Here is a 72089-nt window from a genome sequence, read left to right as displayed (position 1 = left end):
GTGTGCCAGGTGGATCCCGGTCGGGCGCATGCGGGAGTCTGACTGTCTCTCCCCGTTTCCAGCTTCAGAAAAAAAAAAAAATCAACCAATGAATGTATAAAAAGTGGAACAATAAGTCGATGTATTTCTTTCTCTCTCTTCCCCTTTTTCTCTCTTTCTCTGAAATAAATAAATGAAATCTTAAAAGATATAGATGCTCTCTCATATATTCTCTGACATATAATTTTAAGATTTTCCCTTTAATCAATGGAGTTCATTCATAAAACTCCTAATATCCTTGGACTTTAATTTTATAATATTAGCATTCTCTGAAGAAACAAAACTAATAGGATATGCTGAATATGAGATCCATATATTTATATGATTTATTATGAGAAATTGGCTCACATAATTATGAAGGCTGAGAATCCTCATAGTCTGCCATCTGCAGGTTGGTGATACAGGAGATATGATGGTGTATGTCTCAGTTCAATGGGATGAGAAAACCAAAATCCCAGCTGAGTCAAGGAGAAAGAGTGAATCTAACTTTTCTCTGTATTTTTTTTGTTTTGTTTTATTCAGGTCTTGAGAAATTGCATGTTTCATACTCACTTTGGGGGGATGTGATCTGCTTTACTTAGTCCCTCAATTTAAATGTTTATGTCATCTGGAAACACTTTCACAAACATATCAAGAAACTGGGTTCAACCTGGGATCTTGCTAAAATGACACATAAAATTAGCCACCAGATTCTGGAGAAAGTCTCTGTCGAGGCAAACAAGTCAGGAATTACTGTAACATGGTCAAGGAATTCCTTTTTCCATAATCAATTTACTGTAAAGAACTCTTTTCTCACCATAATTTATGTTTTTCTAGTATGCATATTCTATGGAAAGCAAAAATATCTTCAGAAGTAAATATTCTTGAAGAAACTTAATCTCCAGTTTCATAGCAACAAAGATTATTATTTAATATACAAATACTGGACTTTTATGGTAATCAACAAAATATATTTTCAATAACCTCTAAACAAAAGGAAATACTGACAAAATTATTTTTCTCCTATAATTTTCTATAATATGATTACCATATATAATTCTTCCTTTATTCAAGTTAAACTTCAGCAGATATTAATATAGATAAAATAAATAAAAGATATATATCTATAGATACATTTCTATATATACAGAGATAATTTAGATAATGAAAATAAAAATCATTTTGAATTGAAGTATCTGATAAAAATGGTATTTCATTTGAGTAATTAAGTGTTAGCTTTTGATGTTATAGTTTTGGTTTATATACACACACACACATATATATGTATATATTTATATATATCTTCATATGACTCAGAGAAAGAGAATAATAATACATGTGTTTTTGATTTGGTAAAATTAAAAAATTAGATTAAAATCAGTTCTTTTTTCTTATTGTGGTTAGTTTATATTTTACTTTATATTTCAAAATAACAGAAATTTCTCCATGGGCTTTCAAAATTAACCATTGACAATTTTGCTCAAGAAAGTTATATTTATTCCTCTTTTTAATTAGTCTAGTCTTTCATACAAGTTTACTAGTTCTGCAAAGTTATTCTTTCAAGTAACTACCCTTTATAGATGCCAAGAAACATATTTCTGCTTTCCTATGAGATTATTTCTTAAGATAGGATTTACATTTTATATGAATGTTGGGCAAATGAGTTTGTAAAATATGATTTTTGAGTTTGCTCTCTTTTAGTGTTAAAATATGGTGCCGGGCAGTGCCAGGTATGTGATCTGTGAAATTGCAAATTATTTTTCTGCTTGGAAGGGCCATTGTCTTGCTAATGTTAGCTGGAGGAGAGGTTTTCGCGCCAGAAAGTTTTAAAAAGAAGAGAAGAAGGAGAGAAGCATGGTGCTGAGGAAGAAGCCAGTTCATGCAGAGAGAATAAGGGTGCTGATGGGGAATCAGTGCTGAGGGGCTTTTACGAGCTCCGCTGAGACTGGTGGGGCCTTTGATTCTAGGAGAAACCGGAGAAGATTCTCCTGGTTGTAGAACCAGAGAATGCATCAGTGGCTTTGGGAGCCCTGAGTGAGAGGGAAGTATGTTTTCCCTGCCTGTTTGTCTGCCGGCTGGTGCTAGTCTTGAATAAAGGAATGTCCCACCATTTTTTGGCTCCACTGTTTCTTTATTGTCTTCCCAAATCTAATGGGAACCTGCATGTGCATGGCCACAACGGCCGTGACTACAGGCCCTACAATGAACAAAAAGCCACCAGTGTTTGTAGGTTGAAATAAATCTATTGTAGGACACTGCTGTTCCATTTTCCATTTCTTTTTGAAAGATCTAAAATGATAAATTGTGTAGCCATGACCAAGTACCTCAGTTAATTAGAGTATCATCCCAATACACTAAGGTTGCTGGTCTGTTCCACAGTCAGGGAACAGAAAACATACAAGAATCAACCAATGAATGCATAAATAAGTAGAAGAACAAATTGATGTTTCTTTCTCCCTCTAAAATCAATACAATAAAGAAATTAAAGCAATGAATTCTTCAAACAAAATCAAAAGGAAATCTGTTGTTAATCCAATGCCTTGTTTATTTTTTTTAGATAAAAAAATATAAAACATTTCTAAGAAATCATTTCACTGAAGAAAAGCCAAGAAAAGAGAATATTTCTCATCCAGAAAAAAACAAATGTATATGGATGATCTGAAGATTAAGCAGTTGAGGAGACTTTCAATGCTAAGGAGCATCAGTCAAGAACCACATAAAACACAGGATATTATGGGAGCTGTTATCCAGGGCATTAAATGTCTGTGGCTCTTTCCCTGAGACTGAAGAAGGTCAGGACAAAGGTGACATTTTGCATCTTTGTTTCTGCCCATTATATACCCCAGGTGGTGAGAGTGTGGTCACAGAAACACTTCTTCTCTGTCCCCAACACTAAACTGGTGCAGTCACTTGGAGACCTTTTTGGCAGCATTCAATAAAATTGAAGAGGACATACAATTTTACTGAGTAATTGAACTTGTAGATTTCTGAGGAAAACCTCAAACTTGCTTAAAAAAGAATAAATAGGAAAACTGCAAAAAAAAAAATCAATGTCAGGCAACAGACTTAATAGAAACTGAAGAAATCTTAACAAAAAACTATAAATATCCTTAAAAATATGTTGAAATGTTGCCTCCTTGAATAAGGACAGAATGAAATAAAAGATAAAAGGAACAGTTAGATAAACAAGAAAGAGCTTTGTTATATGAAATATGAGACCAAAACTTTAAAAGAAAAAGTTGAAGAATTAGAAGATGACTAAGAAGAAATAACTCTGACAGTAGAATAAAGGAAATTGGGTTTAAAACAGGAGAAAAGGTCAGGGCCTCTATAGATAGGGCACCGGCATTGTAAAAACCAGAGAAACTTTTGCAAGTGACCATGGGGCAAAGCCACAGCTCCAGAGTCAGCCGGAGTCCAGCTGGAGCCAGAGCCAGAGTCGAGGGCAGAGGGACCTGGACGGCCCCTGTGCAGCGCCACTCTCATCACCATGGCATTGTAGAGACCTTTATGTTTCCCTTTGGAAATATTTAACTCTTCCTTGAAATACAACTAAACACATTAAAACATCATAAACCAATCTAATACACTGATATTTTAAAATATCATACAGACTTAGTTGCTTCCTGAAAAAAAGATAACAATATTGAGATCTCACATGTACAAAACTGTCCATTTTATTTTTACTTTTGACAGCTTTGGACAGAAGCTGCAGCAAGAATCCTGGCTTGCACCTGTCATAGCAGGAGTGCTGATGGCTATAGCTCAAAAGAAGGCTGCAGTGTGGGGCTCATTGCTGTCCTGATGGAGTGTGGCTCAGGGTGTGAGTGCCTGCTCTTGGGACTGAAAGGAAGACTGCATACAAACCAGTGAATCTTACATATATCCTCTGAAAAAGGTTTGATACACACAAAACGATATTTTACTGTAGTTCCTGCTATTAGAACAGATCCAAATGAACATGATAGGAGCACAGAAAAGGGGATTTGTGGAATATTTACATAGCCAAATACTATATAACAGTTAAAAAGATTGCTCAGGCAATAGAATAAATACATTCTCCAAAACTTTGTGACAAAACCTACTCAACACATGGGATTTGCAACACGATAACATGTATATTTTAAAATAGGCAAAATAGCTGAATGCAAAGCTTATGAATACACATATATCAAAGTAGCATATAACACAAATGAGATGACAAATTCAGGGTATTGGTTATCTCAAAGGGAGAGGAAAGGGGTATTTTGGGGTTTGACAAGTGGCTTAAGTCTGAATGATAAATTTTAATTTCCTAAGAAATTGTAAAACATATATGTAAAAATGAAGACTTGAGAAAACTGAGAGTTTATTATGTTCTTTCCCATACCTTTTTTATGCTTCTGAATATGGAAAATTGCATCCCCAATGAAAGAGTAAAGTTACCTCATTATCATGACCATAACCGCATTTGAGCATCCCTGGCCAGAGAAGCCTCTGAGTGCCAGGAGGGAAGGCTGACTACTCCTTCATCTACTGGCACAAAATGTACTCAATCAACATTGTTTAAATGGAAAGGAAGTCTTGACTTCAGGAAAAATGAAAAGTCAAGTTAGTATTTCTTCTCAAAACTCCTAAAGTCACCTAGTATCAAATAACATCACTGTTTCCAATATGAATGAGTTCTTGCTAACCCATAATCTCCCTTATAAAGCTTTTTGTATTTTGCTTGTGTTCTGCCTTTCTAGTTCTCATTGTTATGACCTTATTGTTTGTGTGCCCCCAAAATTTATATGTTGAAACTTAACTACAATGCCATGGTGTTAGGAGGCAGAGCTTTGGGGATTAATGAAGTCATTAGGGTGGAGCCCCCATGTTGTGATTAGTGCCCTTATACAAGAGCACTCCCCTGCCAGAGAGCTCCCTTGCCCCTCTCACCACATGGGGACACAATGACAAGTCTGTGACCTGAAAGAGGTTTCTCACCCAACGATGTTGGCATTTTGATCTTGGATGTCCAATCTCCAGAACTGTGAGAAATAAATGTCTACTGTTTATAAGCCTTTAAATGTGCGGTGTTCTGTTATAGAGTTTAAATGGATGAAGACACTCATCCAGTGGTGGGATTCAGGCTGGTTTGTACTGATTCAGTAGAACCAATACCTAAATTTTGTTGAATTCAGTGAACGGGTTGTTAAAATGGCCTTGTAATCAGGGTTCTCTCTAAGGTGGGTGCCTGGACAGCAGCCCAATGTGGAAATCACACATTTACATTCCTTACTCTTTTTAACGTTCATCTACTCAGCCAGCATATTCTAAGCTCCTGTAGTAATGTTCATTTTGTCCATAAGTTAAAAAAAATTGCAAGTGAAGACGCCAATGAAGAAGCAATATGGAAATATCTTAAATAACAGTTTTATTGTTTTTTTGCCAGGTATTATTTAATATTTTTATTAATTTTTCAAAATTCTTTTTATAAAAATCTAGTTTTATATACCTCTTTTATTGTTCTTATTTAAGTATTAAATGCAAGTAATAATAAACTACTTTTTGGTATATCTTGTTTTATACTTAAATTGTTCATTAGAGCAGAAAACCAGTTATTAAATTATTTGAAACCTACCACTGCATTCATCCTTTCCCAAATATTCTTAGGGCCCAGAAGAGCACAAAGTCACACAGGTAGATTATTTCACTTTACAGCTCCAAGAATCACTTCTTGTGGCTGTTTGCTTCTTCTTTCTGTGACAGTCACTGGGTAGGGAAAGGGAAGGTCCCAATTAATACTCCTGGGGCCCCCATTTCTAGGGCTAAACTCACACTAATTCATCAAAAATACAATGAAAGAAAACAAAAATGTTGCATGGAACCTATCTCCTTTCCACCTATTCCTATCTTAGACATTTCTAACAGTTTTACAAAATATAGGTGCAATGGGCAAAGATTACATACTTTTCCTGAAACTAGGGTGACCCAACATAAAATTCTCTTAGGCCTTAGAGAGAAGAAATACATTACATCAATTTGTCTGGAATAATCTGAAAACCATCACAAATTGATTTGTTAAAAATAAATGCAATAGATAATTTCATTCCAAAGAAAATTGCATGCTCATTATAATCAGGGATCATTAGCAATCGCGATTATAGAGTCAAATCTGTGTTTGTGATTTTTGGATATTTTATTGCCTGAAAGAGAAAGATTAAACTAATTGATGTTTTTTAAATTGTATTTTTATTATGTCCTTGAGCCATCAATCTCATAGCAATGCTGTCTTGCTGTGGGTGACACAAGTTAAAGATTATGTGATGTTTCTGATGTAGTCACATGTGGAATCTGATATCTGATGATCTGAGGTCTCTCAGGCCATCCTTAGCCTGATACTTGAATGATTTTCTTCATCACTTTCTTCAGTGGAAAAGAGCTTAATGTTGAAGACATATGATTAACATATTTCTACAACATTTGTGTAGTTTTTCTGCTATAAAATGTTTTGAATTATTTTTATTATTTATATTTTTTTATTAAATGAGAGTTGGGAAGGCAGAGACATATTCCTGCATTCTCCCTGACTGGGATAAACCCAGCAAGCCCCTACTAGGCAAGGCTCCGCCTGGCTGGGCAGCAACCCTGTTGCTTGGCAACTGAGCTATTTTAGGGCCTAAGGCCAGGCCATGGTGCCATCCTCAGCACCCAGACCAACTTTGCTTGAACCATTTAAGCCATGGCTTCAGGAAGAAAAAAAGGGGGTTGGGGAGAAGCAGATGGTTGTTTTTTCTGTGTGCCATGACTGGGAATCAAACCTGGGACTTTCATACACCAGGCCAATGCTCTACCACTGAGCCAACTGGCCAAGGATGATATGAATTATTTTAAAACAGAGTAAAATAATTGATGGTTTATAAGGTATTTTATATCTATTTTTCAAGCATGAATTAGAATCTTATTCCACTAAAGAGACTTTTTCTATACCACGTTGTGTCATAGAAGTGTTGGTTATACATTTCCAAAATATTCTCTTTTAAACCGCCTCTCTGGAGCACAAGCTTGAACTGCCACTGCTAGTCTCTATGCCCCTCTCATCCCCGTCTCAAAGTGGCTGTTAGTCCCAAGCCACTGTGCTCTCCCTGTTCCCTTACTAGTGTCAGCTTACATTCAAAGGCATGGCCTTTTCAGAGTGTATAGCAGAAGTATGTAGGTAGAAATAGACAGTGTTGAGACAGGTGGAGATAGAGGGGTGGATGCGATCCAGTTAGGTTGGTGGACACTATCGTAAAGGCCATGATTACATTGTCACTTGAAAATTAAATTTCTTTCTAAAGCCATGCCCTGAGGACCTCATTGTCCTCCTTGCACTCAGTCCATGCTCCTTGGGTCAGCTTTCCCTCCTCTGGGGTCGCTCTGAAATCCAAACATGATAGGCAATGCCAGATCCTCCGGTGACTTACAGCAGTGGGGTCTCCAGCCCGAAACTTCACGCGTGACTCCTTAAGTCTTTCACACACAGTCCTCTCATTTCAATGATGCTGAACCACATTCCCCAACCTGTTGGTATAACAATCTTCCAGAAGAAAATTTTTTATAAAATATTGGGATTTTGATCCTGTGAACTGCCTCTAATGTATTTTTTTCAGTGTCTCTCTTATTTTGCTTTATTTAGCTTCTTTCTTTCTATTATTATTTTTATATTCCAACCAGACCCTTAATTGTCTGAAGACCCCGCTGAATGTAGCAACCTTATCTGAAAGTGGAATGTCTCTGGGAGAGTCCACATTCATTTCGTTCCTGTGGAATACCACTTCTTAGGAGAGACCTGTCATTCATCCCTCACAGTACTAAAAAATTATTTTTGATTCTTTACTTTTTACAGAAGGATCTCTCATGCTCATATTTTTCTTTTTAAAATTCCTTGAAGCAGCTGTTCCTGAAGGAACAGGTTCTATTTTTTCACTTGAGTAGCACAGAGAGCAGAATATCAGCACAGGAGCCGCTGTCATATATAAGTTTGTAAGAGGTGGCGGGGCCTTTGGAAAAGGTTCAGGTGCTCTGTGTAGAAAGGAACCTGGAGAGATGTGACCTTTGAATTCATATGCAGCTCTGCTAAGATGCTGACAAAGGACTTCTCTATTTTTTAAAAAAAAAAAAAGTATTTTAATCACATTCATTACAACAAGATTTACTAAGAGAGATTCTAGTCAGGGAAGCTATGCTAGTGCCAGCCTGGATATTTTTGTGAGGCACAGAATTGAGAAATATCGGAAAGACTGAAACATTCTTGCAAACCCCAGAAGCACATCCAGGGCCCCTGCTCCATGGAAAATACATTGCAGCTTCTCCCTCCACCTCTGCTGATGGCCTCTCCCAGGACCCAGTGGAAGGTGTTTCCAAAGGACCTGACTAAGATACACAACACACATATCCCAGGAAAACCAGTAGGTTATTTATTTTAATACAGCATTGTTAAATGTACCAAAGAACCCACTAATTATCCCCAAAAGCAAAGCCCCATTTTTTAAAACTGGGCAATGATTGCAGAAACTAATCAGTAAGCTCTGCCTACTCTACACCTAGATTTGTCATCAACCTAATTGTTGTCTTCAGCACACAATTACTAAGTGGCCACATCTGCAGGATACTGTGCCAGACACTCTTGAAAGCACATTATTCTGTCCTTGCAACACTTAGGTCTCGAATACAGATGCACCAGGCAGGGCACTGGGATTACACACTCTGCACATACACATTCACACATTCACAAATACACACACACACACACACACACTCATACATACATACACACTCACGCATGCATACAATCTAATTATTAAATAAATATTTTACAACCAAACAGGGTGCCCTCAGTTTAATAAAACCGAGAAAAGACCTTGGTTATATGCTATTCTATTATATAATTATTACAAATTAAAACAGAAAAGATTTTCATTATAGATGGCAGAGAATGTAGATTCAAAAATCCTGGTGTCCTCCGTAAAGGAACAAATCCTATTTTAACTGCTCCAGAGTAAACCATTATATACACAGGATTTTTGTTATGTGCTGTGTAGCCGTTTAATATAAATTATTATTCCCTAATTTATGCATCTGGTGAGAACGAGGCTTTCTTTATTTCTATATTGTTTTATTATGAAGTGTCATCCCTAAATTCTAGTTGATGTCAATCTCTAGAACGCAACATTCTGATATACCGCAGGTAAACCGACCACTTACTAAAAAGCTCTTATAGAAATAACAAAAATTGTATAATTTGATTGCCATTTACTATCTGCTACTGGGGTATGACAAAAACAGAGATCTTACAGTTTCACCTCAAGAGCAGTCAGCTGTGTGTGAAAACTGACACCCTTTGTTGGGCGCTAAGGGGAAGTTCTGGATCTTGACCTGGCATCTAGCTGCTGTGCCCATGGTCACAGAACTCTGGGACCTTGCTCTTCTTCGAGCTCCATGGCGTCTTTCTGCACCTGTTGCTGCTCTGCCTGACACATTCTCAAAGCTGTTGGCAGGGCTGGCTTCCTTCTCCGCTGAGAAGGCAGGCTGTCATTGTCACCACCACAGCCTTGCACACATTTCTTTCTCTACCACTTTCCCCACTCCCTTCTTTTGTTTTTCTCAGCCAACCAGAATGTTAACTAAATAAGAGCAGAAAATGTGTCTACTTTGTTCACTTTTATATCCCCATGCTAGGCCAATGTTAGTAAACAGAAAGCCCTCAATAAATGTTGAATTAATAAATCTAGTTCAATGTGTGAACTGATAGAATTTTAAAAATTAAAGGTCACTTCCATTCTTCTATATATATATTCTATCACAAACCTTTGCTAAGTAGTGGAAAGTCATGAGACCATTGCTCTATTTACTTCTGCTCTCTGTCACTCCCTCCCCCACTCTCCTGGGGAAATTCAGGAAACAGACATGCTGGTGTCTGATCACCAGAGCTAGCCTGTTCCCACACTACGTCCCCCGGCGAGTACCTCAGTCTCAGGGACTATCTGTGTGGTGTTTATACTGTGCTTTCCACTGGTCCCACCTGGGCAAACAAGTCTCCTCGGAGAGACTGTCAGAGACTGCAGATTTAGTCATGTGGGAACTGTTCACAGTGGTTCCTATCTGGGCACCCCAGAAAGGCTTTAGATGTGCCTAATGTACAGTCAGCAGACACCATATTTCTTCACAGCCTGAGTCCCTAGGAAACCTGAACAGACCCCTGGCACTGACCCCAGGAGCCAAGAACACAGCCCACCATCTCAGTTCCAGGGAAAGAAGCTGAGAGTCAGCTAGAGGCCATGAGACCGCCTGTCCAAATGGAGAGATGAGAACTCAGGCGGAGGGAGGTACTGCTCCTCCTCTTCTAGGCCAGCTTTCTACCTCACCATCCAGCAGGGACTGAGAGCCTGCTACCATGCAGGACACTCTTAAGACAAGACAGCACAGTGATGAAAATGTAACATGAGGAAAATAATGTTCAGATGAAGGAGGCATGGTTTTAGATAGGAGTGTCATAAAGTGAAGGAAGCCAAGGGATATAAAATAAAACCAGGCTCTGGGGAGCCTCCCCTATGGACTCCCTGGGACCTTGGCCTTGTGAGATGCAGAGTCCATGAAGGGCAGGGTGGTAGTAAGGATCAGGGGGAAGCATTTGAGCTACACTGCTGTCTTAACTCAGGTTCCCAGAGGTGAACCTTGAGATGAGGATTCAAGTGCAAATTATGTATTAGAGTCCGTTTCTGGGAAGCCAGTCTGGGAGTGAGAAATTGCATCCGGAGAGTAGAGGGGAAGGCACCTGGCTGGGTAGGTCTCAGGGCAGTCCCAGCACCAGCCTGTTTCTTGAGGGTGCTCTGGAGATTATGTTGTCCCCCAGCATTTGCTTCATCGGAGGGAAGGAAGCTGGGCTGATACACACCAGCTGTGGGCAGTTATTGAGCTTCCAGGGGAGGTCCAGGCTCCAGGAAAGTATCCTGAGCAAAGCTGGCTGAAAAGAACAGGGGCAAGTCATCCCAGGCAGAAGAAAGGAAGGTGCTGTGGATGTCCTGTGAAGTAAAGGGGTTGGTGCATGCCAGGCAGGAGCTTAGGGATCCGAAGAAAGTCCTGTGATAAGAGATCAGAGAGATGGGCCATCGTCAAGGGTTTTGGGGTCTAAGTGTGATGGCATGCCTTTGGGGGGTTAGAAACATATTTTATTTTAAAAATTATTTTGGAAACTAAAGAGAAGATGGTTTGCAAGGGACAAAGGTGAAAGCTGATAAATACTGCACACACACACATAGACACACATACAATTTAAAATAGTCCAAACCCTTTACTTTTATATGCTTTTGGATTTAATTAAGAACCAAGACTTGAAAATATATGAGAATTGAGGTATTTTAATGTCTATTTATTGTATTTATGTCATCTATTTGTTCATCCATTATATTATATATCATCTATCATCTATCCATCCATCCATTCATCCACCCACCCATCTATCCACTTATCTATCATCTACCTATTCATCATCTATCCACTCATTTGTTATCTATCTATCATCTATCTACCATCTCTATACTCATACCCACACATTCACACACACATACAGATTTTATTCTAATAATTACTCATGGAATTTTACCTCTGTCAAACCAGATTTACATTTCAAATTGCAGGAGACAAATAAGATGCTCTTCTTTTCTCAAATACTGAACATCTCAGGTATACTGCCACAGAATACATAAATAACCTTTTATGAGTATTTCGGTTTAGTTTTTCTTGCAACAAACATGCCCAAGAGTTTATATAATAAGACATGTATGCTTCAAAATTACATTCTCTAAAAATTTTAAAAAATAACTCACTAAAGATTTGTGAAATATTAGGTTAAATTGAATTATTAAAGCTGGCTGTATTCCATTATAGCTTAGTATTTGGAAAAAAAGAAATATGTAATTATCCATTATCTGTGCCTTTTAAACAGAAATGAAATGTGTGTGTGTGTGTGTGTGTGTGTGTGTGTTTTAATGGAAATATGGATCCCCCTAGGCTTACTGCTGCTGTTTCCTGCTGCCATATATCAGATAATTTTGACATGAATCTATGATTTTTCTCTAGATTTGCTACTACCCATTATCTGAGGAAGGTCAGTGGCATTTCCATGACAGTTACCATATAATAATCATTAGTGACATACTGGATTTTATTATTGTTTTGTGATATATGTCCATTTAATATGAAACATCAAATACTTACAGTTAAGTAATATTTAATTTCCTTTATCTGTACTGAATGATTTACAAACATTATTTTAAACATGACTATTACAACTTTCTCCTAACCTTTAACTTCTAAACTTTTTTCAACAGGTTTCTGTCTTATAATTAATGTTCCTTTTTTTTAGTTTAAAACATGTTTTTATATTTTAAACCTAGAGGCATTTATATTAGCCTATTTTCTTAACACTACAGTAATGGATTTTTAAAGGATCAAAATGAAAATATATTATGTCCCCTCCCACAATTTTTTTTTAAGTGAGAAGAGGGGAGATAGAGAGACAGACTCCTGCATGCGCCCTGACCAGGATTCATTTAGCAACCCTCATCTGGGGCCAATGCTTGAATCAACTGAGCTATCCTCAGCACTTGAGGCCAGCATTCAAACCAATCGAGCCACTGGCTATGAGAGGGAAAGAGAGAGAAAAGAGGGAAAGGAAGGAGAAGAGAAGCAGATGTCACTTCTCACGTGTGCCCTGTCTAGTGATTGAACCCAGGATATCCCCACAGCCGATGCTCAATCCAACGAGCCAAATGGCCAGGGCCACCACAATTTTCCAAAGGGTTGTCCAATATTAATTTTTAGCACATTTGTCTTTAGCTCCAATTAAAATTAAGATACTAAAGACAACAACAGCAAAACTTGTGCGAATGGCTGCTTTATAAGCTACAACAGCTTGTGTCATAAAGGCATCTAAAGTTGCACTTTTTTGTCTCTATTAATTTGCAACCTTCTTCTGAACTTGAAGCATGCCTGCTCTATATGAAAATAGAACATAAGCAGTCTGACCAGTGATGGCACAGTAAATAGATTGTTGACCTGGGACACTGAGGATGCAGGTTCAAAACCCTGAGGTCACTGGTTTGAGCATGATCTCATCCTATTTGAGCGCAGGCTCACCAGCTTGAGTGTGGGGTCATAGGCTTCAGTGTGGGATAACAGACATGATCCTGTGGTCACTGGCTTGAGCCTAAGCTCACTGGCTTGAGCAAGGGGTCACTGGCTCGGCTGGAGCCCGCGTGGTCAAGACTTGTATGAGGAGCAATCAGTTGAAAACTAAAGTGGTGCAACTCTGAGTTGATGCTTCTCATCTCCTTTCTTCTCTCTCACTGAAAAAAATAAAAAGAAAAGAAAAGAAAAAGAAAGGAAATGGAACACATGCAAATAAACATTTAAATCTCACAGGACAGGCTCTATTCACGTGAATACATATTAAGTTTGGTAGATTGTACTTCTTTCCAAATAAAAATAAACCATCTTTCCATGGCGTGAGGTTCACAGCCCAAAATAAGGATGCAGGGCCCTCGGTTCTACAGTCCGGTTAGAGCAACATGTGCATTCTCTGCTCTGTTCTTATTGCCAAAAAAAATTTTTAAGTCTTTAAAATTTTAAATTTTCTTTTTTCAATTATCTATTTCTTCTTATATAGTTTACATTTTAAAAATCTAGTTTTATAAAAAAAGTTTGACACTTTTTAGAAAGCATACTTGTTACTGAAAATTAATCAGCAAAATCAGCAAGCTAATTTTAATGATGATTACTATTTTAATGGATGAATATTTTTAGCTCCATCTGGAATGCAAAAGCGCTCTCTGCCTTGGTGAGATTTAAAGTGAGTACAAACTGCGTTCTGCCATATCTAACAAGCACAGATAGCACATTATCTTAATTCCAATTAGAAAGGTATTTATAGATGAAGCTAAGAAGCTGCCGTTCAGGGAAGGAATAAGTGAGGCAGGGGGAGACCAAATTTTGATCAGTTGGAAATAAGGCAGTCCCTGCAGCCAGTTAACTGTCCTGCCGAGAGTTGCAACGATTTTATTCTATCCCATTTTTCCTGTTTTATGAAGAAAAAATATATCTGTCAACTTAGGTTCAAGCTGTAAGCTACTGTATTATACCTGTTGAGATATGTTTATGACTCCCGTTAATCAAAAGTGAATGCAGTATGTCCAGTATTTAGTCTGAGTAGAAGATGGAATTTTCCATGGAACATTGTGTTATGAATTGCTATGACTCATAATATGTTCCCATAAATAAGCCCTTTATGAAAAGTGTGTTGTAATAGTCACTGTGTGGGATATCTGCACTGATAGACTTTGACCTCCAGATCTGTTGTATGAACTATGCTTTCTAGCATTTGTTTCCACAGTGGAAGTATCAGATGAAACCATAATGTTTACTGCTGCACATTTGTTTTCGGCCAGTGTAAAATATTGCAAGGCAGGTCTGCCAGAACGCCCAGGGACAGCCAGTGCACAGGGAGGGGCGGGGTCAAGGTTTACTCCGTGTGGCAGCTAAAACGGCGAACATGCAGCTCACTTGTTTCCAGAATACCCTGGTGAGGAAAATTGGTATGTTGAGAGAGTTTTTAAAATAATGAAACTATGTATTACTTGCGAGAAGAGCTTTAAGGAACTGGAGACTAACAACAAAGACGCAGCTGGGGCTTTTCTGCACCGGGAATCCCACAGCCCCGCATTCTGGATATCTTTCATCGTCCAGGCATGGCCTTCAGGACTGAAGGCATTGCTACACCCATTTGATCCATTTTCTTACCCAGAAGACTGTAGATAAATTAACAATTAGAGCTTTTGACTCCAGAAGCAACTGGCCTAAAACTAAAAATATTTCTACATTGGCAGCTAGCATCCATCACACAATAAAGAGTATGTCCATTATTGACTTATCTCAGCCCAGAGATTGTCTCAGAAATGAACCTCCTGCGGCAAAAACGAAATAAAAGGAAGAGGAATGACTTTTCCTTTTTTTCCCCCCAAGAGACATTTTTGTTAGCAGCCTCCACTACTGAAAATATTTATTTAACCTTTTCTTTATTATTATTATTTTTTAGATTTTATTTATTCATTTTAAAGAGGAGGCGGGGGGTGGGAGGGTAGGATCAGGAAGCATCAACTCCCATATGTGCCTTGACCAGGCAAGCCCAGGGTTTAAAACAGGTGACCTCAGCATTCCAGGTTGATGTTTTATCCACTGTGCCACCACAGGCCAGCCTCTTTTTAACCTTTTCTAATAAATAAAATAGCCACCCTTATTAGGTGGCACACTTTCATTTTCAATGCTATGATTCTAAATGTTTCAAAACACATCAATATTTGCAGAATCTATCACACGGTCGCTGTTCCTTAAGTTTTCCTTACATGCTCAGGCTTGCTAACATTAAATGCCACACACGTGGGTGTGCCCGAATCTAGCTTTCCCTCGATGGAGAGAGAACACTTCCTTTTGTACACCATAAAGGGGGATTGTCTTTTTTCTAGGCACATATCTACTAGCAGATGGCTGTATTTATGTACGTCAGACCCTGAGCTCCCATTTGAAATTAGAGGGTACATAACAGTGCTTGTAAAAATAGACAGAAAAAGGACTAATGACTTTCCTCCCTTTCTCAGCTCCTACAAAGACATATTGTCTTCCCAGGACAACAGGAAAATGTTATTCTATTATGAAAAGAGGTACTATGACCATTCTTATTAAGCTCTTGTGGATTCAACTTTTCTTCTATAGCAGTTATAGGCAAGGTGTACGGAACACAAAGGAACATAAATATTCATATACTGAAAAATCCTCTTAACTCAGAAAAATCTGTTGTGAAAAATAAGGAAAGCCATCCACCATTTTGCCACCTTGAGTTATTTGGGAGTGTACTTGATTTGCGTCATTTAATTCTCTTCATTCTGGTTTTCTGTTCTCTCATGGGATTTTCACTTCAGGAGCTCAAATTTTACCCAAACCCACTTGTGATTCTAAACATCTTCCCCAAGGATTTTTACTTTGGGAACTTTTGACATCATTCATATAACCAACTCCACACCCAGTACCTAAAAGTCTCATAAAGGGTTCTAGACTTCATCTGCTTCAGTTGGTGAATCTTGTATTCCCCCTTGCAGCTGCACTGAATTTCTGTGCCTACACTTGTGTCTTGCTTTACTTCCTTGGTACGCTTCTACCTTAGGTTGAGTTGTCACAGGAGGAGACTTTGACACAAGGGTTTGGCACAAGTATTTATAACAGAAATTGTTCCAGGAGAAACCAACTGGTAAGGGAGTGAGGAAGCCCATAGAAGTGAGGTGCAGGTGAGGCCCTGACTCAGTGTGATCCACGGGTGGTACATACCACAAAGTGAGTGTTCTTACTGGAGCAGAAGAGAGGCTTCTGTGACCTGGGCCATCAATGCTGGGATGGGGGGTGTCAAGAGGGAACAGGGAGAGGGTGTGGACTCCAGACTCTTCCAGGGCAATTCTCTGAAGAAGGTCTGTAGGCTGCAGAACACAGAGCAGTCGGAAGTGGAGGCTGCTGGGGCTAGGAACAGAGGAGTCTGGATGGGCAGAGAGGCAGCATCTGCTGCCATTATGTTGCTGGAGTTTCTCAACTTTACCAACTAACACAGTCATTTCTGCTGTTCTTTACCATTTGTTATATTGTATTGTACCATGTACAGCAGTGAAGTGCTGGAGCTCTTTCAGAGCATCTCGTATTCCAAGTATACCATTCATCAAATGGAGATTTGTCTTCAGGAATGTATAACAAAAATTTAAAAAGTGAAAGAAGAAAGACTGAAAGGTATTTCTGTTTACATTACCCCACCCCACCACCAAGCTAATAAATTAGTGGCATAAATAAGTTGAAAGTTGAAAATATTTTTCTTAAAAATAGAGAAAAAAAGAAAGGAAACAAACATAACAAGTCATGGGTTTTTATAATTGAATATGTGTGATAAATTTAAGAACATTTATTAAGGAGGTAGAAGAAAATGAGAAAGAACTTAGCATTCATTGAGAATTTCCTGAGTCAGTGTAGAGACAAGATGTCATTTATTTTCAGAACTCCCATTATGGTTAAATTATACTCTATTTTATTGAACAATAAACTAAGGCTTAAATAAAGTGCTTGTCCAATGTCGCATAGTCTGCAAGAAGTAAAGGCGAGATACAAATCTAGGTTTTTAAACTCAAAAATGGCCTCTATGCTTTTCAGTTTATATTATTGCATCATCAAAAACACATGGGGAAGAAAAGGATATTGAGTGACAGAAAAATATATCAGGAGCAAATATTTGAAATCTGTTATTTACCCTTAATTTACCAAGGAAAGTCAACTGGCAGCCAGAACCACTTTTCTATCAGATATTTAAGGGATGTTAGACTACACACTTGATGACATGTGTTTTACCATAAAATATGACAATCCTTGAGCCATGATTGCAAATTTTATTGCCCAATTACACATCACATACACTTTCATTCACTTTCTTATGCAGTAATTAAAAAGAAATTATTAAGCATTTACTATGTTTTCTGGAGAACAGGAATAAAAGGATGACAAACCATAATGTCTATCATCAAGAACTTACTGTCTAGTCATTGGAGAAAGGAGAGGGGGTTGACAATGCAGGTTCTGAGAGGGAAGACATGCATTGAAAATTTGTAGAACTGTGATAGTGTATGTCTCCTTTCTCACTATAAAGTCTTATTTTCTTTTTTTATAAAATTTTTTTTAAAATTTTATTTATTGATTTTTAGAGAGAGAGGAGTGAGAAAGAGAGAGAGAGAGAGAGAGAGAGAAGGGAGAGGAGCAGGAAGCATCAACTCCCATATGTGCCTTGACCAGGCAAGCCCAAGGTTTCGAACCGGCAACCTTAGTGTTCCAGGTCGATGCTTTATCCCACTGCACCACCACAGGTCAGCCATATAAAGTCTTATTTTCAGGACAAGAGTGAAAACTGAAGATTACTGAGTAGGAAAAAAAATCAAGATAACATTTAAAAAAATAATTTTATTTAGAAAATCAAATTTAATGGGTGACATTAATCAATAAGAATATATAAGTTTCAGTAAACATTTCTATAGCATTTGAACTGTTGATTGTGCTGTGTATACATCACTCAAAGTCAAATAATTTTCTGTCATCGTATATTTGTCCCTATTTACTCACCTCACCCTCCCAACCTCTCCTTCAGGTAACCACTTTAGTTTTATCTATGTCTATAAGTCTCAGTTTTATATCCCACCTATGTGTTAAATCATATATGTTTTAGCTTTTTCTGATTTACTTATTTCATTTAGTATAACATTCTCAAGGTCCATCCATGTTCCTATAATTGGCAATATATTATCATTTCTTATGGCTGAATAGTATTCCATTGTATACATGTACCATATCTTCTTTATCCAATCCTTTATCAAGGGACACTTGTTGTTTCTGTGTCTTAGCCCTGTGAATAATATTTTTTATTAAAAAGATAACCATATTTGCAACCCCAAGACTTCATGATGGAAGCAAAAAAATGAATTATTAGTCTCTATAAACCCAGGCGGAGTAGAGAGAGTGAGACTGAGAGCAGCCAGAGAGAGGAACAGATAGGGAACAGGAGTGGTTCCCAAAGGGAATGACCAAGATTTGGTTTTAATTGAGAAGAAAATGGAAGGCAAAACTATGGAGACTAATAAGATCAGTGGTTGCGCTGGGATAGGATAAGGGCGGGAGGAATGAACAGGTGAGCACAGGGGGTTTTTAGGGCTGTGACACTATTCTGTGTGAGACTACAACAGAGGATATATTTGTGAAAACCTATAGAACTACAATCACAAAGAGTGAATCCTAATGTAAACTATGGACTTCAGCTCATAACAATAGAGTATCAATAATTTTGGCTCATCTATTGTAACCAATTCACATTTATGTGGTAAATATTAATAATAAGGGAACCTAAGGCTGGGAAAGGCATATGGTAACTCTTGGTACTTTCCACTCAATTTTTCTGTAAACCTTAAATGGCTCTAAAAATAGTCAAGTATTTTTTAAAAAAAAGAAAATGAACTGTTTACATGTTAATGCTCCCATCTATGTCTAGGATGTGCTTATAAGTTTCCAGCCTTTTCATCTGTGTGGATCCTAAACTCTCTCACAATGGGGTGTGGCTCTGGACATGGTTGTCTTGTGTTCCTTTGTTATTCCATCATTCACAGTATTAAAACTTACAAATACAACTTAAACATTTAATCCCTCTGCCTTTAAACAGTGACTAGAAGTTCATTTGGAAGAAAAAAAATGTTTTTTTCTTTTTACAGTTACTGAAACAAAAGGAAAGAAAGTGAGTGACTTAACCATGATCTCCTGCCAAGTAAATGTAGAGGCTGGAGATAAAATAATTTCTGACCAGAAGATCCCCTGCTACAGGACCAAGCTAAGGCCTCCCTGCCAAGCAGAAAATCTCCCTGATTAGAGTTTGCTTGTGTGCTGACACTGGAAAGGCACACCGATGCAGACACAGCCATCAGGCCTGCTTATATAAACCTAGTGTTTTGGGTTCCTGCAGCAACAGACAGGAGAATTGAAGTCTCCAGCAGCACCTCAAGTCTATCAGTGGAGTAAGCCACTCCAGAATCATAGCCCCAGATCTGACTGCAGACAAATATTTCTCCTCTGTAGTCACTGCTCTGATCTCAGAGCTGGGTGAGATGAAACACAGACGTGACTGGCAGCCAAAAGACACACATGGGGGCCCAGCTTCTCTCAGTATTTCTTCCTCTCTCATATGCAGCTCTCCAAGGTACCCAGCAGATTCACCACGCTGGGAATCATCAGACCCAAGAAGTGACACAAATGTGTCACAGAGGACCCACCCTTCCAGAGATCTGGGGATCACAGATCCTTGTTCCTTATGTAGATGGAGCCCATGTTGGGGAGGGTCTTTACTGCAAGGACATGGACCTGAACCCAGCAGAAGGCAAGATTTTTCTCTTGCTTAGAAAGGATATAAGAAACAAGTTCAAATACAGAGCAGGGTTTCCCAATCTCTTTTCTATTGATACCTCTGGGCCTGATGATGTTTCATCAAGGGGGGCTGTCCTGGGCACTGTAGGATGATTAGCAGCATTCTTGGCCTCCCCTACCCATTAGATGCAGTGATATTCTCCCCCCATTTGTGATATCAAAAATGCCTCCACATATGTGACCTGTTTATCAGGCAAAATCAATGCATTTGAGAACAGATATTGGAGATCTCCCTAATGGTAGGGGGATTATCTGGCATAGGAAAATATTTCCTAACTTTCTTTTTCACTTTTTAATAAGTTGCTGCCATGCCAACCCCAAAGACATGGTCAAATAGATTCTTAATTCTATGAATTCTCCCTGCATTTGCATAGTAAATGAGGGCTGGGTGTTGACTATTCACCTGTTCAATACGAAACAGATGAAGCAGACTGTCAGCCAGCCAGAAAGACCTTTCCAAATTCCTAAATCCAACAACTGAGAGGCCGGCTCCAATACATCTGCCTGGAGAAAATGGCACCAGAAGAGTTCAAATAAAAAGGCCAAACTGCATGATTCATTTTGAAGGAGTAGTTCAAAAAGTGAACCCTATTTTAAAAATGCACATTTTTATTTTTATCTAGGACTCTGATAGCTCCACTAGAGATAAATGATTCCTTCTCAGAGGGGAAATAAGAAGCTGTTTAATCTTGGCCTTCAGTGCTTGAAACTATTCCACCGCTGTGAACTCATTTATTATTTTAAGCTCCCAAAAAAAGGATGGAAGAATTTAACAAACTTTCATGTGACCACATATTGCTAATAGAACAACTTGTAATTTAAAAAATGTCCATCTTTCTCAGAATACACTCAGTACCATCTACCACAGGCAAGATTTCAGTGCTGTTCAGTCCCAATTTAAACTTGTCCAAAGCACTGATATATATGTATTTATTTATTTTAAATACTTTTGTGGATTCCACTTTTCTTCCAGACATTATACTAAGCGTAGGAATAATTCTTTGGAAAAAAGATGATGTCCATGGAAGATTCCTTGAGATAAATGCAGACTGGAATCTCATGATAACAAGTGCTATGGTGGGAAGGCAGGTGCTCCTGTGTGAAGGGCACTGTCCTAGGTTTGCCTGCCAGGCTCCGGAGGAAGGAGCATCCAAGCTGAGGCACAAGAAGCAGATGGTGAAATAATTGTAAGAAGTGCCTAACCAAAGGCATAGGCAAACTCCAGAGAGGCTGTCATGAAAGTGTCCCTATTATAAATTCTCACATGTAAACCTCTGAGTTTGGAGCTCAAGACTGACACCCCAGTGTGTTGCCTGGCAATTCTGCTCTCTCCCTGGGAGAAACAAATGATTGTAAAGGTTACTTCCTTGCCTGATTTAGGTGTGGAAACTGTACAAGGCCACTTCAACTTTTATTGATATCTTCTTCTCCAATCTGCTCTGATGTTCTGACTAGGTTTCCACCTAAAATTCTAGAACTCTTAACTGTCAGTACTATTCAAATAGGCAATTAATTATATACTTTATGATTCATACATTTCCTATACATATGATTTTTGTTTTCTCAACAAAAATATAATGTATAAATTCTTCAAGGAAGGAGAATGTTTCCATCATGTTTTGGTCTATATCTTCTAGGGAGCTGCACATGGTTCTACAAATAAGTCATGTTGAGATCTGCAAAGAAATGACTTACTCAGTGTAAAATAAAAAAGAGTGTATGAGGAAGGCGTGTATGCAGGGTGTGTATGCAGTGACAAAGTGACCTCCACATGCAATGGTGATTCATACTGGTCAGAGGTTTCTTTCCTTCTCCAGGGACAGTTGAGGGTGGATAGACAGGCTCTATTCCCAGGGATCATCTCCAGAGCCCGTTGAGCCTGACAACTTACTATCTTCAATAGATATCTTCTCAACATGCTCTAATCCCTGCAATTTACAACCAACCAAAAGGAAAGAAAGATCCTGTTAGGTGCAAGTTGAACCTAATGGATGCTCATATTCTACAGAGAAGAATGCAATCTCAGGCTCAGGGCAGTCTGGAAGTTATAGTTAACCAGATGGCTATGACCAGGAAGAATAAGGAGTCCATGTGATGAGACAGGAGAATCTCCTCTACTGAGCACATTTCTCTTCATGCTTCCATCAATCCATAACAAGCCTTTGCTTTTGCACTTTTATCACAGGTGGAAATATGCGAGATATTTTAAGCAGAATGCTACTTCTCAAAGAGTCTAAAATGACATCTGAGGTTTGTGCATCTGGAATAGAATAAAAGATTATTTCACCATTGCCTCTACATCCATTTCCACCACAGGCAATTGAAGAATAACTGTTTAACTTTTCTAGCTAAAATAAAAGAATCAACAGGACATTCTTTCCTTAGTACTTTCAAATATGAGACACTTAAGCATTGGTATCTACAACATGCAAAAGTAATTTATTGCTGAGCCAAGACAATTTTCATTAAATTAATAATTAATATTAAGATTTTCAAAATATTACAGAGGCTTGTCAACATCAATAACAAAAAATAAACAACCTTACTTTTTTAAATGTACAAAAGATTTGAATAGATATTTCTCCAAAGAAGATATACAAATAGTCAACGAACACATAAAAAGGATACTTAACATCATTAATTATTAGGAAAATGCAAATAAATAAATTCAAGATATCACCTCACTATCATTAGGATGGTTACCATCATATATATATATAGATGAAGATGTAGAGAAACTGGAACGCTTTTGGTCTGTTAGTAGGAACAAAAATGGTATACCTTTGTGGAAAACAGGGTGATGTTTCATCAGAAAGTTAAAAAATAGAACTACCATATGTTTCAGAAATTCTACTTCTTGGTAAATACTTAAAAAAAATTGAAAGAAAAGACACAAAGAGATGTTTATACACACATGTTCATAGCAGCAATATCCACAACAGCCCAAATGTGGAAACAACTCAACTGTTCATTAACAGATGAGTTGATAAACAAAATGTGGTACATATACATGCAATGAAATATTATATAACCTCCAAAAGGAAGGAAATTCTGATATATACTATTTCATGAATAAACTTGGAGGACATTATGCTATGTGAAATAAATCAGTCAGAAAAGACAAATACTGTATGAGTCCATTTATAGTCCTATCTCAGGATAGGACCCAACAATCTATGTTTAACCCACCATGTTAATGTCAGAGAACCACTGTGCTAATGGAATAATAATTAAACTGAGCTTAATTACTGCCATGAAAAGCCTCAAGGAAGACAATTGACTGAGTTGGACAACAATGTGGCGGGTATCCTCTTTGAGTAACTTTTGTTTGAGCTTAGGTCTGAAGGAAGATTAGCAGTTATCCAGATAAAAGGGACTTTGGAGGATTTGAGAGTGGGATGAGATAGAGAGACTTGATATACAAAAATCTCTGAAAAAATAAGAACAGATTCATTGAAGAAACAACAACAACAATAGCAAAGAAACCTATATGCGTAAAACACAGAGGAGAAGAAGATATTAGAGGAACACAGCCATACAAGAGAAAAATCAGACCATGGAGAAATCATTACACCATTTTCTAGTTTTGGGTTTTTAAGAGGATAGAAAAATACAGAGGAATTTTAGAATCAGGATCATATAATAAGTTTTCATCTTGAAAAATACTGGCTACAGCATGGAGAAGTTACTAAAGGACCATTAGAATGATGCAAAGACAACAGTTAATAGCTCTTACAGTATTTGGGGCAAGAGATAATGGCAGGTTGGTCCAGGTTGATAGATAGCAGGTATTGGAAGTGACCCAAGGTAAAACATCATGAAGAGACTGCAGGTGTGCAGGAGGATGTATTTTTCCTAGCCTCAGAAGAGCTGTTTGGGCTATTTTTGTACATTAGAGCCACTAATGTTCACTTGATAATTGAAATCATGTGAGTGGCTAGGAAAAAAGCCCAGGATGAGAACAAAGACCGAATCTCACGTAACAACAACACAATTAATCTGTGTCCAGAAATGAGATGACAGAGATTGAAAAAGTTTGGTCAGAATATAATTAGAATAAGCTGTTTACTTGAAACCAAGAAAGCAAGAGTTCCACAAAGTGAAGAGTGCTCAGTAGTGATACACGTTCTTCACTAGTCAAGTAAGAAGCATGAAAATTGTCATTGGATTTGCATCAAATTGGGTGCATAAAAAATTATCATTGGACTTACTATCATGGGGGTCCTGGTGACTTTAGCATAAATCAGTGTAGTAATAAAAATGGAAGTCAGGCTGAAGTTAAAAATTGAGAAGATGGAAAGGAAATGGTAACAAGACATATAGCCAGCATTTATGAGAAGTTTGCTCGAGGACTGGAGAGTCATCAGTCAGTAGGTTAAGAGAGATTCAGTTGTCTGTTTCTTGTTTTCAAATGACACAATAGAACTATATTTTGAAAATATTAAGTGAATATGTTTTCCCAAATATTCTAATAAAACACGTTCTCTGGAAACTGTTTAATCATTACAGTCCCAGGAAAGGGTAAAAGTAGATGCTCCTGAGCAAAGAAGGAGATAGGAAATGGAGGAATACTTGGGAAAAAAGAAAAACTGGAGTCAACTATTTTGGACAAGTGGAAGATAAGGAGATGGAGACACACATGTGTCCTCTAATTCTCCTGAAAAGGAGAGCATTTTGAGGGGATGCTGAGAGGAAAGGGACATTCACTTAACTGTCTCTTTGAGACTGGGCAAGAAGTCTAACAGAATTTGCACTCACCTCTGATCCTGTAAACAGAAGGTATCTGAGCGAGCCTGAGGGACCTTCTCTGAGACATCCTGGCCTCCTCTGCATCATGGTAGTGATGCGGAAGTTCTTTTTTGCTCAAAGGAGTTGCTGAGAAGGAAGGAGTTGAGTGCACAATCACAAGCTTTCCAGAAGGTGCTTTGGGAAAAAGACCAAGGTCTACAGGGAGGGCTGAAGACCCAGGGTAGAAATATATAGACATCAGGGTGAACAGAGTGACTGTGAAAGCTACAGTGGAACTAACAGTTCTGGAAAACTACCAACTCATGAGAATAGACTGAGTTCACCAGGTGGGAAAACCAAATCCACTGCTACTGTGGTACACAGAGCCATGAGAACAGAAAGGTTCCCCATGGAGATGCAGGTAGCCAGGGACCAGCATGAGTTGTTGAGTGCACAGGTCTAGGGCTCTCTTACTACCCGGGATCCCAAAGGAAACTTGAAAGACTACCCTGCTGAATTGGACTAGGTTCCCTGAGATCACTTTAAATGTAGAATTATTTTGACTTCATAAATTCAGTATTAGGGAGAGGTTTGGATTAGCTTTAAATCATTACATGAACTTCTATTCTCTGTGTATCTGAATGTGAGGCAGGTGACTTTGGGACATCACTAAAATGGGGGAGGCCTGGGAACATTTTAATGTTAACATAAAGGATCCTAGTGAGGAAAACTGATGAATTTAAGGGAGAGAAATTTTAATCATATTCTACCAAAAAGTTTAAATGTTTGATCCTAACCCTTTCTCACACCAAAATATCATATTCTAAGCAATTAGTATGAGACTTTATGCTGTTTTCCTTTTCCCTAAACAAACATTCTAAGGACTAGTACAATCTTCCCGTGGAGAAGGTATCCTGCTTTGTGTCTCAGTTGCTTGAAAAGATTCTGTTGGCTAAAGATTGGCTCCATAAAGCTATGTGAATGTTGTCTTCTTAGAGGAAATTTTTAAAATTCTCTCCCTTAATCAAAATGAGAAAAGTGGGAAGTGATAGCTAGTAAGCATCACTGCATTTGTATACAACTTAGACAGTTACCCCTAGACTATTCACAAGTCAAGCATTCAAGCTGAAACAAGACCACCACAGGAGAGCCCAGAGTGCACCCCAAAATTTTGGCTGGGCTTCTCCCTTCCCAGGTATTTTTTCCTGCTGTGCCTCTGGCTGTGACCTGAGAAGCCCCAGCTTTCTCTTCTTCATCCTCAATTTCATTATTTTAATGCTCTCCTAGGAAAGAACTGGCAACCCAACTCAAACTACGGCAGTTCACTAATGAACCCATCGTTTTATGTCACTACTAATCATTTGGGTGAATGCCCTTGAAATCAGAACAGGAGGTAGATGAAAATACTTCAACTGCACATCCAAGAGTGAAATCCTATTCACTGTGGAAGGTCAGTAGAGATTCTTATATGTGAAGCCAGACCATAGCCCACATGTGCTATGTGTTATGCATATACCATTTCATAAATATTACATTGTTGAAGATGGTGATGACATGATGAAAAAAAAGATTCTAAAAAACCTTTGTTGAAGAGCAACTGAAATTTAATAACCACATGCTGATTTTTAAGAATGCTTCTAGATGACTTAAAAATAATCATTTAGCAATTTTACTGAAACAATGAAAAAACCTTAACAGGGGTAGTCAACATTTTTATACCTACCACCCACTTTTGTATCTCTGTTAGTAGTAAAATTTTCTAACCACCCACTGGTCCCACAGTAATGGTGATTTATAAAGTAGGGAAGTAACTTTATTTTATAAAATTTATAAAGCACAGTTACAGCAAGTTAAAGCATATAATAATTACTTACCAAGTACTTTATGTCAGATTTTTGCTAAGTTTGGCAGAATAAATTTCTATTAAACAACTTATTATAGTTAAATCTATCTTTTTATTTATACTTTGGTTGCTCCGCTACTGCCCACCATGAAATCTGGAATGCCCACTAGTGGGTGGTAGGGACCAGGTTGACTACCACTGCCTTAGGAGAAGGTCTTCGGACATTTCATCAATCCAGATAGAGTCTCCTCTTATGAAGATCCCCTATATAACATACCCAAGGACAGAGGTAATAAGGAGATTATGATTTCAATCTGTCTTTATAGGCTTCAGCTTATTTCCTCCATCCCACAACCATCATCCCTCTCACTCTGTGGACTCAAAGTTCCCACTATTGCATGAGGTCAAATACTCAAACAGAAAACTACAGAGCTGTCAGCTCCTCTGATTTATACCTGAGTGATGCAGAATTTGGCACTGAGGGGTTCTAGAGTGAAAGAATCTTTAGGATGAGCTCTTGAGTTTTGGGTTTTCTGGAACTGGCTTTCTGATCTAATCATACTTAAAGGCACTGATGACCCTATTTCCAGTGGTAGAGGAATATCTAGCATATCATGGCAAAAGGGTGACTCTGATTATTACCTTTATATACTTGCAATTAACTGAGGACAAGTTCTGGGTGGCCATATATTTATTGATCTTGTACTTGTGGTAAAAACAGCAAGTATAATTGAATTGCTTGGCTACTTCTAACCATGCTAATTTAGAGGGAAAATGATGAGCTCAGGTTTTTAAATTCCCATATTAAGGTCTATATAAGGAACCTAAAAGCTTCTAGGTTGGCCCTGGAAGAAATTCTATTTCCTGTAACCAGAGGACCAAGATTTCTGAAAATTAAACCCAAATTCTCATCTTGCAGGTAAATTTTATCCCAGATTGAATCCTCAAGTCCACAGGGTCTCTTTTATTAAAATTAGGAGAATTTATAGGAAAGAAATGGGATTTGGAAATTTGGCATGGGATGTGTAAGCAAATTTGACGAAGGTAAGGCTTATGAGCCCTTCATTTTGCTAGGTTTTGTCTTCTTTGAAAGTAGAAGCAATCCTCACCCTTGCATGAGAAAGTTTATTATTCTTCTCATGATAAACATCTAATGTCCCTACTCCACCCCAAGAACTTGCCTGCTAATCCTTGTTAAGATCTACTCCCATCACTTCTTCTAGACCTATGATTAGACTCAAGTCTCAAATTTGTGATGGGGTATAATACACTCCAAAGAGTTGCATAATCAGCCACTTGATATCAATAGCAACCTGGGGAATAAGAATGGCAATGGATCTTAAAGGTGTAGAATTAAGATGGAAAGAACAGAAAGTTGGAACATGCTAAATATACCAAGAGTAATTGATTGACTCAGTGTTTTAGTTGTGAGGCTAGGAATGGCTCTGACAATTTGCCTGACAGATTGGCTGAATCATGGACCCAAAGGTGGCCAAACTAAATGAAATAGAAATGTCAAGACCTCCTCACTTTACTGAGAAAGGCATTCAAAGGTGTAAAAATATGGAGGTGCAAGAGTGATTCACCATGTAAGACTGCTCATCTCCCAGGGCATGTGGGTCATCTCTCTGGGCTGTAGCAGAGACTGCCTACCTGATTCTCAACCATTAAGCTACCAACCAATGCGGCAGACCATTGTGACCTACGTGCTGTCTGACGTACCAAGCCATACTCTTTGGTTACTTTTCTAAGGACTTTCTAATATTTTGTTACAACTCAGGAAGATAAGCAAGATTGGGTCTATTCCAATATTTCTGAGCTGAGAAAATTGAGGCTCACTTAAAATTATGCATTTTATATTCATAAAATGGTACATATATCTGTGTAGCCACCACTCCAGAACACTAACCACTGAGAATACTAACAGATCCATTGTAAATTTTACTTGATTATAAACAGTACATTTAACCACATCTAACAATAAATATAAATAAGAACAGCTCAAGCTGCAAACTTAAAATGTGCTAAGTAAGGTTATATCAAACTGCATTGAGACTATATCTGTGGTAAAAATACATCATAGCCTCCATTACACAGAGTAAGTGAGATGTGTGGGAAATGACTTGCCCTTTTCTTCCATTAAAGGGCAGAGTTTTTTGAAGAAAAAAAAAGGTTCAATTTCCTCCCTCCAAGCTGCCTTTTTTAAAATAACATAACATAACACACATTTTGACACAACTCCACATGACTCAGGGGCCCTTCTTAAAATAAGACCAGAGCACATTCGTGGAGCCTGAATCACCTCTAACCTTCCGAACTTGGTGAGGATTACTAATCAGGATGTGTTTTCATTCCTGGGATTGTATGGGAAAGTTTGGCTTCTGACAGCTAACCCAACATTCAGTCAGTTATATTATTGCTGGAGCTCTAAACAAGTTTGGTTTCTCCTTTGTTCTCATTTCCTCACCAAGAATGAAAGACAACTCATGTAAAATTATGGGTTTTCCACATAAACGAAGACTACCGAGCTCTAGGAAACATACAATTCCAGAGATTTTTTTTTTCTAAATAAGAAAGCAGCTTATAAAAGAATGGAAGAATGGAATATTCATCCACATTAGGACCTCCTTGAAGCATTTTAGTTCTGAGAGACACATATATCTTCTGAGTTAATTATTCCTTCTCCATCACAGAAAAGCTATCTGGCATAAGTCAAATACAATTAAGCATTTTTTTCTGATTAAAAAGTGAGAAATCAAGTGCATAGTGTGTACCACTAGCATGCACATACCAGCTTAGACTGCCTTGTGCATCATGCAACAGTGAGTAGTTTACATTTGCATGATTCTTGCAAGTTTAAAGACCTGTGTGTTTAAGCAGAATAGTTTCAGTTTAAAAGGACAATAAAACTTGAGTAAGACCTGGATTTGAATGTTTGTTCTTGCCACACTGTAGTTCTCAATTTCTTATTTGAAAAATAAGGATGAATAATGTATAGCTCAAAGGCGAATAAAGGAAACTCATGTCTGCGGATATGTCTTCTAGGTCTAAAGGACTGTCCACTTTGTAAACATGATTGTAGTCCTGGCTGACCATTCTCAACTCTGAAGACACTCAGTTCTTTCAACCACTTAGTGTTTTCTTAGTGACCAGACTCAGAAGATAAGGAATTGTAATTACTTCCTGCAAGTGATGTCGTTCCTTCAGTTGTAGAATGAGTAACATTTATATCATTCATTTTTAAGCACTAGCCTATTTGAGAACTATATTTCCCCCTAGGCATTCAGTTAAATCAGTCTGGAATAGTGATGGCTCCTTAGCTCAGCGTCTGCTCCTCATGTTCCCCCTCCCCTTGTCCTCACCCCACCACATTGAAGGCCATTTAAGCTTTTAGCAGCAGATGCTCTCTTCAACCCTCTCCTGGACACCCAAACTGATTAAATCATGGACTAGAGGAAAATATTCTTGCCTGAAATAGTCATTTTCCATATGTGCTCATATTCAGGGTTGGTCCAGAATGTCACATCCTGGTGGGAAATGACTGTGTATGTTTTGTTCATGTTCAAGGTCCTGTTGGCAAAAGCAAACGTCGCAGGTGTCCCTCTGAAATTATCACACAATGACCGTTCTCAGCCAGAAAGAAAAATAGTTATTATTATGCCTCATCTTCTGTGTACATTTGAAAGTCTACTTTTCACCGAGTTCAGTACTTTGTTTCATTGATAGATTTTTAAAAATCAATTTGTGGGGGCAAAGTTTAAAAACAACAGTAATAGCAACCCCATTTCTGTAGCCCAACTTCCTAATATGATTTCTTGATTTTTTTTAATTGTGGGGCTTAATATTTCAGAAATCTGGATGCAATTTATTTCCATCTCTTTCTTTCTCTTCCACCTGTCTCCCCTGTCTCCTGCTGGCCCTCAGTTATGGAATTAAAGAAATCAGTAGGCACTTTGGCTCCCTTTTCCTGGAGGCGAATATTTTTTTCAGTTTTAACTTACTCAGAGGAAGATTTGAAATAAAATAGGCTGAAGTACATCAAGCAAACAAATAAGTAAATGCACAAAGGCCCACCGTGGTTGTGAACAAGGGTGTTGGAGAGCAGCCTTATGCAACAAATGTCTGGCTGTTGAAACCAAGATAGGGCTAAACCCCTGGGGCCACATCTGGGAGTGTGAGTGTGTGAATGGGGCTTAGCTGGCCTCCCACACAACAGGAATTCCACTGAAACTATGTGCTCTGTATGAGAGGACAGAAAAAAAAATGTGTTTGGAATATCACTCAGGAAACCCAGATACATTATCTTTGCCAGAGTACAAAAGACAGTTGAGTTAGTGACTGACTCAAAATGACTAAAACAGAGAGCATGCATTTAATAATGTTGATGAAACAGGGAAGGAGAAAAAAAGGGCAGACACATTTTTATGCCCTAACAAGAGCAAGACGCCTCCTTTCACAGCACCAGGGAAGATTTCCAATGCTCTTTCTCATGTCTGTGGCTTTTGCAGGCAAAGAAGAAATAATAAAGGCATTTCAGTCTTTCTACACAAAGGTTTTGGCTGTCATAATGGATCTTGCAAACATCAAGGTTTTTGTTCTTTCTTCCATACCTCTAAAATTCCGTCTGTTTCAATATGTAAGACATGGTAGTAAGAGTATGTTCTGACCCCAGAATAAATATTTGACCTCAGGATTTTCAGAGTATGTTTTGACCTACAAACTCTTACTATAAGAAGATGTAGGATGTCTGCACTGGGGTATGTATTTGGGTATGTATGTGCATGTGTGTCATGTATAGAACCATAAATTTTACACAGTAGTTTAATTTCATTTTAATGCCAGTTAATTTTTAGCATTTTAATAACAGAACAATTACTTTTTAAAAATACATTGAAATATGGTTATATTTGTGAAGTTAAGGCACTTTAACAACATCTGCTGTGTTCTTTAACAGATTACCAAATATATAAAGATAACAAGAGCAATAATTTATTTCATCATAAGAACATCCACGCTTTTCCTGAGACATGTGTTATACAATTGTTGTTCCAGCGTGAGTCAGCCTGGCATCAGTTACCTGTTTTGCAAGGTCTAGCTCTCAATCCCTTCTTCATACTATCGTGCATTAGTTTTTCTTCTGCCGCTGTATTTTCATCACAAAGCTAGAAATACAGACTATTAAGATATAAAGATACTAATTATTTTAAAAATTGGCAGGGTGGAAAATTTGACATTTATCTTCTTCATCAAGAGCAAAATGATCTGGATAATCTAAACAAGGATCCTGCCACATACTGAGGAACTATTCTCCTTTCACGGACTGTGTTAGTTAGAAGAGGTGGGGAATTTTTCTGTGTCCCCTAGAGCAGCATCAAATATTTGGCACTTTTTATCCATACATGTACATGGCTGTACCTTCAAGGATTACATTCATACATTTTTATGTTTGATTTCTTTTTTTCCTTGTTTTGGCTTATAGTTCAAAACAGATGTTGATCTAGAAACCAGTGCATAACCCATGGGACTCAACACAAAGAGTATAACTCAAAACCTCAAAACCACATTCAGTAGAAATATTTGGCTCTTGTAGTCAAAACACCTGGAAACTAACTGACATCACAGAAATAGATTATCTATGGACTGAATATGAAAAAAAAAAGAGCCCTAAAGTTTGTAAGGACAGGCATAAAATTAATTTAAGCTACTTAATGTGAAGGCTAAAAAATGAAGTAGTCATTTTTAAGAAAAAAAATCAATAAAGCAGGACAATATGACAAATTTTGTAGATAATGACAATTGCAAATTAGGAATGTCAAGATGCAAGTTTCTGCTTTTTGAAACCGTTTAATCAAAGAAACTGTCTCTAGTTTTATTACTCCATTGAGTTGAAAGCATTTATAAAGATTTTACACTGCAACAGCTACAATTATAATCGGTATACAAACATGCATGTTTAGCAGTAAGAATTGTGATAGATAATTCTGACACCCTGGTTAAAATTCTAAATTCAACTAGGTAACATCAAATTACAGAAATTTTTTAAGAATGACATTTTATTTGTAATCATAAAGGTGGTAGTTACTTTATCTTAGGAGAGATCTAATCCTATATCACTAGATAGATGAGAGGCATGGTCTAACTTGGAGAATAACGAATTCACAGCAGAGAAAAGTGTTTTATAATGAGCCTTCACAGCACTTAGGAATCACTGTTTAAATATATTTGAAATAAATTTCAAATAACACATTTCAAATTAAAGACTATGCAGAAGAAAAAGCATTTCATAACCAACACACATCCATTAAACATATAATGCACAATTGAGCATTTGTGCAAAAGCATTTATAAATACCCCTGGTTAAATCTGTACTTTCTATGAAAACACAGGACACAAATACTTACTAAGGATTCACTCAAGATTCTTCAGCTCAGACAATGATAATATTCTTTTCTCTGTTGGAACACAAAGAGTTCAGACAAGTATAAGCACCAACCTTCTTTTGTCCTATGCAGGTTGCTGAGGTTTTAAGTGTATCTATTTTTATATCTTGGATCTGGTGATTTTTGACAAGCATTTATTTGTATAAAATAACAATAATAATCAGTAACATAATCTATAGCAGTTAATTTTGCATTTATAAAAAAAATACAGCCTGCAAAAACAAACAAAAAACCCAAAACACTTCTTTCTAACCAATACAAATGTATGCACCCTGATTTACACCTGCAATAGTGGCATTTTCTGTTAACCTGCAGAGCAGCCCGTTTCTATCGAGAATTCATTCACTAGCCAGCCTGCATTAGGATAAAAAATAAAAATGCATACCCGCTATTTTACAACCGGCAAAGAACACAGACTACTAATGGGGGTTAATCTTGTGGATGATATGTCATTTGCAGTACATTTATGTATTGTAACAATATAAAATTAATTTTTGCAGAATGGATAAAAATACAGACACAGTTCATGATTTTCTTCATTGAACTCCCTGACACCTCTCTTACCTATAACACATCATCATAATAACAATGTCCTATTTCCCTCAATCTGAGAACATGTGTATTTGTGAGTCTCATTTAATTCCCATCGCATTTTGACTACCCATTAAAAAGACAATGTTATCCTACTAGAATAATATAAAAACTATGTGACATTCACGATGACAGAGCAACGAACAGCCAGCAAAGACTGTGAAAAACACCAGAAAGGACTGGAAGATGAGAGGGGATTGGCTGTGCGCCCCGCCTGCCACCGGATCACGTGTTGTGATCTCTACCCATGCATTCCTCAGGAACAAGGGAGCTGGGAGCTGCAGATCGTCATCGTGGGCGGCTGCCTGCACTCAGCACCTACTGCGACTGCTCCGCGCTCTGCGCAGACTTCCTGAGTGGACATCTTCATAGGACTAAAAGGAAAATAACACACACCTCACGATGTGAGAAATAGAGAAATAAAGGGTTCATAATCATGTAATCCTTATGCTATATCTACCTGTACTAAGTACTAGGTAGGTAAAATCACCAGAAACCAAACAGAACAACAACAACACCCCCCCAAACAAACAAACAAACAAACAAAAAAACAGTGGAAAACGCCCGGCATCAGGTTTGGAGCTCTGTAGTCCTCACTCAGGTTCTCTTGCACTTCAGCCCCCACTGTGCAGCCTAGCCGCAGATTAGATTCAACCCAGTGAGTCTGCTGGTCCTCCGAAGAAGACAAGAAGATGCAGAGATCAGTGTAGCATCCCTTTTGAAGTTACTATGGGTGGTGAGGTAAATGATCCCAAGTGTTCTCAAAGAAAAACACTCCTAGAATAATCTAGCAGACTAGCTCATACTGGGAACTGGCTGTGAAAATGGAAAAAATATCACAGTTTTATTGTAAATTCTGTCCAAAGAACCATCAGAAAGCTTTTATATGATGCCTGTGATCAGCTTTATCTAACCTATAGTATTAAACAGTGAGGTCTTCAGGGCTTCTAATAAGGTTAAACTGTGTTATGTATGAGAGTACATACTAAGAATATCTCTGTGTACTCTGATAACAAAAGAGATGGTTAACAGGTCTATGAGCCAGGAAAGTGATAATCACAGTAAAAAAGAAAATAAGTAGCTATTTTTTCTTGTCTAATTTGTTTAAACAGTTACAACCAATTTTTCAAAATAGTTGTCTTTCAATTTCTAATTCCAATAAGCAACATCCACCACCTGAGTATTCTAAACAATGCCAGACACAACTCCTGAGGGACAATTCCTCAATGCAAAGTTGTCAATCAACATGATGCTAGTGATAACCAGAAATACACCAACAAACATGGGCAAAGGGTTCAACGATCTAATGTTAATCGAGGACGCAACCTATTTCAGGCATCCAGCTGCACAGAACAGGAGCACACATTGTCCTTACCATAGTAAATATTTTCAGTTTTGTATGCTCTCCTAGGCTGCAGCCACAGCAGTCTGCTTTTGTCATGTGAAAGCAAGATAGACAACATGAAAGTGAACCAGTGTGGCTGAATGCCAAGAAAGCCTTATTTATTTACTTACAGAAACAATGTGAGTAGTACTTGGCCCATGGGCTACAGTTTGGGTCTCTGCTGTAGAGGAATGAGTCCCCCTAATGAAAGGGTTCCTATCACCCAATATCAATGTGCAAGTCTGAATGGGACTAGATAGGTCAGAAGTCTCAATAACCCTCTCTTTGGGTTAATTTGCTAGATTCCTCACAGAACTCAACAAAAAAAAACAACAGTTTACTTACTGGGTTCCCAGTTTATTATAAAAGAATATAGTTACTCAGAAACAGTCTGTTGGAGAGATGCACAGGGCAAAGCATGGGAAAGGGTGTGGAGCTTCCGACCACCTCCAGGACCACTCTCTCCAAACCCATGTGTTCGCCAACCTGCAAGCACTCTGAACCCGGTCCTTTGGGGGTTTTATTACAGAGGCATAATTGATTAAATCATTGATCATTGGCAATTGATTCAACCTCGAACCCTTCTGTCCTCCTCAGAGATAAGGGAAGGTTTTCCTGGGTTGGTTTCCTGGCAACCATCCTTCATCCTTAGGTGCTTTCTAAAAGTCATCTCATTCACCTAACAAAATACACCTTTATCTCATTTCCCACTAAGAAAATTCCCTGGGTTTTAAGAAATATGTGCCAGAAACAGGAATAAAGAACAAATATATAGTTTGGTTTTTTTATAAATCACAGTGTTAGGCCAGGCTTTGGCATCCTGTAACCTACTGGTGCTAGGCCTGTGTTGGCTACTGTTAGTCATTCATCAGAATGCATTCTTCTCTACAGGAGCGGAAGTACCACTATGGATAACGCCACAGACCCCTACGTAGAGGTTGTGGAGAACCAATGTCAACCCTACAAATGGAAAAATGCCCGAGGATAGTTGTTCTCAAGGTAAGTTTCCTAGACAAGCAGTTTCAGCAAGATAACTTGTCAGGAATGCAGATTCTCTGGAACCTACCAAATCAGACATCCTAGGTGGATGTTCCAGCAATGAGTGACTTAACAAGACCTTCAGGTGATGGGCCCGAGTAGGTTTTCCTTAAGAAGCTTCGTGAGTCATTTTCACAGGTGTTTTAATTCCCCGCTGGATTTGCTTCACATTTTGGAGAGTTGGAAACACATGTTTGTGCACATCTTTGAGTGCTGCCGTGAGAGTGAAAGGAGGAGCATTGTTAGGGTACCTGGCCTTCCTCAAGGAAAAAGCCTTTGGGGTCAATGGGAATCTTTGATCTCCAGTCACCTCTGTACGTCCATGTTCCCCGCATTACCTTGGATTCAGCAGGTGATCAGTACGTGTTTGCTGAATGGATAAAGAACATGTTAATGTATGCTTTTTATTTGGAAATAATTCCAAAGACAACAGCTTTGCTGAAAGGTTTGGAAAAGTGTGATCATGCATCTAGTGTGCATACCAGACGCTATTTCAGAAAATGGGAAACCTGTGTTTTGGTTTCTTGTCTATAGTTGGCATGCGCCATGCTCTGCATGGAGGTGGGGAGGTCCTGGTGCACGTCTGCTAAAAAAGTGAGAAGGGGGTGGGCTCCTGGGTAGAGTGCCTCTGATGGAACCACCTGGGGGTGACTCCACCTCAGAAGAAAGGTACGTTTGTCATTCATGTTTTGTAGACTGAGATCACCAAGCTGGTCTGTCCTGCTGCTGAGTTTCTTGATTTCTCTCCATCAGTTTAAATACAAACATATTTGAACATGGAAACATGTGAAATCAAGATGTGTCTTGTAATCTATGGCAATCTAGCTTCAGTGAAATGTGACACTCCTTAAACCATCAATAAATAGCCTATTTGTCAATTTGAAGGTCTCCTGGAGAGACAGAAATATATACCTGCCCAGAGGAAACTGAGCTACCTTCACAGGTGCGGGTGTTCTGTCATCACTTCCAGGTGACTAGATACATTTAATCCACAACAGAACATATTAGTACCCTAGGCAGTGAGAAGCTGCACTGATAGAAGGAAATCTGGGAATCCCACAAAGTAAGATATTAACAGAACCCAGTGGCTACAAGCATGAACCAGGATCCTACTGAGCCGTTTACTGGGTGATGCAGCCTGGGTGAAGTCTCCTGTCCTTCTGGCCTGTTTTTTGTTTTGATTGGTTTGGGCATAGTAATCTGTTAGATGGGGTGTCCCATGCCACCCAATGCTAACCTACTCTTTCTAAGGTTTTACTTACATTTTTTTTTACAGAGACAAAGAGAAATTCAGAGAGAGGGATAGATAGGGACAGATAGACAGGAATGGAGAGAGATGAGAAGCATCAATCATCAGTTTTTCGTTGCAACACCTTAGTTGTTCATTGATTGATTTCTCATATGTGCCTTGACTGTGGGCCTTCAGCAGACCGAGTAACCCCTTGCTCGAGCCAGTGACCTTGGGTCCAAGCTGGTGAGCTTTGCTCATACCAGATGAGCCTGTGCTCAAGCTGGCGACCTCAGGGTCTCGAACCTGGGTCCTCCATATCCCAATCCGACACTCTATCCACTGCACCACTGCCTGGTCAGGCTTTACTTGCATTTTAAGGATAACACAATTGCTCAGGCTGATTCCAAAGAAGTATCAGATTATGAGGTCCTCTAAGATCATTTTTATCAAACTGTCAGCCCAATTCCAAACTGTAAGCCAAAACCCAAGTCATACTATCAACTTCTTCTGGACAATAGTGTGGTCATTGACAGTGGGGTGTGGAGGAGGAAAGGGCAGTGATGGAGAGTATGGGGGGTTAAATGGTGATGGACGAAGACTTGACTTAGAGGGGAGGGTGAACACGCAATATAATGTACAGAGATGTGTTGTAGAATTGGACACCTGAAACTGGAATAATTAAGTTAATCAGTAACACCTCAATAAATTCAATTAAAAAATTATATAAGGCAGAGTAAAAAATAGTGTGTATTTGAAGAGTAAAATTGGATTTTGATTAGTGAAATTACAGTTTCAGTTGGTGTACTTGAGTGGTACCACACTGTAGGAGTAAAGGTGTTTCTTACTGGGGGCTATAGTCCAAAATGCTTTCAAACTGTGGCTCTCTGCTGAGCAGCTCCATGCCCGGTCAGTTCTGGCGTCACCTGTCCTGACCCTCAGTGGCCCCGGCTGTGTGCAGTGAGTACTTGAGAGTTGCTGCTGATTAAAAAAAAAAAAAAAAACCATGTTTCTCTTCCCACAATTTTAACTCTCTTTACTCTTTTTTCCCCAAATTTTTACCATAATGAATCTTAAACTTGTCAAAAGTAAGACTTCTTATAGACTCTAGTGGTAAAAGCAAAACCTAGAAAATACCACAGAAAATTACATATAGTTTGAGACGTTTTGAAGTTGCATCTATCAGATCCACAGGAATCCAAGGTTAAGAATGTCAGACTTAAATCAACCCAGCATGGAATGTGTGATATTGTTAGATGGTAATACAGGTAAAAAATAGGTACTCCCTCAGGGTACCACTTTTATTGTCTGCTTACTCAAACACCAACATTTTACCTGCAATTTTCAGGTTGAATTCTGCTTGACTTTTGCACAGTGCAAAAGTCAGTTCTTCAATCTGAGGTATTGAAATGATATTAAAAGAAGAGTCATTGAATTTTCCTGAACTTGCACTATAAGTAACTTAAGCTAACACTTAATTTAATCATGCTGTTATATAAATGTAATGATTGCAATGCTGTATGGCAAGTGTCTGATATTAACTTTGATCTCTTGATGAAGAAGTATAGGTGTGGTTAATAAAAATGTCTCTAACCTTACCCAGTCTAGCTTCTCTTATTCTTTGATTATTTTGTTTCTGTGTCATTTAATGATCCTAACTTGTACCCCAAAAAGTGTTTCATTAAATCAGAGATTCTGGTATTAACTGCATAATGTCATGAATGGCATTATCTTCAATAAATCAAAATCAGACAAGGTCTCAGGAGCGTTTTCAGGAGCTCCGAGCATTTCGAATAATTCAATTCAGAAATATGAGATTGCCTTCTCTCCTTCAATGAGCTTCTGAAACCACCTGTGGCCCTTTCCTAGAATTATTCTTCTACCTGGGCTTCATTTGATCTTTTCTTTGTATACTCTGACATCTGGATTGCAAGAATATAATGTTAGTTTTACCTGTCACCTTGACTGAGCTATGGAGTGCCTGGTTATTTAGCTAATATAATGGTATTTCTGGATGTATCTGTTTCCAGATAAGATTGACATTGGAATTGCTAGACTGGGTAAAGGGGAGTGCCCTCCCCAGGGTGGGAGAGTCTCATTCAATCCCTTGGGGCCTGAATAGAACAAAAGGCTGAGGAAGTGTAAATTTTCACTCTCTACCTGACAGTTGGAACTGGGACAAAGTCTTCTCTTGTCCTACGGTTAGTACTGACATTACCAGCACCCTGGTTTTCAAGCTGTGGGGGTTAGGGTTAGAACTACACCACCAGCTTTCCAGGCAGATCAAAAGACTTCTCAGCTTTCATGATCACATAAGCCAATTCCTCATAATAAATCTCATTTTATTTATCAACGTATGTCCTATTGGTTCTATTTCTTGGGAGAAAACTGACTAACACAGCATGTTAATGTTCCTAGAAAATTAGACATCCATGTTAATTTTTTGTTGTATAAAATGGATACATTAAAACATTTTGAAGAAAATTCATAAACAGTAAAGCAAAAGTTTTCCTACTGACTTACTTTCTCTCCCTTAAAAAGTATCTTTGATGCGATCATTAACATTATGAGAATGCCTGGCAAGGTATTAGTTTATCAGAGATACTGACAACTCTCCAGTACATCACCAGAGACTGGGAGTGTATTAACAGATGAACCGGAGCTGGAGTTTTACAGAGAAGGATGCAGAAGCCAGAACAAGTGGTGGTACCCTCAATCTAAAAATGAAAGTCAGTAGCCATAGAAAATGACATGCTGGGGTGAAGAAGTGCTCCTGATGTGAGTGTTTGCACCTAGCTTAAGCCCTCTTCACTTTCACAATGTGGAGTAATGAAGACGGGTCCTGCCTACCCACCCCACATAGCCTCCTCCTTGCCCACACTCTCATGTAAAGGTCACTGCCGAACACAGCCTCCACAGAGTATGAGGATGAAATTCGGTTCACTTGAGAACTTCTCATTTCTGTAGGGCCAGATGGAAAGCTCAGAAATAAGATCTTTAATCATACATATTTTAAGTTACTAATAACTGGAAATTTAATGAGTAAAAACAAGGCAATGTGATATGTGTTTCCGAGCCAATATTAAATGTTACACATTTTGAATCACATCCAAAAACCTATTGATGTATGTGTTTTGAGGCAAAGGTGCATACTAATTCTTTTTGGAGCTTTATCTCTTCACTATTAATAACAGTCTCTAAATTAATTCTCTGGATACTTTATTTTCTTTTCCATTATAACTCTGTAGATTTGCTTTATAAGCATATGATTCTGGAAAGTAATCATTTTTTTTAGATTCTGAACTTCAAGTTTTCCATTTTTTAGAGAGTGCCCTTAAATAAAATTCCATGTAAAATATTATTTTTAATACCATCACAATATAAAACAACTTCCATATTGCTATATTCAAAAATTATTTTTAAGTCCTTATTTGCTTTTCCTCTGGGTAGCCCTGATGTATTTGACCCCTTCCCTCTTCTTGATCTCCTATTCCAATTGACTTCATGGCACGATGACTTTCTCTAGTATTAGTCCTGGACAGTTGGTGTTCAAGACTTAACTCTTAACCATCTTCTCTCTTTATTCTATATTTTTTCTCCATTTGTGAGTTACCTTCAGACATGTCATTATTACCATTAATATACTGATAACTTCAAAATCATATCCCAGCTCATATATGAACTCTAAACTCCACATCTTTAAACCTACTGCCTTATATCATCTTCACTTGACATCCAAAACTTACCAAGCCCAGCTTATCCACACTTGAGTGCATGTTCTTCATGAAATCATTTTTGAATCTTCCTGTATCCCCTGTCTCTTTGAATGACATGTCTTTTATCTTGCTGCCCAGGCCTGACAACTTGCAGTTATCCTCAATATTACCCTCTTTCTCATCCTCAAATGCGACTGGTCATTCATCTTTTAACCATCCTTCAGATTCTTCCACTTCTCTTTATCTTCCTTCCCCGGTGATAGTCCAAGCTACCACCATCCCTCGTTGGACTTCTGAAAGCACATTTAAGTGGTCTCTGCATAACTACTTTCAGCAACCAGACAATCATTCCCATTGGTATAATAAGAATTACCTTTTAGAAACCAGATTCTGTCCAATTTGTTCCACTTCACTTTTTCTCAAAGTTTTCTCAGTACTCTTAATAACTATAACCTTGGCCATAGCTTTAAAATCTCATGAACTCACCACCTTCTCTCTCTTTGGGTCATCTCTCTCCATCCTCTCCCTTCCCCTCTACACTTGAGTCACATCAGGCATTGTGCAGTTCATCCCATCTTGGGGCTTATGTTTTGGAAATGTGCCTTTTTGCTTCGATTTATTTCATCATTCTTTCACTTTAATTCTTTTATTCCTCAGACCTCAGTTCAGATGTCACATATTCAGAGAAGCTGAATAGTATGGTTCTTTATCGTGACATCTTGTCATTTTTCTTTATTTCAGTAATCACATTTCCAATTACATATTTATTTGGTTGTTTGTTTTAGATCAATTCTTTCTTAAATGCATTATAACATTTAGCTCACTAAAACTTTACCTCCATGAGCGAAAGGCTAATATAATTTATTTATCATTAGATACCTGGCAAAGAGCACAGCAAATGCCAATATAAAATCCATATCAATTTGATACATGAGCTTTATAAATTCTGTTATTGACATGAGCTTTATAAATTCTATTATCGACCCTGAAAACTCATTGTTATTCCTATGTTGTAGTTGAAACTGAGGCTGAGCAGTAGTTAGTAGTTTGCCAGAATAATTAATAATGTTCATTTCTTAAATAATTACAAAAACCTTTTGAGGTAGCCTATTCTGATTCTGATTATTCAAAAATTTCACTTTATATTATTACACTAAAAGATACATATATCTCTGTTGATACATTTCTTCAAATGTAAAAACCATAAAACAGGACTAATATACTGGTCTACTTAAAGAAAGTTCCAGAGTCTCAAGTTTTCTATCTGAAGTGGCCCTTTCTTTTTACTCATTTTACGGGGCATGGTCTCAAGTCACTATTTGACCTCTCTTGGGATTTGCTCCAGAGTCAAGTAGCACTGGTAGAGCACACCATCGACTAGTCCTACCACCTGGGAACTGGATTCACTCCCTCTCAGCTTTCACCTCTTCTTGTCAGAAGTGGGACTGACCAGGTAGACTTGAAGTGGGGATGATACACATTAACAGACACAATGTTCTCGACACTGATGCCTATTTAGTATCCTTGGCCTGATGCAATCACATTATTTCATCACCATCTTAGAAGTTTGTCACAAAGGAAATTACTTATATATATTTAGTTATGTATTAGGCATAAATATTAAGAAATTGCATATATTAGTATTTTTTACAAAAATTTTATAAATAATTGCCAGAAAATTGAGATTTACATCACCTCAAAATAAGTTAATTTTTAAAAAAATTATTATTATTATTTTTTATTTTTATTTTTTATTTTTTATTTTTGTATTTTTCTGAAGCTGAAAGCGGGGAGAGGCAGTCCGACAGACTCCCGCATGGGCCCGACTGGGATCCCCCCCAGCACGCCCACCAGGGGGCGATGCTCCGCCCACCAGGGGGCAATGCTCTGCCCCTCCCGGGCGTCGCTCTGTAGTGACCACAGCCACTCCAGCGCCTGGAAAAGAGGCCAAGGAGCCATCCCCAGCACCCGGGCCATCCTTGCACCAATGGAGCCTCGCTGCGGGAGGGGAAGAGAGAGACAGAGAGGAAGGAGAGGGGGAGGGGTGGAGAAGCAGATGGGCACCTCTCCTGTGTGCCCTGGCCGGGAATCGAACCCAGGACTCCCGCATGCCAGGCCGACGCTCCACCACTGAGCCAACTGGCCAGGGCCTTTAAAAAATTATATAAACAAACAGAAAATATCCTGGCATACTAAAACTTGAGAGGCACGTGATGCTTTTCTGTACTTTAGATGACAGTTGTTTCTTGGTAAAAAAAACCTTGCGGTTTCTCTTAATGGATAGATAAAAATGTTTTGTAATTAGTGTATTAAATGCTTTCTTAAAATACTTTATTTAAAATAAGTTTCTTCTTAAACTGTATTAGAATATTTTGCTCAATTGTATTTTCTTTTTTATACTACTTTTTACAAAATATGTAAATATATTTAAGTATGAATTTAAAATGGCATAGTTTGCATCTACTGCTTGCTAAGAACATATCACAAGACAGAAAAGTTCCATTCTAACTACAAAATGCTTTCCTATATAATGTAATTATAACCTGAACCGGGTTAAAATAATTGCTTATGATGTTATAATCAAACCATTGATTTAATTTAATTGTTAAATTTTAAATTTGAAACCACTTTGATATAACTATGAATATTTTCTGGTTTTATTATTTTGAGGCTCTAATGGATATACCTCTATGTGTAGATATGTTTAATTTCAGAATCTAAGAAATACTCAGCAGATTTTATGTGCACCTCAGTTTCCTAGTCAAATAAAATATTTAACTACTGAGAATCAATCTAATCAATTTTTCTGGGAGTGAAAACTGTCAAAATTGGTAAAACTTACTGATAGGCTCTTTAAAACTTACTGATGCTATCAAATCTTTTATAATCTTTTAGTCACTTATTTTATCTCTAAGAATATTGATAATCTCATCACTGCCTCACTCCTTTCCCCCTCAAAAAAAGCACTCATTTACACTTATCATTTTTTAAAATAGGATTTATGAAGGTAAATGTCTTTACTAAAGTTTAAAGAATCGATCTTAGACCACGTACTTCATTTGAAGATGGACACAATTTCTCATTTCTAGCACTACTGCTTAATTCTATAACTATCCTCCTGTAGAGTAAATTCTCCTTGGAACTATCATTGCTTCTACCCAAATGATGCAGAATGAAGGGTAATATACATCATCATCATCATTATCATATTATTTTATTATTAATTATTATTCAGAGCATTTCTGTGCCTTATTGGTGATGGTTCTGGAGAGTATGTTGACATGACATGCTGTCAGGAAAGGGAAAAACATGCTCTGGGGACATGTCACAGGCTGGCTGAGGCAATTTGGAAGAAGGACTGTCAAAAGCAATCACACTAAGACCCAAGTCTCTATTAACTGTGAGTGAAGACATTAGCAGATAGGAAGTGGAATATTTTAGTGACACTACTTTTTAGGTGATGGTAGTAGAGATTCAGCTGTCACACATTAACTTTCCTGATCATGAGGTGGATTGGAAGATTTTGCCCAACCAGAAAGATCTCAAGATTCACAGACTAACAAAGTGCCTTTCGTTCACACAAAACTCAGAGCCCGTTCAGCTACATGCTTCTAAGGGAATTGTGAAGTCTAAAAACACAGAAGGCCAAAAAGACTTTTCTAAACTACCAGTTGCTTTGTAAGTCCCTGTAAAAAAGGTTCTTATTTGAACACAATTTGGTCTCTTCGAATGGTACATTCCCACATGTCAAGAGAATCTCTGTGTGACCACAATTTGAGCATTTTGCTCTCAGACCAATGTGAAATGATCATGGAGGTTAAGAGGGCAGCTGTCTGGAAAACAACCCTGAATTGAAGAACAGACAGCAGCAGGCTGTGGGTTGCAGCTTTGTTGGATGGACTTGAATTCAAGGAATCTGACAGCAATGATGTCCACTGGCTGGGATCAAGAGATAATTTATTGGGACCCTTAAAAAAGTCTTCGCTCAGTATGCATCCCGCCCTTTGCACACTCCACTTGTTCACTGAACCTCATGATCTGAGAGGTGAGTCACAAGTACATGAATTTGTGGATAAAAAAACTGAATTTCTAACATGACATTACATATTTGTAGCTATGCAACTGCAACAGAGAGCAATAACATCATTTTAGAAAGGATTACACTTTAAAATAGTCTTTAAAAAACTTCCTTTGAATGTATAAAATTTTATTTTCCACTTGCTAATACAATCCCAACAGATAATTTGCTTCTTCATAAATATAACCTATGTTACACCAAGGGTTTTCTATTTTCAATAATTCACATATTATTTTTAATATACTCTAGATAAAGTTCTATGTGTAAAATGTAAGTGCCTTATTTTTAGCTAAGGAACATAAAAATTTTTATTGGTATTTTACATTTACACCCTTTCCTAAAAATATATGATACACTTTTGTTGTGGTACAATGTGTCTCATACGAATGAAAGGTTTAGCTAATAATAGTATACCAGAAAAATGGGTGAATAAAGTCTCTGGGAGGGCAGGCAAGTCCATGTCTTTATCCCTTGTGGTTGGCTCCTCTGCTCTAGCTTTTCTTCACCAAGACACAGGCTTATCCCACAGACAGAGCTGAGGATGCTCCCCACGCTTCACCTTAGGAGCGGAAACAAGACCACACAGCACCTTCGGCATCATTAGAGCCTGGCTCGCCCCTTTTCCACTAGGGTTGGGGTGTTTCTAGACTAGATCCAAGTCAAGTCCACCTGTATGAAAAAGTGCAAACATTGACAGTATTGAAATCTTTTTTTTTGCTTTGGGGTAGACAATAAAGAGATCCTGGGGTGCACCAGGGGAAACATACCAACCACTTACTTAATTTGCCAGGCAGTGAACTACATGCTCTGCTCACATGTTTACTTATGTGAGCAACCACAACGCGTCAGTACCTCATCTTAAATAAAAATTCACACTGACAAGTGGGTTCATATTTTAATAAAACAATACTTTCAACCTATACTCCAATGTTTCCCTTCCTTTTTTGGTAAATTTTTTAAAAATGATAAAAATTCTTAGCTTTCTACACTCCAAATATTTTATTCACTAATTCTCCTATCCAATTAACTAAAATGGAAGAAAATCAATATTTAAAATTAAATTAAATTGAAGAAACTTACTATTTAAAACAAAGTCATTATTTTTATTAAAAATAATACTTCTGGTCTTGGCCAGTTTGCTCAGTGGTAGAGCATTGTCCAGGGTTTGGTTCCTGGTCAGGGAACACAGAAGAAGCACTCATCTGCTTATCCACCCCTCCCTTTCTCGCTCCTCTCTGTCTCTTCTCCTCCTGCAGCCATGGCTCAATTGGAGCTAGTTGGCCCAGGGTGCTGAAGATGACTCCATGGTCTTTGCCTCAGGCACTAAGAAGAGCTCAGTTGCTGAGCAACGGAGCAACGCCCCAGATGGGCAGAGCATTGCCCCCTAATGGGCTGTCGGGTGGATCCCAGTAGGGGCACATGAGGGAGTCTGTCTCTCTGCATCCCCTCCTCTCACTGAACAATAAATAATAATAATAAAACAATACTACTGTTCAGCAAAATTTTAAGTTTTATTTTGAATACATAAGCATTAATGAAATGTCTCTTTAAATGTGTCATAAAAAACTTTTTAAACATGGTGATCAAAGTATTGAAGCTGTTGTTTTATACCTTTAGCTTCCTTAAAGTGCAGTCATAATAAAAAACCCTGTGGGTAGACTGCAGTCTTGGAAAAGACAGAAAAGTTGGAATGTAAGAACAAAGAGTAGAAACTTTCTGATGGAAGAAGGAAAAATTCCCATGCACAGCCTTGTCCCTAATAAATGAGTGTATTATAATCTGAAAGACAGCTGACTCTGACTGAGGGTATTCTACAACCTCAGTCATAATATCAGAGCTGCTTGGAGGGGAGCAATGTTTATAAGTATGAATGCAGTTAAAAGTAATACTCACCTGTAAATTAAGGGAAATTTTTATTTTTTAAAATAGTCTTTCAAAACAAATGTTTAATTTTACCACAGTAGGATGTCACTATAATTCTAAGGGGAGCTTTTTAGTGCAATGTAATATGTGTAGTTTCTCAAATGCAACAGGACAGCAGCTAATTGTATAATTAGTCTTTGTTCATTATCATGTGTGACATAATCAGATTTAGGGATAATATGAGATTATGGAACTGCAGGTTGTGTCACATTAAGTTGATGAGAAAAAATTATTGCTTAAAGAGAACTTATGACATATTAATAAGTGGGTATAGTCTGTAAGGAATATTAACCAAACCTGTCTGAACGAGATTATGAATCTCTACTGAGTTTTTACATTGTCCATGCCTCTAGGACACACAAACACAAACCCCTGGATTGTAGCCATGCCAGATTTGCAGCTACAAAGCTTTAAAAATAGCAAGATGAAAGGTAATGCTTAATTCAGTAAGCCCTCAAAGATAAATACATCTCATATTTATTTGATATCATATTGGATACATTTCTTTGTTGGCAAAGCAAATTTATGTGGATGATTTAAAATTTAGGTTAGAAACTATTTTCTTTGATACTTTTTGATCCTTCAAACACCAGTCAACAGTGAACATAATCAGAGCAAATACTGGATGTTCCTCATGCTTAGACTGATCAGATCACTTTGTTTTCACAAATGATGGAGCAGAAGTTCATAGAAATTAAGTCCCTTGGACCAATCATGTATATGGTAGATACTTCAGGAACCGTAGGTTTAAACCCAGGCAGGACACTGACTAACTCAGTTTTACACATGTAACCATGCTGGCATTCCCAGTCTCTCAGTACCTAAGAAAGTCAGCTCCATTCAACATAAGCAATTTGAGTAAACAAGGTTAGTAAGGAGAACTTCAGCTAGTCATCTAAGAATGTGAAATATAGCTTAACACCTATTTGTATTAAGTCTTTCAGCAGATCATTTTTCTTGGCTCTGCTTAGAAACATTAAATCTAGATTCATGTGTATGAATGAAGTTCTTGAGAAAATCAGCTGTTCTTCTCAATTTTTGTTACCTAAGGCAGTGGTTCTCAAAGTGTGCGCCAGGGTGCACTGGTGTGCCCTAGAAGATTTCCAAGTGTGCCCTATGGTATTCCAGAGAAGTATGTGCCTATTGGGAACCAAAAAACCAACAGGGCTCTTGGAGTTTAGATATTTGGAGGACAGAGGTGTGGGGAATTGGCTGTAAGCTGACAGTCTGCCCAACCCCTGACCTCACTTGCCTGATTAGGTTGCAAAAGGCTGTTAAGCTGTGGAGCTGGATTGTTTACACGACCCCCCATGTTCCCTGGAAAGACTGAAGGTGAGTTTCTTCTATCCTTTGATTGGTGTAAAGTTCAGATGATATGTTTGGTGGGGGGTTTTTGTACTCAACACAATTAAGAGTAAAAAGAGAGAAATTTTTTAATGTATTGATGGGGAAATGAGAGTTTGCCTTTCAAATATATGCCCAAACATTGAAGAAATCACTAGGACACATCAGGTTCATGTTTCTCATAAACACAAGAATGAAAAACTTAACACATTATTAGCGCCAGGACCTGCCAAATTCACTAAATCTTACTAAGAATATCTATATATATAAAAAGTAAACTTTTTTGTCATTTTTTAATTTTTAACGCCCTTTTTATGAATTCTAAAAAGCATAACAAAAAAATATAACATAAAAATGTTTTTTAATGTCAGAATAAATTTAATTTTGTATTCATTTTGTTTAATTTTCATAAAAGCATGCTTGGACTTTATATATTTTTTTTAATATTTGACTTAATTATTATAACATATTTCTCATTTGTATATAGTGCGCCTACAATTATTTGTAGGATTTTAAATGCGCCCTAACTTCAAAAAGTTTGAGAACCACTGACCTAAGTGTATTGTTAAGGAGACTTTGATTTGCAAATGTGCAGAAGAGCGAAGTTGACAGTTAATTAAAGTGGTGTTTTCAGAAAGTTCTGTTGATGCCTGGGAATCCATTCTTACTATGGAAAGCAGAGCTGTTTTACCTTCTATGGTTGTTCTGGTTTTAGTGACAGATCAGGTGTTTTAAGTGACCTTTGATAATGTTTTATAAATATGATGGTTGAAGAACCATTTCTGTGATGAAGTTCTTCTCTTCTAGGAAAAAGTCTTGAGTTTTTCTTGGTGAAAATTGGGCTTGCCTCGCCCTTCCATCACAGTGGACTGAATGCTCACAAAGTCAAATCTAGCCTGCTATTAAACCAGACTGTTGACCTCTGACTCCAAACACTTTCTTAGAAGCCTTAAGAACTAGAGCTCAAAGACACAATTGGCAACTCAATCCTTTATATGGTTTTGTTTAATGTGAAGAAAAAAAAGATACTAGCAAAACTCTACTTGTTTGTTCATGCATTCATTTACTCTAAAGACACAGCCTAGTCAAATTGTTAATGATTAAGAAAAGCTTTGGCCATGATAGGAAATGTTGGGTACAGATATGCACTTAGAAAGTTCAAAAGCTGCAAGTCATGATAATATTTTTTCACATATTTATTAATTTATTTTTAAAAAACATTTATTAAGAAAGTATTACATACCAGGCACTCTTTGAGGTGCTGAGAATAGATCAGTCAACAGGTCAGGCAAGTTTCTTGTGCTCATGGAATTTTGCATTATTTTTAAAATTAAATCTACAATGGTTACATATCCTGAGCACATAGTTACCATATAGTTTTTTTTTTCCCTGAGTACTTTATTTTTCTTAGGAAATAAGGAGGACAATGGGGCAGAGTAAAGTGAATATTTTTCTTCATTTCAAACACAAATTAAATATATATCCTTAAATGTATATTTGATCAAGTGATATTTGATACATACATAAATAAATAAAATGTTCCTAATGTTCTTAGAAAGTTGAGCAAGAGCTAAGACATAATTGCATTAAAAAGGAAGACAGTCTTAATGCCTTTACAATAAATGAATAATGCCTTATCTAAAAAGCCTCATTTGTAAGAACAGAACCAACTTATTTCTAGAAGAAAAGTCTTTTCTAAAGACAGTTGATAATATTTCATTCCTTTTGAGTTTTTCAACCTTGCCCAATCCCTTTTGAAGTCAATTTTAAACTTATGATTGAATTTTCAATTATACAGATCATATCTAGCAAATATATTTGCATCGAAGTGCATATTTTTGCTAGCTTAGACAACAATTCTATATTTGAACTAGATAACAATACTTCTCTTTTATTTATATTTTAAGTATGATATTCTTTATATGTGAAGCTGTGGATCCGCCATCACCAGGGTTCTAATTATCCTTTTCATTAGTCATGATGGATGTGCACTTCCCCTTCTCATCACCTGATTCCAAAAAAGTTACAGAGAGTCTCAAGCACTAGGAGTCTGTGACTTAAAAATACAGTGTAGAGTGTAACCCAAATATGATATTAGAAAGCATGGTATTAAAATCTTTAGTAAGAGCTTTTAACCCTGTTAATCAGGCAGAGTCATTATAAGTTATAAATTTAAAAAATCAACTGCATTTTTCACAGATGAAGGAAGAGGGTTTGTAATCAAATATAACCTGGTTTCTTCCATTGTGTAGGGAGAAGAGACCAGCCTGCGTGTAAATGCAATGCCTTTCTTCTTGGTGCTAAGACATGCATTCTCCCCACTGCCCAAAATTCACAAACTTTGCCTGTTGGGCAAACAAGTGTGTTAGACTTGCTCGCTTGTACTTTGCCTGATTGGTGCATGAGAACATGGCAGCACCACGTGTGTAGAGTCTAGGTAAGACTGCCAGTGCTTGCTCTCAGGGCACCAGATTGTAGATTGTGGATTGCCTGCCACCATTGGGAGGGGCAAGTTTTTGCTATTGTTTGTGGGAGAAGGTTTTTTTTTCCCCCCTGGCTGTTTGCTCATCGGCCCAGAGAGAGAGAGAGAAGCCATTTTCCCTACCTGCTTACTCATCTGCCTTTGCAAGACTCTAATAAATGAAATGGCCCACCATTTCCCGGCTCCACAGTTTCTTTACCATCTGCCCAAATCCAATGTGAACCTGCATGGCCATGGCTACCAGCCTTACATCTGGTGTAGTTGGCAGGATTCAGATCAGATTTGTATGGAGCTGTCAACACTCTTACAGGGTGGGGTAGAGGAGTGGTTGTTGTTCTTCAACATATGGTTCCCTATTGCTCTCCTTTGGGGACCATGGGCTGGGTGTTATTTACAGCCCTGCAAGAGAAAACCAGCAGCTCTGTGCAAGAGGCTGTCCAAGGTTAAAAGCTCCAGGATGAGCTGCAGACTAAGCTGCAAAAATGGCATAGTTGGAATGGTCACTGGAGAAAGAGCTGTAGGTCCAAGAACTGAAGGTCAGGCTGTAGGCTGAGAACCAGTGATGGCTTGAACTAGAACACATGCTGGATAAGGAGGCTGACTGCTCTCAAAAGCTGCAGTGTGAGATGCAGGCTGAAAACCAATGGCACCTGGAACTAGAACAATCCGTAGAGATGGATTTATAGGTTTGTGAGCTCCAGTTTTCCCTGGAAGTAGAATGCTGGCACTGACAGTTAGTGGAGAAACAACTGCAGGTTCAAGAGCTAGAATTTCAGCTTCAGGCTGAGGTCCAGCAGCAGCAGGAACTGAAGCAGGTGCTGAAGATGGAGCTGCACTCAAGCAGGTGGAATAGCTCTGAGACAGTGGGAACAGATGTTTCTGACTCTTCTGAGGATAAGGAGAAGATTCAGGCTGAAGCTGCCTTCTGCAGACTCAGAGCCTGGCCAGGGGTCACCTAGAAGGTAAAAAACCGGCAGCCAAGAGTCCTTCAGGGGCAGGCACAACCCCTTTGCATGTGGTGGAGTACTCTGTGATCTGTCCTTACACACAGACAGAGCTGATAAAGTTGGGGACACAATTTAGGTAGAAACCTACCGAGCCCTGGAAACCTGGTTGCTGTGTTTTGTGGGACATAGGAGTGGATGGCATCATGCTCTCTGGAGAAGAGATGGAAAAATTGGCTGCCATTACCACACAATACTCCTTAATGCAGCATCTTCAGGACTACCATGACAACCCAAGAAACCATACTCTGTTAGAATGGGTGATGGCTGCCATTTGAACAATCTGGCAGAATTCCGAAGACTTGCCAGGAGCAGTGAGTAGGTGGCACTGCTATAGTGAGCTAGTAAAGGAACTTTTGGAATTAGGTATGAAGAATGTTGCTTTTAATTTGAGGTCCCATGGGCGAGATGAGGAAGTATTTATGGCAGGGATGAGAGAACCTTATTCTCTGCAGCACCTCATCAGCCCTTTTTGGGTCACTAGTGGCTATCTTGGGCCTCTATGTAGGGCAGCCCATCAATGCAGTTATGCAGATGGTAGCAGATTTGGGAGAGCTGGGGGCAGTATGATATCATAAAGCAGTGAGGGCTGCTGCTTCTGCTGATGCCCAACTAACAAGAGAAATGGGCCTATAAAGGTTACCCCAAAACAGATATGGGTAGATTTGATTGTGGCTGGGGAAGATAGGGAGAAATTGGATGGCAGGTCTAATAAAGTCCATTGAGAGCGTTGGTGGCAGCTTGAGCTGGAATAGAAGTTCCAGCCACTGGAAAAGCAGGTGACCCCAGCAGCTGCCAAAAAAATGACTGGTGTTCAGTTTGCATGGTTGCAGGATTACTTGTTGGAGACAGCTGTGGGAGAGAAGGATCCAACCCAAGACCCACTGTTCCAGTTTGAATAGGAGGAAGGCCAAAAGACCTGGCTAACAAGGATGGGTGGGGAGGCCTGAGGTCCCATGTGAATTTAGTTGCTTGTAATGGACCTTTACCCTGGCAATTTGCACAGACAGCTGGGCTATCTATTGTAGACTGATCATTGAGCAGTGAAATGGACTCTTGCTCTGCAACTAGAGAGAGGCACTGGCTCCCTTGTTGGATAGACATGCCACTTTTGGACAGTATGATAGACCCTGATAGATGGAGCCCAGCTCCAGTAGAGGCCTTGCTGCACTGGGAGCTGCTCTCATTCTGTTGCAGAGATGCTTCAAGGACACTTTACGGTTTCCATGGACACAGCCCTGGACTATACATGCCCTCCCACCTACCATGGATTAGGGGGCTAGAGATGGGCCTCCAGTTAGTACCTTGGGCAGAGTGCTCAGGCAGACATTGTGAAGGGCGCTTTTGTAATTATTATAATTGTATAACTTATGCTGTTGCTGTAGTATGTTTGTTCATGATTACATAAATGTACCTCATTCCTAGCACAGGGACCATCGTGGAAGATATCTGTCATGTAGATTGTGAAGTGAGCAACCCTGGAGGGGTGGAATGTTGGGCAAACAAGTGTGTTAGGCTTGCTTGCTTGTACTTTGCCTGATTGGTGCATAAGCACAGGGCAGCACCATGTGTGTATATAGACTCTATATAAAGCTGCAGGTGCTTGCTCTTAGGATGGCAGATTGTAAATTTCAGATTGCCTGCTGCCATTGGGAGGGACCATTTTTTGTTATTGTTTGCAGGAGAAGGGGCTCCCCCCCCAAGCTGTTTGCTTGTCAGCCCAGAGAGAGAAAGAGCGATGTAGTTTTCCCCGGCTGCTTATTTGTCCGCTGTTGTGGGACTTCAATAAACAGAATGGCCCATCATTTTCTAGCTCCACAGTTCCTTTACCATCTGCCTAAATCCAATGGAACCCTGCATGGCCATGGCCTCTGGCCTTACATTGCCTATAGCTTTTCTCTCCATAGCTTTCTCAGGAAGGACATGCATGCTTATTTCTTCAATTACCGTTTGAGCAAAAGCTCCAGTCCTGACCATCCAGCTGTGTTTTTATATGTTTGTTTCAATTTGGTCTTTCTGTACAAATGTCCCACTTTGATGTCTTACACATTCAAATCCTGCATAGCATTTTCTTAATCAAACATTAGAGACCCTTCCTACATTTTTTAGCACAATCATTATCACAGTAGTCCATTGAGAAAGCAATGCTTTTTTCCTTCCTTCCTTTATTCCTTCCTTTCTTCCTTCCTGTCCCAGTAGAGCCCAAGCTCTATGTCCATCAGGTGTCCCCGATTTGACTTCTCCATGTAGTGGGACTCTTCTTCTTAACAGCAGGGCTGGCAGCCTCTTTGAGACTACTCTTGAGGTGGCTATGAGGAATTCTACTTATTGGTACCGAGACCAATTGCCACTAGAGGATAGACACAACCGACATACAAGTTGGTTGTAAGAATCGCACAGGCAGTTTATTACTCACAAATCTTTAAAGTGTGCCTGGGTACAGCTTAATAGGGCCCATTCAGCATGCATGCTCCTCTCAGCTGTCCTTGGTCAGAGCCTCCTGGAGACAGTTCACGTTCATGTTGGAGTCTGGGCGACTACTGCAGCAGGGGGGCCCCTTTGCTTTAGTCCAGGGGTCAGGAACCTATGGCTCGTGAGCCAGATGTGGCTCTTTTGATGGCTGCACCTGGCTCACAGACAAATCTTTAATAAAAAATAATAATAACATTATAAAAATATAAAACATTCTCATGTATTACAATCCATTCATTTCCTATCACTCATGTTCATGTTTGCAGGTGGCTGGAGCCAATCACAGCTGTCCTCCGGGACAACACCGAATTTTTATTGGATAATGCATAATGTACATGGGTCGTTGTATGGCTCTCATGGAATTACATTTTAAAATATGTGAGGTTCATGGCTCTCTCAACCAAAAAGCTTCCCCACCCCTGCTCTAGTACCTTTTCTGGTCTCTGCCTTCTAACAGGTGTTAATCTATGGGATTATCACATCAAACCACCTTTTTGGGAGCTCCTAGCAGGGGGACCTTTTTATGTTAATTCACAGAAATGTCACATCAAGCCACTTTTAAGGTGTTCCTAGGGAAACCAGTTTTTATCTATATTTAATTTTACACACATGAACCCTGTGCAAAAGGTATAGTTTGCCTATCATATCTATACACAGTAGATTAATTCCCACCCAAAGATTGTAGCCTTATTCATTTGCCTTTATGGCTTTTAATATTGTATCCTAATGTATTTCTATATATCTTCCATATTTTTCTATGTTTCTATGTATTTAATTACAATAACATTATATTACTGTAACACACTTCCTTCCAATTCTGTTAACCTGTCATAGTCTGCATATAATCCTATATCATTTCAATTTGGTCAATAGATTTCTACAACTTTGCCAAAAGTCAGAATGTAAAGTCTTTTATATCAGGGACTTAGTCTTCTTTTTGTGTACAAGAACAAATATAGTTCAGGATACAAAATAAGACCTCAACAATTTCTTCTTGAACAGATTAATGAATGAATAAAGAAAAAATTAAACTTATTTCATTCTTTATAATATTTCTTTCTTTTTTTTCTTATGGTTCTTTGGCCACACCTCTCTAAAACAACTCCTGGTTAGATGACTACAAGTAACATCATTATGTATCTTCTTCTTACCAGTACAACACCTTGTAGTCCATGGACAAAACCCCATTCTGTATTTTATTTTAGAAGCAATGGTGGTTATAAATGTTTCAAGATTTCAGAGTAATGGGAGCTCAAAGATTTTTTGTTGTATTAAAACTAAAGCTTCTGAACAGACAATATCTTGCCCATACCCACACTGGGAGTTACACTGTAACTGTTACATACAGTTACACTATAACTGAGGCATTCATCAGGACCAAGAGCAAGTGGAGGAGAAGGACCAGCTTCACACATCTTTTCTGATTTAGACATAAAAGAAGGTGAAAGCCCATTTCATTTGAAGAAATTCTCCCAGGAAAGTACACAGCTTGCTTAAGCTTCTTTTTTTTTTCTTCGAGAAACCTAGAACATTGATCCTTATTGAAAAGGATGAAATTAGATTTGACTTTTAATGTTTCCAAAAAAGTATGAAAGATTATGTCCTACAATGGGATTACAACAAAACTCTATGAGGAAAACTGTTTAAGAATTCAAGCTTATATAGCTATAGTGAACATACATCTGTAAATATAAATTGAAAACATTTTAAAGGTAATCAAGCATAATTTGAGGCATCCTTAGCACTTTTATGGATCAATTTATCTTCAAAGATCTTTACAAATATTAATGAATTAATTCTTACATCGGCCCTGTGACTAAGCATCATTGCCACTGTACTATCAATATAAGAAGTAATGGTCTCACCAAGAGGAGGAGGAAAATAGAGTTTCTGAGAACAATTTAAAATGTAAAATCTAAGTAAAGGTGGACTTGTAGGCTTAAAGATATTTTCACTGTTGCCAGTCCCTTTGGGGGTTATTAACATTAAAACAAACAAAGCTATATTCCCTTCATATCTGATAAAATTCAGTTTCAATCTCTGCACAAGATGCAAAGCAATAAAGCCTGTTTCAGAAACAAACAAGTAGACAATAGCTTTGAGTTTGAGGTTGTGCCTGGAATAGAAGTGCAGTTATTGCTTGGCACCTGCTTGCCAAAGGGCAAATGAGGTCTGCCATTTAGAAGACAGCCCCCCTGCCCCCCCCCCCATTCTGGCCAGGCCTGGAGGCTATGAACGCAGGTTTTTCCAACCTTAAATGTATGCTGCAGAAAGAAATGAGAAAGAGAAGCCCAAATACCAATTATTGCCTCAAATGTTACCTCTGGCACCAAGGGTCTATGTGTGGATTTTCAAGAAACTCCCTGCTAACAGAGCATCTATCAGGCAAAAGCACAGGTGAGACCCCTCTGCATTGAGGAAGATCACACGTTTTAAGTTATCACACCCTTTAAGTTCTCATGTCCCTTATTCAGTTGGGTGGTCCTGATATTGACTCTGAACTCCAGAATAGCCTCAGGGCAAGCCCACCACTTGCTCCTACCTCTGCTCTGATTTACAAACATATTCGTCATGAACCTAGAGAAACCATCAGTTCAACGTTTCAACTGTACAAACAAATCATCAGACTTAAATCAGATTCTTAAAAGTCCAAAGGTTAATAAGGAAACAATGATTTCTCTCTAGACCCAGAAGACACTATAAATAAATTACTTGATATGGTAACAGAGTTCTTATCCATCAGAGTCACAAAGACACACAGGTCTAGAGTCAGAAAATAATGATCTGGAAAACTTGTAATGATAGCGCTAAGTTGAAAGGGACGGATCTCCCATGGCCAAGGTGCTTCCAGGTCAATGAGATGTGTTTGACCTAGAAAAGCTAATGGTGTAGAGAAAGTCCTGCTGGCAACATCATATAGAGAAGCTTTTAACTGTCAGCAGGAAAAACCCTGGTGTTGTTAATGGGAAACATGTAGCATGAAAATAGTAGTAATGTGAGTGTCAGAAATACATGCATTTCAGCATTAATTTATCTTGAAGACATTTTTCAAAAAATGTTTGCATAAAGATTCAATCACGGTTTTATTTTTAGTTCCCTGCATAATATGTGCAAATTGACTTCCCTGTAGATGTCTCTAGGTAGGAAGCCCGAAGGACAACCTGCCGAATTCAGGAATTTTCAACACTTGCAACACAAAAGCAAAATACTAGGAAATGGTAAATAAATGAACACAACTTCAATTGTAAAATTTGGCAGAGCATTACGTTCTAAAAAATCTTTGGCCCTGGCCGGTTGGCTCAGCGGTAGAGCATCAGCCTGGCGTGCGGGGGACCCGGGTTTGATTCCCGGCCAGGGCACATAGGAGAAGCGCCCATTTGCTTCTCCACCCCGCCCCTTCCTTCCTCTCTGTCTCTCTCTTCCCCTCCCGCAGCCAAGGCTCCATTGGAGCAAAGATGGCCCGGGTGCTGAAGATGGCTCCTTGGCCTCTACCCCAGGCGCTGGAGTGGCTCTGGTCGCGGCAGAGCATCTCCCCCTGGTGGGCAGAGCGTCGCCCCTGGTGGGCGTGCCGGGTGGATCCCGGTCGGGCGCATGCAGGAGTCTGTCTGACTGTCTCTCCCCGTTTCCAGCTTCAGAAAAGAAAAAAAAAGAAAAAAAAAAAAAGAAAGAAAAAAATCTTTAATATCAGCCATGTTCAGAAGATGATTATTTTGATTGTGAAAAATGTGAAATGTTATGTTTAAAATACAGAATGAAAACTTGTCTTATGCTTGTTTGGTTCGCTTTTTTTCAGAGTTGGGACAAAATACTAAACCATAGAAAGATTCATTTAGGGAGAAAGATGAATGGAAACCTTTTTCTTTTCTTTTTTTTTTTTCAGACACTGTCCATTTTATCAACATAAAAAAATGCTTATTTAAATATCAGACAAAATTAAAATTAACTGAGTAGATCTAATCTTTCCTTTTTCCTTCTTTCTTCCCCTTTTAATATCAACCAGTCATCAAACAGACAGGTGGGTTGGTGCTTCTGCCTTTTGTGTGTGTGCTGCCTTAGGCTGGAGGAAGAGTAAGGGGTAAAATGCTTCCTTACATTCGAAGTGTAGGGTGCACTAGTGTTTCAGGACTTTCATGACACTTTTCTAGCGGAATTGACCATTCAATTGTGTGTGTTGACTCTGTCTAGGAGCAAGTCAACTAATCCACGTATTTGCATACTTAAAATGGAATTTGTTAAAAATGCATGTCAGTGATAACATCATGAGGATGCAATTTTACATTCTAACTGATAGTATTCAGGGGCCTATCAGTAGGCAAAGGACAGGCCCTGTTTATATCCTATTCAAAAAAAAGAACATTAGATTATTAAATCTGACCATACAGCTGCCTGTGACTTTAAGTGGATTCATAAGAATAACCATGTTTAACAAGATTATCAGATAAGAATAAGGAAGTAGATCTACTTTGTATCCAGGGAACCAATACCAAATATTTCAACATTTTTACTACTAAATACACTGTTGAAATAATACTACTACACCTTTATGTGAAGTTCCCATTTTGATCAGTAATTGGAATAAAATGGTTGCTCCTATCTCAGATTGCACATCAGGATAACTCAACTGCCTCTATGTGCTTCTAGGAAGAATCTGATTTACTTTGTGCTCTGGCTGCACTCTGTGCTAGTGATGAAGACATTTACGAACATGGTAAATCCTGTTGAGTAATTGAATTGTATGGAATCGGATAAAAAATACGATGGAGAAAAGAAGGCAAGGAGTATAGGGAAGTGACCTGGGCAAGGATGTGAGATGAACACATTGTGTGGGGAAGGGCAGGATACAAGTGAAAATTATAACCAACCAGATGCTAGTGCTGAAACTGGCCTGTCTTTTCAGTTAAGAATGGCTATGTGAAATCTATTAAGAGATTCTCAGGTCAGGTAACCTGGAAACTGGGGCTCACATCCAGAATAGCATATTTGCTTGAGTTCATCATCTCAGTGTCTGCATCTGAATTTGGGAATTATGAATGAGAGACACAGTTGATGGTAGAAAGATTTCATTTTCCCTCAGAGGTTAAAAAAAAAATGGAGGTTTTGAGACAAGTACAGGGAATGTCACACTGAGATATGAATCGGAAGCTTTCTTTCATGCATGGAGTTTGGAAAGCCCCTCATGCTGACCTTTGGGACCGCCTTTTGGTTCCTCAGAATAACTCTGTCATTTGTTTCTAGCATCTGGTAGAGACTGAGTGGGTGGCTCTCAGACACAGTCTAAAAATAGAATCTCCCATTTCAGAGGGAATGAAAAGGAAGGCAAGCAATAGGTATCCTGGTTTATTTGCAAAGCAAAGCTTGCTTGCAAGCTCAGACAAAGCTCTGCAGCATTTCAGAGGTAGAGCTCAGTCAGAGTGGGGAGATGTGCTTAAAATGCAGTAAGAGATAAAGGGCTCATATAAAAGAAGCAAATAGAGACCTCTCCCAAGACTGTCAGAAAGTCTGTTTCTTAACCAACTGCAGGTTGTTGAGTGATACTCAGAACAACATTCAAAACAAACAAAAAACAAAACAAAAAACCGGGAATAGCCGCATACCCTTTCTTTTCCCTGGGAATTATAGGCAAGGCAGGATAATTTTGCTAAGTAGTCCTAACATAAGCAGCTAGAAAGGCACACAGAAGTACAGCTTCTCATGCACTACTATTACTACAAAAAAAAAAAATTCTCTAGTGCTCCTCATTGTTTCATTTTTTCTGTGTTCACCCTAAGATGGCATAAATGAATTAGTGAAACAGACTGCAAATTTGTGCACCTGTTAATTATATGAAATTGCCTAGGCTCTTACATTTTAAGATATTCTGGAAAGAAACCAAAAATAGAGGAGGGAGGAAGGGAAAGGGAGAAAGAGAGAGACCACGGGGTTATTATTAAGACACTATTCAATTAGATAAGAAATATTAAGGCATACAGAAACCTAGAATAGGACTCTATACAGAAATGTAACCACTTTAAAGTAGTTACTGTGGGGTACAGTGAGAAATCATAAAAATTGCCTTAAATGAGACCAAAGTTTCTCATTAGGTTCAAAAATCTTCAAACAACCTAACTTAACTCTCAAAGGATTAGAAATTTACCCAGGATTAACCTTTTATTTTTTGGCCAATTTCCTAAAATCCTAATCACTAAGCCATACTTAGAGCCAGAAAAGGTTAGTATTAAGTGAATAAATTCAGGCCACATTAGCTGGGTTGGCGGACAGGCTCTGCCACTTTATTCATAAATCTGCCACTTCATAGATTAATGAATGAAGTCTACTTGAGTTAATTGTGTAACTTCTCTGTGCCTCAGTTTCCACACCTGAAAACTGGAAACAATTTTAGAACTTACCTCATAAGGTTTGTTTTGGGTTGGATTTTTCCTGCTCCCCAAATTCCTATATTGCAGTACTCAGAATGTGACCTTATTTGGAGATAGAGTCCTTATACAGGTAATCAAGTTAAAATAAGGCCAGTAGGGTAGACCCTGACCATTATGAGCATGTCCTTATACAAATGGTAAATCTGGACACAGACACACACACACAAGGAGAAACCACATGATAATGAAGGCAAAGATGAAGACGATAGATCTCTAAATCAAGGAAAGCCAAGGATTGCCTGCAAGACCAGAAGCTGGGGAAGAGACATAGACAGAGTTCCTTCCCTGCCTCAGAAGAAACCAGCCCTGCCTAAACCTTGATCTCAGACTTCTGGCCCCAGAACCATGAGAGAATACATTTCAGTTGTTATGTCATCCAGTCTGCGGTGCTTTGTTTCAGCAACCTTACGAAATTAATATAAGGTGCCCTGGCTGGGTAGCTCAGTTTGTTGGAACATAGCCCTAATATGCCAAGGCTGAGGGTTCAGTCCCTGGTCAGGGCACATACAAGAATCAGCCAATGAACGTGTAAATGTGTGGAACAGCAGATCGATGTTTTTCTCTCTATCTCTTTAATCAGTAATAAAAAAAAGTTTAAAAAAAAAGAAAGAAACTAACACAAGGTTATTGAGAAGTCGATGGTTTGATAAATGTAAAAAGTTGAAAACAGTCCAGGAGCAAGATAAACAACAATAAAAGGTAGGATTGTTGTGATTATTGGTTCAACGACTTGGCTTATTTTAAATTTTAATGAAATATTTCTTGTCTTTAACATAGATACCTGAGTCAACTGATGTCTTAGCTGGCCCCTCACTAATTATGTTTGATTGATATAAGAAAATATTCACAGAGTCTTTTTTTTTTTTTTAAGAAAGAGAGAGAGACAGACAAGGACAGACAAACAAAAAGGGAGAGAGATGAGAAGCATCAACTCATAGTTGTGGCACCTTAGTTGTTCATTGATTGCTTTCTCATATGTGCCTTGACTGGGGGGTCTACAGCAGACTGGGTGGCCCCTTGCTCATGCCCGCAGCCATGGGGTCATATCTATGTTCCATTTTCAAGCCTGTAATCCCATGCTCGAGCTAATGAGACCATACTTAAACTAGAGACCTTGGGGTTTTGAATCAGGGTCTTCAGTGTCCCAGGCTGATGCTCTATCCACTACACCACAGCTTGGTCAGGCCACAGAGCCAGTTTGGCAGACATTTCTAGTCAGGACCCATGCTGTCTTCCACCCACTGGGATCCAGGAGTCCCTATCACCTGGCACCACAAGAGACACCACACAGGCCATTCTCTTACACACATGCATACACTTGCAGAAGCATACACACTGCTCAGATAAAGCCCGTGCACTCTCCTACTTTTTCAGGAAAGAAGAGCCAATGGCAAGATAAAATAGAACAGAGGAGAAAAGCAGTTTCTGTGCCCACACTGCACAAGGGCTGTGTGATTTTAGGTTCAATACAGATGAACTGTCCCACTGGTTTTCATTTAAACTCAGAGCATGAATGGAAAACCTTATTTCTAGACTTTCCCAAGGACGGAGGGTCCTTTGGAAAAGATATTTTATGTGCCATGGTCCCAGTGGCACATCCCACTTGGGGTTGAGTCCTGAAATCTTCTGTGGCTTCCTGCCTCTGTTGGGGTTCACACTTTTCATTAATGGACATAGACCATTATCTCTGAGCAACTTCTGATTACTCGGCTATGCATATCTTACATGCCACACACTTCCCTCAAAATCTGGGGTTGAATTGTTGTGTCTTTGGAATTTTCTTTTCTCACCTCTCCCAGATTTTAACTTGCTGATGAACTCTCCACAGCTCACAGCTGACACATTACAAATGTCTTTTCTAGAAGCACATGGAAGCTAAGTATCAGTGAAGCCAGTGAGGAGTTCTGCACAGCTATCCCTTTCCAGCCTTCACCCAAACAAATGGCTGAGGCAGGAGGGCAGCAGGTTGTGTGCCAGTCTACCACAGTGTCTCTCATGGTGCTCTGAAGAGGGGTCTGTCTCCCCAAATTCTTGAATACCTTGTTTTTTAAACAAATAAACAAACCACCACCAACAACAAAAAGCCTTTCCTAAGCAGTTTCTTCTTTAATAGGTCAACTTGAGTTCTTAGATATGCAAATATTCTTCAAGTTTTTACAGTCCACATGAAGCATATGTGACCACTCACAGTTTGCCAGGCTTTTTAAAGGTAAAAAATGAATAAAATATCATGTTCCTTTCTGGTTTATCAAAAATATAGAAAATACAGCACCATGTAATGACTATTTAATAAATGGTTACCAAATGAATTTATATATATATATATATATATATATATATATATATATATATATATATATGAAATTTGAGTTTTTTCAAGGACATTCGTATTTAATGTACATAAAAAATTATGAGGTGGGGTTGGTTCCTTGGGAAACAAGGATATACAAATTGATCAAAGATGTCATGAATTTTACCCACTAAATCGTTAAATTAATATTATGCTTAATTCAATAGATCTTATAACAACATAAAATTTATAATTATAAGTGAATATATATGATCATCACCATAACAGAAATACTTGCAGAGTATTAAAGGTACAGACAAAAGATAAATAATTTTGCCTGACCGGGCGGTGGCACAGTGGATAGAGCGTCGGACTGGGATGCAGAAAACCCAGGTTCGAGGTCCCAAGGTCACCAGCTTGAGCAAGGGCTCATCTGGTTTGAGCAAAAGCTCACCAGCTTGAGCCCAAGGTCGCTGGCTCGAGCAAGGGGTTACTCGCTCTGCTGAAGGCTCGTGGTCAAGGCACATATGAGAAGGCAATCAATGAGCAATTAAGGTGTTGCAATGCACAATGAAAAACTAATTATTGATGCTTCTCATCTCTCTGTCCCTGCCTATCCCTCTCTCTGACTCTCTCTCTGTCTCTGTAAAAAAAAAAAAGAGATAAATAATTTTGATTATAGGTGAAGAACAAAACTTTTATTGATCTGTATTTTAATAAAGAGAACAGTTAAATGTAAAGTTCAGGGAAACAATAAAAGTGTATCCAGGATCCTATATGGTTGACCTAGCCACTGTAGAGGATAGAGTGTCAGCCTGACATGTGGATGTCCTGGGTTTGATCCCAGGTCAGGGCACACAGGAGAAGCGACCATCTGCTTCTCTTTCCCTCCCTCTCCCCCTTCTCTCTCTTCTCTCATGGCATAGTTTGATTAGTTTAGCACTGACCTGGGTGTTAAGGATACCTCAGTTGGTCAGAGCATCAGCCTCAGGAGCTGAGGATAGCTCAGTTGATTCAAGTATCAGCCCCACACAGTGATTGCTATGTGGGTCCACGTCAGGGAGCATGCAGGAGTCTCTCTCTCTCTCTTCCTCTCACTACAAAAAAAAAGAAAGAAAGAAAGAAAGAGAGAAAGAAAAGAAATGCATCTAGGAAAAGGGAGACAGGCATAGAATTGTAAATGGGTGTGACATGTTCAAAGAAAGGTGAGAGTTTTCATGTGGGTGATGACAATGTAGGTGAGAGTCCCTAATACTCTTCTAGCTCTGGCAAGTAAAAGTTTCTGTGCTTATCTACATACCTACCTATCTACTCACCTACCTATCCATACCTATCTATCATCCACCTACCTATCTATATCTGTCTCTCTATTGTTCATTTCTTTAGAGCTGTCTAGCTATCTATTGTTCATCCCTCTATCTATATCTAGCATTCATCTACCTATCAATAACTGTCTGCCTATCAAACATCTAACTATTTATCCACATGTATTATCTATCTGTCTATCTATCTATCTATCTATCTATCTATCTATCTATCTATCTATCATCTCATCTATCTATCTTATCCATTTATCTAGTAAAAAGCATCTCTCTATATAGGAAAGGTCCATGGTGCAAAATATGCAAACAGTACGTTCAGGCAAGTTCAACATGCATTTGCTGCGCCTGACTGCTGGGCATCGATCTGCAAAGTAGTGACTTTTTATTTATTTTATTATTTATATATATCTTAAGTCTTTATAAACCCTCCCCACAGTCTTATAAGCCTTCCTCTCACTGTTATTAACCTTTCCCATACTTATGTTGCTTATTTTACTGCAAAAATAATTAAAATAATAAATATATAAAAATACCTATATGCTGCAAAATCCCACGATATAGTGAAAAATCCACAATACAAAATTAGATATATACAATTTAAAAATCTGCGATACAGTGAGACCGCGAAAAGCAAACTGTAACATGGCGAGGGACGACTGTATTTGTTTTTGGGCCTTGCCCATCTTTTCCAGCTTTGTGTTGTGAGTGTTGGTCCAGTGGCTCCATCCACCACAGAATAAAGTGGAATTCCCTTTCAATGTAATCGAACAGAAGCAAAGGAAACTGTATACTGAGGCCTGGAGGTAGAAGAATAAAGAGCACGCAGGGCTTATCTTTCCCTGAAATCCTTTGGATATTTTGGACAAAGGGACAAGGACTGTTTTTATTGGTTCATGGTTCCTGAAAGCCCCTGCAGATTTGTATCATCTCTTAGGCATCAGTTTTCTGATGAACTGGTAGCTGTCTCAGAGTATTAAATCCTAAATGATATGAAGGAAATATTTTAAAACATTTCTAAAGATCAGTAATTTCAGAATCAGATCAGCTTCTTTTAGATTCAAGTAGTGTATTGGGCAACTTTAATTAAGTTTGTGCTGGTGTTCTGGGTCACTGCCATTTTCTCTCAATTGAAGGGTGTGGCTACACATACAACAGGTCTCATAAAATAAACTCTTTCATGGCATTTTTATAGGTTGGAGTCAATCAAGAGATTAGATTTGCTCCTTTTGCGCTATAATGTTTCCATTGAAACGTGGGTTTGAGACTTTGTGTTCTAGTGCTTGTTTATGTTAATGGAGGTTTGACTCCTTCTGATGCAGGTGTGTGCAGGTGATGTAACCCCACGTCATTCAAGTCAGATGTGGGGAGGGCAGGAAGGGCACTTTGCATGCTGCTTTTATCAGAACAACCTCCACGGAGGCACAGGCCACGTGTGAGATGCATCTTTCTCTGTGTTGGTTGAGTTTCTTCATTGTGACTTTGTGCAAGGATCTTTCTTCAGTGGCATCGCCATTAGTATTCCTTCAGTGGCTGGTTGTGGTCCATGCAGGGTCGCTGTTCCTTTTATAGCCTAATAATATTCAGTCTCGTTCTCTCTTCTCAGAACAACTGAGCTTCCTCTAGTTGTAGAAGGACATCACAGCTGTCCTGTGACAAGGGTGGACTTATTGAACACATTAATGTTTTAATGTATTGAACCAATGGAACTCCATCTTATAAAATGTAGCCATGCACTGAAGAGTGAGCTGTCAGCTTCACCGACAGAGGAAATACATAATTGGTTCTTCCTTTCCAGTGTCGGCAAGCTTCCAATGTGCTTAACCCCTGCAGGTAAATGAACACAGCTGCATTTAGTGGCACACTGTCCAAAGCTTTCTGCAGGTTTCCCCAATTTATTATGACTTTTACAGTAGATATTTACTTTAAAAGTTATAAATTAATTTTAATATTTTAAGTATATGGCATCCAAACCCTTCTTTTATTTCTTTGAAACCAGCTTCCCAGTGTTTTCAATTTTGAATTTTTGAGGGCTGCACAGGATAGTAATCACTTTGAACCATTTAGTACTCCCTAACCCAGTCTTGTCTCATGGTAGTGTATCTGCTTAGTACCCTGGTTTAATAATAAATGAACTTGTTAATCTAATCCTGAGTAATTCAGGAAACAAAATGTCCTCCTCCTAATGTCTTTTTCTGATAATGATGGAGAGTTATGTTGATAAAATTGCTTCTACAGAAGATGAAGTGCTCCTGCTGGCTGCTCTCAGTCACTGAAGGGCCATGGAAGCGTGTAAGGTTCCCTCAGGTGGAAGAAGCAGGCCTGCCACTGTCACGACCACAGGATCAGGCTGCATTCACATGAGAGCTTCGCACTGATGGGGCCTCCAGTGAACAGGGCAGGAACCAGAGAGCTGCACACAGGGAAATGGGCCAAGGGTTTGTGGCCTTTTTATTCAAGCTGTCAGCTGATAGTTACTGAACTTCTGCTCGATGCCTTGTGCTTTCCTGTGCAGTAGGGATAAAACAATACGAGGCTTCCAGAAATCCTGGCCATTCTAGAGTATACATTTTAGTAGAAAAAGTTAGAAATGCTGTAAATAAATAGAATGTATAGTATGTTAGGTAGAGGTAAGTGCTACAGAGGAAAAAGCAGGAGGAGGTAGGCCACTGCTTGACAAAGGGGAAGATTTTAAATAAGGGGCAAGAGAAGGACTCAAAGAGGAAATGACATATGAGCCAAGTCTTACACTAAGTGAAGTCAGAGAGAAAGCATGCCAAACGGACAGACAGAAGAGCAAGTCCAGAGGGAGGGTGTTGGTGGGAATGTGATCTCAGATGAATTAGGGGCCCTGCAGCCATTCCGTGACCTATGAGAGGTAAGCCAGGACTGTGTGGGTATGGAACTATCATGATCTGAATACACCTGTTACACTGCAGGGACAAATGGCTTAACTAGAGAGCCCAACGAGGAGGCAACACAAACATCTTGGCAAGATATAGTGTGGCTTGGACCAGATTAGTAACAGCAGAGATGGTGAAAAGTGGTTAGACTGTGAATATAGAGTTAAACAGAATTTCTTATGGATTAGATGTGGATGTGACAGGGAGATATGGGAAAACTCTAATGTGTGCTGTCTGCACAGCTAAAGAGTTAGAGCAGGAAAAGAAGAGAAGGGCAACTGTAAGACATCTAGACCAAGTCTAACACTCCCAGCGGCTGTTCACTTCTGCAGAAATCCTGCCTGGAGTGACACCAAAAACTTTCTCGCCCTTTCACTCACACTTGATTCAAAATCAAGAGAGAAGCACAGGCTTCCCTTGGGGCAGAGATGCAGAAAAGTCTTCAACCATTGGTGGGGTAGAAAAAAAAATTCTCTGTAACAAGAGACACAGTAGCAAGTGAAAGCATCCAGATTTATTATACAGGGGGTCCTTGGGTTATGACACAGTTCTATTCCTATCACTATGATAGTGACTTAACCCAAATTTTGGTGTAAGTTGAAACATACCCTAGCCTAAGTCATTTACCTATCCTAACACAGTTATAAAATCATAATCTAGAACATAAAAATACAACTAAGCCACAGAAAAAGGAAAAGGACATAAATATACTATACTGTACACTATACTGTAGTAACAAAAAATGACAAAAAAATGAGTGTAAAAAAATTTCTTACCTTTATTCCTGTGGTTGGCTTGCACACTGGCAGGGGCATTGCAAGGTGGGAGAGAGTGATCTATTGGGAGGAGGAAACTGGATAGGCAGGAGAACCTTCAGATGGTGCTGGAGATACTGGGTCAGGTGAATCAGGATCACCTATGGAGCATGCAGAAAACACTGGAGATGGTTCTACTTGAACTACAGGTGTTTCGTCTCGAGAAGCAGCTGATGTAGAGGGTACAGGAACTGTTGCAGGCCTCTCTACCTTCTTAGAGAATTGCTCCAGGCTAGTCTGGAAGGTTGATGACTTCTTCTCTTCCAACATCTGCCTGTAGCATTGCAAGGCATCCATAACAGTTCTGTAGACATTACTGAGTCTGTCATTGCTGGGGTCCTCAGCCTGAAATGTTGCCAATACATCCTCTACCATAGAAAACCTTCTTCTAAACCCTTGGTAGTAAATCTCTTGGGTTATAAAGTTTGTATCTCTTCCTCTTCAATCAGCTGCCTATCCAGATGAATGAGGTCCTTAGCAGATAGCTCCTCTCCATTTGATGCTAGTGGTTGGGTGACATCCATCATGATGTCAATGTCTTTCCTCTCCTTCAAAGCACTGCCATCTGAAGACTCTGATTTTCATTTAGGAGCGATAAGAGCCAAAAAATTGTCAAACAAAGCAACACAAATGGAACACTTACACTTATGCTTTTAACAGTACAAAATGGTGTAGGTAAGCATATTGGGGGTCGTCAACCTCCTCAATCATATGATGCAATACTGAATTACTGTGTATTCTTCCAATGCATGCAACAAACTAGTTTGCCCACATAGTCTAAGTACAACACTAATGGCATAAGCTGAAACACTCACTTCTCTCTCTCTCTCTTTTTTTTTTTTTTGGTTTTATGGGAGTAAGCATTGTAAACTCAAAATGTTTTATGTCAACACTGTCATAACCCAAGGACCCCCTATATAAGTTTAATGTGGCATAGCAGACTTCTTAAAGAAAGGAAGACTCCAGAAGAAGTTAGAGTTGAGTGGTTTGCACAAAGAGATGTGGATTGTGAAAATGGAACATGACAACCAGGTTTGGGACAACAAACTTAATGGTGGGGAAGTAACTAAAAATAAAAGGGTTAATTTATTAAAGTTTGTTTGTGGTTTTCTTCTTGGTACAGGGAGGACACCTTCCACATTTGTCTTATTTACTACTTTTAAGAAGTGCTTTTAACTTAAAATGCCAACTCAATATTTTTTTTAATTTGTTGGGGTGGCATAGGTTAATAAAATTATACAGGTTTCAGGTGTACAATTCTATAATACATCATCTGTACACTGTATTGTGTGTTCACCAGCCCAAGTCAAGTCTCCCTCCATCATCACTTATCCCCCCTTTACTGTACTTTACCTTCTACTCCTCTTTCTCTCAGGAATCACTATACGGTTTTCTTGGTCTATGAGTTTTGTTTTGTTTTGTTTGTTTGTTTGTTTGTTTGTTTTTGCTTAATCCCTTCACCAGAAATAAATCCACATATTTATGGTCAGTTAATATTTGACAAATGAGGTAAGACCATATGTGGGGCAGCTGTGTTAGGCTTGCTTGTGGGGATACCAGCTGCAAGCACTCTGCCTGATTGGTGTGTGGGCACAAGGCAGCGTCACATCTATACGGCCTATGTAAGGCTATGAATACGTGTGCTCAAGGGGACTGCAGATGCGTGGATTGCCTGCTCGCCACTGTGAGGGGCCATATTGTTGTTTGTTTCCCTGAGAAATGGTTTTCCCTGCCTGTGTGCTTATCCGCCATTGTGAGACTTTATTAAAAGGTAGTTGCCCAATGCTTTCTCGCTCCGCAGTTTCTCTACCATTTGCCCAAATCCAATGTGAACATGCCTGGCCTTGGCCACCAACATTACACCATACAATGAGGTAAAGATTGTCTCTTTAATAAATAGTGTTGGGAAAATTGGACAGATACATGCAAAAAATGAAAACCACATTCTTACAGCATATACCAGAATCAACTCAAAATGGACTTAATGTTTTAAATGTTAGACTTGAAACCATAACAATCCTAAAAGAAAACGTAGGCAGTAAAATCTCAGATATTTTTCATAGCAATATTTTTTATGTCTTCTCAGACAAGGGAAACAAAAGAAAAATAAATGGAACTATATCAAACTAAAAAGTTTTTGTACAGCGAAGGAAACCATCAACAAAATGAAATGGCAGCCCACTACATCTGATAAGAGGTTAATACTTAAAATTTATAAGAAACTTATAAAAGTCAATACCTGTGGGACAGCTGTGTTGTTAGGCTTTCTCGCTGGTGTACCAGCTGCAGCACTTTGTATAATTAGTGTATGAGCACGTGGCAGAGGCACATGTGCATAGCCTATATAAGGTTATGGGTGCCTTATATAGAAAGAGATGGGGGATTTCAGATGTGTGGATTGCCTGCCCACCACTGTGAGGGGCCATTTTGCTGTTTGTTTGCCTGAGAGGTGGTTCTCCCTGCCTGTGTGCTTGTCTGCCATTGTGACACATTATTAAATGGAATGTCCCAACGCTTTCCGGCTCCACAGTTTTTCTACTGTCTACTCGAATCCAATATGAACCTGACTGGCCTCAGCCACTGGCATTACAATACTCCAAAAAAAACCAATCCAATTTTAAAAGTGGGCAAAGGACCTGAGCAGACACTTCTCCAAAGAGGACATACAGATGGTCAACGGACATATGAAATGATGTTCAATGGTGCTCAATGTCACTAAGCATCAGAGAAATGCAAACTAAAACCACAATGAGATATCACCTCATACCTGTCAGAATGGCTATTATCAATAAATCAACAAACGACAAGTGTTGGCAAGGATGTGGAGAAAAGGGAACCCTCATTCACTGTTGATGGAAATGCAGACTGGTGCAGCCACTGTGGAAAATAGTATGGAGTTACTTCAAGAAGCTAAAAACAGAACTGCCTTATGACCCAGTGATTCCACTTCAGGGAATTTATCTGCAGAAACCTGAAACACTAACTAGAAACAGTATATGCATCCCTATGTTCATTGCAGTGTTATTTGCAATAGCCAAGATTTAGAAGCTGGCCAAGTGTCTTTCAGTAGATGAGTGGGTATAAAAGCTTTGGTACATTTTCCTAGTGGAATAGTACTCAGCCGTAAAAAAAGAAGAAAATATTACCCTTTGTTAGAGCATGGATGGACCTGGAGAGTATTATGCTAAGTGAAATAAGCCAGGCAGAGAAAGACAAGTACCATATGATTTTACTCCTATGTGGAATCTAATGAACAAAATAAACCAACTTGGTATATTTAGAGTGATGTATTCTGAATCCTCCACACTCTGTATTGTTTGCTCAGGACCACAGCTGTGGAGAAGCAGGCTCTTGCTTACATGTTGCTTAGGAATGTGAGTCATGGAGATCTGGTTCCATCTGAAGAAAAGGGCAGTGGGGAAAATGTTGTTGTTTACCATGATTCAGAATTCAGCTCTTTCCTATGTAGTATGAGAGCCACTCTGCCTCTAAGGGAACCCACAAAAGCCATATATACTGGCACCAGCTGCCATGGAAAGAGCAGGGCTCCAAGTGCATTTACACCCAAGTACTGTGGCTGGTTCTCCTGCAGTTTGCCACAAGCATGCCCTCCACGGGGCACCCTCATGAGTGAGCAAAGAAAAGGTGCTCAGGCTCAGGAACTGACAGCAGATCAATTCCTGCCATGGGCTGACCTTGAGAGGAGGCCCCCTGGGAGGTAGCTAGCTGGTCGCCCTGCCTTTTAGACGGTCTCACTGAGTGGAATTTTAGCATTATAGAGTTATTCTTCTAAAGCAGTGGTCCCCAACCCCCGGGCCACAGACCAGTACCGGTTCATGAGCCATTTGGTACCAGTCCGCAGAGAAAGAATAAATAACTTACATTATTTCCGTTTTATTTATATTTAAGTCTGAACAATATTTTATTTTTTAAAAATGACCAGATTCCCTCTGTTATATCCGTCTAAGACTCACTCTTGACGCTTGTCTCGGTCACGTGATACATTTATCCGTCCCACC

This window comes from Saccopteryx leptura, chromosome 5 (assembly GCF_036850995.1).
Source record: "Saccopteryx leptura isolate mSacLep1 chromosome 5, mSacLep1_pri_phased_curated, whole genome shotgun sequence".
In the NCBI taxonomy this organism is placed as follows: domain Eukaryota; kingdom Metazoa; phylum Chordata; class Mammalia; order Chiroptera; family Emballonuridae; genus Saccopteryx; species Saccopteryx leptura.
The sequence above is the reverse complement of the archived record's forward strand: the minus strand, read 5'-3'. Positions refer to the sequence as shown.